Source organism: Kogia breviceps, chromosome 8, assembly GCF_026419965.1.
Source record: "Kogia breviceps isolate mKogBre1 chromosome 8, mKogBre1 haplotype 1, whole genome shotgun sequence".
Taxonomy (NCBI): domain Eukaryota; kingdom Metazoa; phylum Chordata; class Mammalia; order Artiodactyla; family Physeteridae; genus Kogia; species Kogia breviceps.
In genome coordinates, this window is record NC_081317.1 from 40,019,704 (window position 1) to 40,091,792 (window position 72,089).

At 41.8% G+C, this 72,089-nt stretch overlaps 1 protein-coding gene across 1 annotated transcript; it reads left to right on the forward strand.

Annotated features, from left to right (window-relative positions):
* The first annotated feature begins 1,604 nt into the window (after positions 1–1,604).
* Positions 1,605–58,105, forward strand: SLC28A3 (solute carrier family 28 member 3). Its single transcript, XM_059072296.2, has 18 exons — positions 1,605–1,857; positions 27,400–27,498; positions 30,719–30,801; positions 33,971–34,062; positions 35,479–35,668; positions 36,708–36,852; positions 38,112–38,225; positions 38,871–38,948; positions 42,043–42,123; positions 43,502–43,582; positions 45,754–45,879; positions 47,686–47,816; positions 49,386–49,554; positions 49,964–50,161; positions 55,690–55,771; positions 56,397–56,495; positions 56,700–56,820; positions 57,671–58,105. Exons 1-18 carry the CDS (start codon positions 1,780–1,782, stop codon positions 57,789–57,791), a joined length of 2,088 nt encoding a protein of 695 aa, XP_058928279.1. The 5' UTR covers positions 1,605–1,779; the 3' UTR covers positions 57,792–58,105.
* Positions 58,106–72,089: the final 13,984 nt, after the last annotated feature.

Genomic DNA, 72,089 nt, shown 5'->3' on the forward strand with positions numbered 1-72,089 from the left:
CTGGAAATGACCATCATTTTTTTGCATTTTAGCATCCAAGTTGTATGTGCAATTTGCTCTAATTAGGTCTCAATTTTTCCTGTTAGCTGTTATTGCTGGAGAATGAAATGGGCAGGTCATTGTGTCTTTTAAATCAACGCTGTAGTGTGATCTTGCTTGCACCATGACCTGCTCTCAAACATGCTTGTATCTTTTCAAACATACTGTCTGTAGCCTAGGGGCAGAGAAAACATAGGATTGTTGCATTTTAAAAGGTTCATATAACAATATCTGCAAGAATGTCAGACATTTGAGATACGTTTCTGCAATTACAACCATAAATACAAGAAGGAAGGTTCTTCTTTTTCTCTGGAGAATAAGGATGCTCCCTAACCTTAAACTAGATTGAGTCTGGAGCAGCCATAGACAATACATAAATGAATGGGCATGTTTGTGTTCCCACAAAATTTCATTTATGGACACTGAAATTTGAATTTCATAGGGTTTACTTGTGTCATGAAATATTCATCCTTTTAATTTTTTTTCAACCATTTTAAAAGCTAGAAACCATGCTTAGCTCTGGGGCTGCATAAAAACAGGCAGCAGGCTGGGTTTAGCTCTTGAGCTGAGTTGTAGTTTGCTGTAGTAAGTGGCAGAGTCAGGATTTGAACCCAGGCAGTATGGATCCAGTGAGCTCTTAACATATATATTATATATTATATTATATGTAATACATATATGTTAACATATATATATATTCAATATGATGATAATGATAGTAAATCATGCTCTGTATAGAAAATCTAGCAAAGGATGAAAGAGAAAATAGCAACCACTCATAAAACCACAACCCAGAAATAGCCAATAGTAATATTTGATGTTTTCTTTCTATTCTTTTGTCTACTATATGCAGTATTCAGTTTATAAATTTTAGTTTTTCACTTATAAACATTTTTCACATTTCCACACAGGCCACACAATTATAATAATTAATGGATACATGAGACTTCATTTTTAATGTATGTACTAGGGGAAATTGCTATTTTGAAAAAATCCTACAGCTAATAATTTCATAAAGCAAAGAATCTTTTGAATAAGTTGGTCACTTTTCATTTACCTGCCACATCTTTGCATTTCTAGGAGTTGGATTTTTTAAAAGCAACCTTGATTGCAGACAGTAGTAAAAAGCCTTTGGAATCCACCAGACCTGAATTTGACTTCTCACTGACCCTTTATTGGCCAAATGGCCCTGGGCAAACCGTCAGTTTTTGTTAATCTGAGGTGTTAACTGAGGTGATGATCGGGGACACCTCAGTTTTCCCTTGTTCCGAAGAGAAACCAAGACTACTATATATAATATCCCAAGCAGGAGCCTAGCACAGAATCCTGGTCACTTGGTAGCAGCGAGTCCTTATGTTCCCTGCCAACAACCACTCTCAGTGCCCAACACCAGCACAGGAAATAGATTATTTCCCTCAAGACTGGAGAGAAAATGTCCTTTTCTGTCTTGAGCAGCACAGGAGTCTTCTTCCTGGAGTGAAAATGGGCCCGCAGGAATGAGAATAATGAGAGGTATTAAGGAGGTAGGTGGACCTGATCTGGAAGTACCCACCCCGCCCCTTGCCACTCCTGCCTCACCCCAGCCAGGAGACTTTGATCCAAGTTCCAAACTGAAGCAGTGCCCAGGTTCTTACAATAGCAGGTGGCATCCTGACTTCAGCAGAGGCGGCGTTCTATTTCACAGGTACAAGGGATCTCCAGCCCAAACATCTGAAAAGAATTCGGAGCCCAGCCAAATCCATGAGCAGCAAAAACTCTCTGGAACTGCAGAGGACGGCAGCCCTCACAGCCGAGGGCTGCAGCAACACTGGCTTTCAGGTGAGCAGACCTTTCATCTTGTTTAAGACCAAGTAAATGGAAGTAATGCCCTCTCCTTGCCTTTCTGGCAAGTTTCTTAACTACAGCAGAGGGATTATTGGAACACAATACGATTTTTAATGGCACCCTTTAAGCCTATTATTTTTCCTTCTTGGGTTCTTCCAGGTTGACAAACCTGAAAAGTCTCTTAACCGAAATTGTTTTGTCTCTGCCACTTCAAGATTGTCCTCTCCTACTTGTGTTTAGGGCTCATAGGGCACAGATATAGTTTGGGTTTTTTTTTTATGTATTTATTTATTTATTTTTTGTGGTGTTGGGTCTTCATTGCGGTGCGTGGGCTTCTCCTTACGTTGGCTTCTCTTGTTGCAGAGCACGGGCTCTAGAGAGCAGGTTCAGTAGTTGTGGCGCACGGGCTTAGCTGCTCCATGGCATGTGGGATCTTCCCGGACCAGGGCTCGAACCCGTGTCCCCTGCATTGGCAGGCGGATTCTTAACCACTCACTGTGCCACCAGGGAAGTCCACGGATATAGTATTTACCTACAGACATTTTCCCAAAGAACTGGTGAGAGGGGAAGAATGGGGAAGAATCCAGATCCCGGATGTAGTCAGCACCTCTGGGTCCCTTTCTCTTAAACCAGGTCTCAGAGCCCCTGTCAGATGGTGGTCTGGGTACCTGCCCTGCTGCGGGTGGCAGGTACCCAAATCATCTCATGTCATCATCCAAAACTCACTGAGTGATTAACACCACTTGGCCCAGGGCTAGGTGCCACAGAAGTCCTGTCACATAAATCACCAGGCTTTTTTCTGACTGGGTCTGGGATGGGGATTTTTCAGGGCTGTACCCAAGTATACTTCCTTTCCTAACCTGACACTCAACATGGGAAGCTCACATGAGCAGGTGTCAGCAATCCCTTGGGCTTCAGCTTCAATAAACAGGCAAAACAAATGTTTAGGCAATAGCAAAGAAAGGAACAAGGAAGATAAAGGGACTTTGACTCAAGTTGACTCAAGTCCTGAGTCTTCAACTCACAAGTTATTGTAACTTCCTTGAGCTTCAGTTTAGTTGTGTGTGCATGTGTCACAGTCATGCTCATCTCACAGATTATAAGTGTAGGGGAGGAAAAATCTTACCCTCTACCCACTAACGTTCAGTTCCTGAGGTCTGTGAATTAAACTGACAAATGGCAGATAAACAGGAGCAAAGGCATATTAATAAAAATATTTATTAATATTTTTAATTTTTTGTACACATAAAAGTCACAGTAAAGAAGGCTTCACAGAAAAGAAGGGAACATCCCAAAGAAGCAGTAAGACTCAGAGGCTTATATACTATTTTAAAAAGGAGATAAATTGTGGAGAAGTGACTAGAAAAGGAAAGAGTGGTTGGGCTCTTAGGGCAAATAAATTGTGGGAAAGTGATGAGGAAATATATGGACGTAACTACTGGAAGGTAAGGTTTGACCATGAGGTATCTCCTTGCCATCTCTGTCTCCAGTGACAATGGTTGTTCTCTGTCTGTTATGGGAGAGGGCAACACTCGCACGAGGGAAAGTTATGCCCTGTTTTTAAGCAGATAGAGGAAGAGCAGAGCTATCTTCTATGAATTATTTTGAACTGAAGGCAAATGAGAAAAGGCAGACACAGAAAGAGCTCTCGGCTCTTCCTCTATCCGCTTAAATATGGCATACTTAAGCCAGAGTGGCATATTTGGGGTGGCATATCCTGATCGCCATCATAAGTGAGACAAAAGCATAAAGCAGGGAGCCTTTTCTGATTCGAAAGAATGGAAGGGATGGAATGGGATAAAGGGTCAAAGTGAATATGGCAGCAAGAGAAAGGCATCTGCAATGGAGAAGGGTACCTGTTGCCAGCAGCTGGCTGCCCGTGGTCAGTGAGCAAGACACAGAGCCCCTGAAAGCCGCCCTGTTTTCTATCCCTCACACTCTTCTCCCACAGCAGAGCACCTCCAGGCCTCAGGGTGCAAAGCAGTGCCTCTCAAACCCAGCAGAGTACCACACACCAGCACCAACAAGCATTGACCAGGTTATTCACCCAGTGCTTCTCCTTCAACAAGAATTTCCAGAGACAAGTATTTACTCAGCAAGATTGTTAACTGCCCCCTGGATGTGGCCACTGCTAGAGAGGGAGACGAGTTCCAGAAGGAATAATATGCTAATCTTGCATCACAGATGTTCGGAGAACATCAGTTAGGGCTTAAGGGTGGGCAGGGATTTCCCAGTTGAACAGGGAGGGGCATCAGCAGAGCATCACAAATAAAGAGGACTGTCTGTACCCAGGCCCAGGGGCCTGAAAGAGCCTGTGTGCTTGGGGTAGAGATGATGCGGAGCTGGGGCTGGGGAGTAGGGAAAGGGGGCAGGCTGGTGTCAGATCACATGGCCTAGGCATTTGAGAAGGAAGCAATCAAAATCTACACGCTTGGGAATTCCCTGGAGGTCCAGTGGTTAGGACTCCACACTTTCAATGCTGAGGGCCCAGGTTCAATCCCCGGTGGGGGGACTAAGATCCCCCAAGCCACGCAGTGCAGCCAAAAACAAACAAAAAAAGACACTATTAAATCATTAAAGTACTCTACTAGCCCTGCTAAAGATGGACAAAAAATGGAAAGAGATTTGTGTGTGGTTGGGACCCCAGTTAGGAGGTTAGTGTGATGATCAGAAGTAGGTTAGAGGCGGTGGAAACTGACGCTGGGGGAAAGTACCTGTGCTCTTAAGCGGCCGCTACAGTGGACTTGGGCAGAAGTCAGGGTGAGGGGTCAGCGCTGCTCTGCCTGCGAGTATTTCCACATCCTCCTCTGTAATATATGCAAAAAATATGTTTTTTAAAATGCTGTCTTAGGGGCTTCCCTGGTGGCGCAGTGGTTGAGAGTCCGCCTGCCGATGCAGGGGACACGGGTTTGTGCCCCGGTCCGGGAAGATCCCACATGCCGCGGAGCGGCTGGGCCGGTGAGCCATGGCCGCTGAGCCTGCGCGTCTGGAGCCTGTGCTCCGCAACGGGAGAGGCCACAACAGGGAGAGGCCCGTGTGCCGCAAAAACAAACAAACAAAAAAAAGGCTGTCTTAGTTCACTCAGCCTGCTGTAACAAAGTATCTCGGACTGGGTGGCTTATAAACAGAAACATATTTCTCACAGTTCTGGAGGCTGGGAGGTCCAAGATCACGGCATCAGCAGATTCTATGTCTGGTGAGGGCCCCGTCCTCACATGGCCAAAAATGCAAGGGATCTCTCTGGGCTTTTGTTTGTTTGGCCGCACTGCACAGCTCTGGATCTTAGTTCCCCGACCAGGATTTAAACCCGTGCCCTCAGCAGTGAAAGCATGGAGTCCTAACCACTGGACCACCAGGGAAGTCCCTGGGGTCTTTTTGTGTGTGTGTGGTACGCGGGCCTCTCACTGCTGTGGCCTCTCCCGTTGTGGAGCACAGGTTCCAGACGCGCAGGCTCAGTGGCCATGGCTCATGGGCCCAGCCACTCCGCGGCATGTGGGATCCGTGGGATCCTCCCGGACCGGGGCACGAACCCGTGTCCCCTGCATCGGCAGGCAGACTCTCAACCACTGAGCCACCAGGGAAGCCCCCTGGGGTCTTTTTTATAATGGCACTAAACCCATTCATGAAGGCCCTTCCCTCATGACCTAATCACCTCCCAAAGGCCCCACCTCCTAATACACCATGCAGGGCATGACACTTTCAGAACAGGAATTTGGCGGGGGGAGGGGGGGCGTGGGCGTGGTGTGTGGACACAAACATTCAGACTGTTGCAAGTGCCTAGCACAATGTGAACATAGTAACAGTAGCTCTTGGTGCCAGGACAGGTTAAAGTCCACATTTCTAGCTTGAGATATCCACTTGGAAGTGATTCCCTTTACGTAGATAGGAAATTTAGGAATCGGGTTGGAGCAAGGAAAAGAATGACTTCATTTTGAGGCTGCTGGTTGAAATTAAGATGATGCCGAACATCCAGATACAGATGGAGTTGGAGCAGGATGCTTTAGGCACACCTGCACCTGGAGCCTGGAAGGGGATATTATACATTTGAGGGCTGTTAGCACAGAGGTGGCCAGGGTGTGGACGAGACCACGGGGAGGGAAACCTGGGAAGCACCAGTGTTTCAGGAGCAGCAAAGTCAGAGATGTCAGAGGATGAAACAGAGAAGCCAGAGGGAGAGAGAGGACAGAACCAGAGGAGGGAAGGTCTGGGGAAGCAGAGGGGAAAGAGAACCACAAGGTGAACAGCAAAGACCCCTCCACGGAATGGAGGAGATACGTTCATCTGATTTGCTAATTAGGATATTACTGGTGACCAGGGCTGAGGGCCGGGACAGTCTGTGTTATGAGTGGGAGTTAAGAGACTGGAGAAAACGAGGACAGAAAGGACATTCCTCTGGCAGAGAGGAGAGGAGAAAAGAGGGATAGGCTCGGGAGAGACAAGACGGAAATTGTAGGCAGGGTTTTTCTAATCATTGTAAATTATCTCAGGCAGAAAAACACATAAAACCAAATAGACAACATATTATAAAGTGCCACCCAGGTCAAGAAATAGGGCATTGCCATCCCTCAGCTCGGACACCCCTGCCCTGCACATTCTGTTCAACTGCCCCCCTCCCTCAGGGATAACGAGGTTCCCAACTTTGTGGTAATTACTTCCCCGTTTGGCCGTATGCCTTAACTTCTAATTATGAATCCTTAAACACTGCCTTTGCCTGTTTTTGAACTTTATATAAATAGAAAATTTCAAGAAAAATTATTTGCTTCTTTTAAAACATTTATATGGAATTAGGTAAGATGAATCTTTTTGTATCTGGCTTCTTTTGCTCAGTTTTATATTTCTAAGATTCAGCCACAGTACTGTGTGTAACCAGAGTTCATCCAATTTCCTTGATACACAGTATTCTCCATCAACACTATACAATTTATCTATTTTACTGTCAGTGGACTTTGCCTCGTTAAGTTTGGAGCTTTGGGGAACTTCAAAATAACAAAGGCAGCTATGAATATTCTTGTACGTGTCTCCTGGTGAATAACACTTTTATTTTGGTGTTATACTTAGGAGTGGAATTACTAGGTCATTGGGAATACGTATACACTTTCAACTTTGATATTAATGCCAGACTGGTTTCCTAAGTGGTTTTACCAGTATATACTCCCATCCACAGAGTGTGAGTTCCTATTACTCCATAGCCTCACCAACATTTATCGGGTTTGTTAATTTCAGTGATTCTGGTAGGTGTATAGTCATATATTCGGGAGGTTTGATTTTAATTTTCCTGTTATTGGCCATTAGATGCCTACTTTATGAAATACTTGCTCAAGTCTCTTGTCTATTTTCTCTACTGGATTTTGTCTTTTCCCTATTGATTTGAAAGAGTTCTCTTTCAAAATGAAAGTCTTCTATCACTCCGAAGCTGTCTTTCACTCTTTAACATTTTGAAAAACAAAAGATAATTATATTGTGGCCCCATTTATCAGGTGTTTGTTTTATATATCCTGTTTAAGAAATCACTTTCTACCCTGCAAGATCATGAAGATACCCTCTCATATTTTCTATAAGCTTGTTCTTGCTTTCTACATTGAGGCCTCTAGTCCCTCTGAAACTGATTTTTATGTATAGTGTAAGATGAGAGTCAAGTTTTCTGTGTTTCTACATGGACATTCAATTATTTCACCATCACTTTAAAAGAGAAAAAATCTTTTCTTCACTTGACAAATACCACAAATTCCAAGAGTCTATCTCTGGGGTAAGTTTTTTTAGAATAGGGCAACTGAAATATTTTTTTTCAAACTCAAAGAAGGGGAAAGGATCCAGAGAAAAGGAAGAGATGAATATTGACAGCAGGAGAGGTGGGATAAAACTCAGAACTTCTAAGGGTGAAAATCCAGGCAAGTTTTTGAACGAACCCCTTTCCTGAAGGGTGTCCCTTAGAATCCCAGCACAAGTGTCCTCCTGCCCATGAGTAAACATTGATCTTGCCATGAGTGGCCGTTAGAGGCACAGGGCCCATCCTCACTCTGACATCAGTTGGGTAGGACCCACTTATGAACGTCCTGAGACAGCCCTAGACTGGAATTATGCCTCTACACTACACATACACTGAGGAAGGCCAGCTCACTCCATGATTCACCTGGTGAGCCTGTCAGGTTTGGAGAGATTGTTAAATGGATCTCAAAAGTTGGGAGGTCATATAAGTGCTGGAATGTTGGCATAGACTTTGAACCCATATTCTTTGAATACATAAGTTCTGAGGTTGGAAGAGTACCGTTTCTTCAACACATTAATAACGGAGGTCAGCATGAATCACACTCAGATAACTGAGTATGTTTTCACATTGCTCAGGACAAGCTTGGCTAGAGCAATCTAGATGCTTTTTTTTCCCCACAAGTAAATTAGGACACAGAAAATACATGGCAGTAGAGTTGCCATATGATACTGCAATCCCACTCCTGGGCGTATATCTGGACATAAGTATAATTCAAAAAGATACATGTACCTCTATGTTCATAGCAGCACTATTTACGATAGCAAGACAGGGAAGCAGTCTAAACATCCATCAACAGATGAATGGTAAAAAAGATGTGGTACATATATACAATGGAATATTACTCGGCCATAAAAAAGAAGGAAATAATGCCATTTGTAGCAACATAGATGGACCTAGAGATTATCATCCTAAGTGAAGTAAATCAGACAGAGAAAGACAAATATATGATATCACTTATATGTGGAATCTAAAACAAATGATACAAATGAACTTATTTACAAAACAGAAATAGCCTCAGACATAAAAAACAAACTAATGAAGAAATGAAATTGAGTTATTTGTAGTGAGGTGGATGGACCTAGAGTCTGTCATACAGAGTGAAGTAAGTCAGAAAGAGAAAAACAAATACCATATGCTAACACATATATATGGAATCTGAAAAAAAAAAGATTGTGAAGAACCTAGGGGCAGGACAGGAATGAAAAGGCAGACGTAGAGAATGGACTTGAGGACATGGGGAGGGGGAAGGGTAAGCTGGGACAAAGTGAGAGAGTGGCATGGACGTATACACTACCAAATGTAAAACAGATAGCTATTGGGAAGCAGCTGCAGAGCCCAGGGAGATCAGCTTGGTGCTTTGTGACCACCTAGAGGGGAATAGGGTGGGTGAGAGGAGACGTGATAGGGAGTAGATATGGGGATATATGTATATGTATAGCTGATTCACTTTGTTATAAAGCAGAAACTAACAAACACACCATTGTAAAGCAATTATACGCCAATAAAGATGTTTAAAAAAACAAAAGAAAACAAAACTAAAAACTTACGGTTACCAAAGGGGAAAAGGGTGGGGAGGGAGGGATAAATTAGGAGTTTGGGATTAACAGATACAGGCTACTATATATAAAATAGATAAACGATAAGGACCTACTGTATAGCATGGGGAATTATATTCAATATCTTTTAATTACGTATAACAAAATAATCTGAAAAAGAATATATAGAGAGAACTGAATCACTTTGCTGTACACCTGAAACTAACAAAATGTTGTAAATCAACTATACTTTAATAAAAAAAAAAAAATAATGTGGCAATTCTGGAAAACAGATACATCCCCGTTTCTCCAGGGTTTATTGTTGTTGCTGTATGTTGCTGTTGTCATTATTGTTACTATTTGTTTCTTTAGTGAATTAACTGAAATAATTTTATGTAGTCTGCATTTATTGTCATGTGTGGCCACTAAAGCCTCTGCTCAGTTAGTTTAATGATTAGTTAAGGATCTGATATAAATTCCCAAGTGGCTGGAACCAGTAAATCTCCCAGGCTTTGCTGAGGGCTCTGTGTGCCTGCTGGGGAGATTGCCTTCAGTGCTCAGGCAAGCTGGCTACAATTCTGTGTTTACTTTACTCCCTGCTTCTCTTGAGTTTCAACATCAGCCAGAGATGAGAACTTTGATTTTTCTCAGGTCTTTCTCAAGCATGAACATGACTCAGGGCATGTCCCTGGGCTTCTAATTTCCCAGGAATATCAAAGTGTTTCAAAGTCCCTTATGGATATCTCATTCCCCAGCTTTTCCTTTAAATTTTTGTTTATCTTGTTTTCTCCAACTGTTATCACCACCTCAGGCAGCTGCCTATCTTAAATGATTGCCCCCAGGGAGATAGCACTGGGTGAACGCTAACTCAGATTAAATAAAGGTACGCCTTGTGAGTGGGATTTTCTGAGGAACTGCAAGACTGGTCAATTAATGGCAGTTATCTTGGAATTGGACTTTGGCAGAGTGACAACCCCATTTTGCCTCATTATTTACCCATTAATATGAGATGAGGCTCTCTGCACCATGAAAAAGTGTCACAGTCCAAAAGGGGCCGAGACAGGCATAACAGCTCCCCTTCCAGACCACCCAGTTGCCTTATTTTGCTGACCTGCTCAGCTTTGGAAATGTACCAATCATTTTACCCTGTCAGTCATGTCACTTTATAACTTTGCTCGATTTTAAAGAATTTTTTAAAGTATTTATTTATTTGGTTGCATCAGGTCTTAGTTGCGGCAGGCGGGCTCCTTAGTTGCGGCTCAAGGGCTCGTTAGTTGCAGCTCACCAGCTCCTTAGTTGCTGCTCGCCAGCTCCTTAGTTGTGGCATGCGAAATCTTAGTTGCAGCATGCATGCGGGATCTAGTTCCTGGACCAGGGATCAAACCCGGCCCCCCTGCATTGGGAGCGCAGAGTCTTAACCACTGCACCACCAGGGAAGCCCCAAGAATGTTTATTTTTCTAATTCTCATTACTGCATTCTGAGTTTCTCATCCACTCAAGTCCATTGGTTCGGGAACACTTAAAAGGAAGAAGTTGGTTAGAGAGCACTGGTCTGACTTGTGCAGCCAGGGAGGTTTGAAACAAAGTAATTGCTTAATTACTTAATTGCTTAATTGAGGACTGGTCAGACCCAGGCAGATGAAGCAGCTGGGGAGCAAAGGTCTAGGCACAGGGAATGTTGGAGCCAGCAAGGCACGGCATAAAATCAAGAAAAGATATTTCTAGGAGCCAGCAAATGTGAGGCTTTCTGTTGACCCACACAGCAGCTTCCTTGTTCCCCTGCAGAGCATGAGGTCTTGAGGTCAGGGAAGAGGGAAGAAAGAAGTGGGAAAGGAAGAATTTAGAAAAGCACAGGTGGGAGTAAGAAGTAGTCTGCTGTGCTCCAAGCACTGACCATAGCGTATGTGGTTCTGACCTTGGCTGCAGATGGCAAGGGGCCTCTTGTTAAGGAGGAAGTGGGAGAGAGAGGAAAGGGGTGAGCTCCTGAAAAAAGCCAGACGGTTGGTGGGCGGGTGGGAAAGTGAGGGTGACAGCAGGGCACAGACACTGAGACTGAAAGCTACATACTAAATCATTACAAAGAGGGCAAAACCCCTTGGGTTGACGCTTCAGAGCCAGGCTACCAGGTCCGCCATTTAAGCAAGTGACCTAACTTCTATACCTATTTCTTCATCCCAAATAGGTACTAATACCCTGCATCATAAGACTTTTGGGAGATTAATGTAAAGCAATAGTACCTAGCAAGTGCTCAAGTATCAGCAACTATTATTAAAACCATTTACGTGGGGAGGCTATTTTGGTGCAGGCCAAACCAAATTTTCGACTCCAGGTGGGAAGTCTGTCTCTTCTCATAGCAAATACTGGAATCCACTGATAGAAAAACTGTGAGAGATGCCAACATGCAGATCTGAATTGTTACCATGTCAACTGAACGTAAAACCTCATGTCCCTGAGGTCTCCAGCACACTGGAGAGCTCGGCCCTCAACATCTGTCTCTCTTCAAAGCACTGTAGAAAGTTATTTACAGATATTCTGGTTCATTTTGATTCATGTTCTATTTAATCAAATGAATTTCTTTTAAAATTTTTACACATTGTTAAATTTATTCTATGTGTTTCTAACACTTAATTACTTAATCAGCACTCCCTGGAAAGAAGTGCTTGATGGCCAAGGTGACTTTAGAAATCACCAAAAAGCAAATTTTTTCCAACTGTGAGCAAATTCAAATGCCTATGACATAATGATGTGCAACTGACTAGTATATAATACTCCAGTTCTAAGTAAGGATAATACTTGGAAAGAAATGACCGTAACTCCCCACAATAACATAAGAATCAGGTAGGCACTACTGACCCAGGCTTTATCCTGCAGGTGATTCAGGCTTTGGCGTAAAACACACCTTTCTTCCCCACTCCCGCACCTCGTGGCTTGAGGGATCTTAGTTCCCGGACCAGGGGTCGAACCTGGGCTGCCTGTAGTGGAAGCTCAGAGTCCTGGACCACCAGGGGATTCCCTAAAACACTCCTTTACATAAAGAGGGCTGGAGAGTGGCTGAAGCAGGAACCAAAAGTAGCCTTGGAGTCGATTTCACTGAACTTGCAGGAAGGTCCCAAGTTGTAACACCCACTGTATAAACCAATGGTTGCAAACGCAAAGCAGGATTTTGAATAGCTTAGGGGCTATTCAAGATAATACAAGATGAAGTTACAAGATGAAGGTGTCATTAATGATATCTGATGTCTCTTGACACCACCTGTAACTCTCCTTCCCTATTTCCCTTTTCTTCCTCCTTATTGTCTTACTCCAATAATAGACTTTAATAAAAGCTAAAGCCATGTTTTCTGCTCTTAATTTTAGAAATAAAATTAAGAAATAAATTTAAATATTAGAAATAAGACTTTCAGTGACTAATCTGACTAAATTGCTTCACAGACAAGTGTTATTACATCCTTCATAGCTTTTGTATATTATAAATTTTAGACAGCGTAAATTTCTTAATCTTTCCATCTTTGGCTGACAGTCAGGAGCCCTACAGAAAGAAGACCACCACCAGCCTTGTGGCCCATGGTGAAAGCATTTTTATAAACAAAACACAATCTACAGTCACCTCACCATCTGAATTTTGATCCCTTCAGACAGACAGTAGATTTGCCTACTAAAACAAATCAGAGAACGAAATGAGAGTAAGAAGAATCTTAATTTCGACTGAGAAATTCAAAGGGATTTTATCCTTGTTTATTAATTTTTTTCTCAACAGTAGGAAGATGTTTTGCTTATAAGAGCACCTCCAGTTCCCCTGTGACTAAATGGGTTGCATCTTTGGAATGTCAGACACAGCCAAGTTTATTCCAGTTAACCCGTAGAAGTAGTACCTTGAACTTTTTAATAGTCCTTATACTGACTATAATTAATGATAAATTAAATAATTTATGGTTGACAGCTTTTCCTCTAAACTCCCTGAGAACAGGGACTGTAATGCAATGCCTTGTACTAATACAGTGTCTACGCCATAGTAGATGCACAGTAAGTATTTATTAAAGGAATGAATGCGAATGCTTGTGATGGAGCCCCAAGGAACTATATGTAACATTAAGGGTTGAGTGAAAAGGCTTATACAGTACAGGAAAAGGAGAAGGAGAAGTACAGATGGTAGGAAATAACTAGCAAAATGTGATCACAGAAGTCAGGGACAAGAATATTTTAAGGAGTAAATGGTCCACTATGTATAATGAAAACTGGATTTAGGGAAATGGAAACCATTGATTACTTTAGCAAGGGTGATTTCCATAGTGTGGTAAGAATGAAAGCCATTTTGGCATGGGTTCAAGAGTGAACATGAGGCAAAAAATGGAACCAGTGTCTTGTCTGATCAGGCTGCTATAACAAAATACTACAGACTCAGTAGCTTAAAGACAACAGAAATTTATTTCTGGACACTGGAAGTCTAAGATCAAGGTGTTAGCACAGTCAGTGTTCTAGTGTGAGCCCACTTCCTGGTTTAGAGCCAGCACCTTTGAAATCACCGTGTCCTCACATGGTAAAAGGGGCTAGGGATCTCTGTGGGCTCACTTTTATAAGGGCACTAATTATTCCCATTCATGAGTGCTCCACCCTCAAGACTTAAGCAACTCTCAAAGGCCCTACTTCCTAATACCATCATCTTTGGGGGTTAGAATTTCAACATAATGAATTTTGAGGGGACACAAACATTCAGACCGTAGCAACCAGTAAGTGCAGATAGAAAACTGGTATTTTGGACTTCCTTGGTGGCCTGTGACTCAGTGGTTGAGAATCTGCCTGCTAATGCAGGGGACATGGGTTCGAGCCCTGGTCTGGGAGGATCCCACATGTCGCGGAGCAACTAGGCCCGTGAGCCACAACTACTGAGCCTGCGCGTCTGGAACCTGTGCTCCACGACAAGAGAGGCCGCGATAGTGAGAGGCCCGCACACCGCGATAAAGAGTGGCCCCCGCTTGCCACAACTAGAGAAAGCCCTCACACAGAAACGAAGACCCAACACAGCCAAAAATAAATAAATAAACAAATGTGGGGTTTAAAAAAAAAATTATAGGAAAGCTCATGGCATTCCTAGGTACCATGTTTAAAAACAAAAAAGAAAGAAAGAAAACTGGTTTTTTTTAAATTTTATTTTATTTATTTATTGTTTCTGGCTGTGTTGGGTCTTCGTTGCTGCGTGCAGGCTTTTCTCTGGTTGCGGTGAGCAGGAGCTACTCTTCATTGCGGTTCACCGGCCTCTCATTGCGGTGGCTTCTCTTGTTGCAGAGCACGGACTCTAGGTGCGTGGGCTTCAGGAGTTGTGGCATGTGGGCTCAGTGGTTGTGGCTCAGGGGCTCTAGAACGCAGGCTCAGTAGTTGTGGTGCACGGGCTTAGCTACTCCGCGGCATGTGGGATCTTCCTGGACCAGGGATTGAACCTGTATCCCCTGCACTGGCAGGTGGATTCTCAACCACTGTGCCACCAGGGAAGCCCAAAAAACTGGTTTTTAATGGGAGAAGAATTCTTGGCTTCACATCTTAAAAATTGATAAAGATGCAACTATTAGAAAATCAAGGGAAAAGAGGGTTGAGTAAGGTAGTGCATGGGAAAGCACAGAGCACCGTGCCTGGCCCAGAGTAAGAAGTCCAGATGTTGTCATATTATTGCTCTTAGGATTAGCTTCTCCATGCGTGTCTTGAGACCTCTCCCTCTCAAATGTATAGTAGAAGTTACTGTGGGAGGGTCTTCAACTATTCAAACAACAGCCTAAGTCAAAGAAAAGCAAAAGAAACAATAATAGGAAATTGGAACCAGGCTGAAATAATCACACATTATCAAATACAAATATGAAAAACTAAGATAAGAGTGAAAGACAATGCAGCGGAAGGGCAATGATGTCTTGAAGTGTACAATTCTACATTTATACAACTTTTAGCTAGTTCCAGGATCTGGAAACCACATGTGGAAAAAGGAAAACATATACATATGTGTTTTCGGAGAAATTTAACTCCACTATTGGTGATGACTTGGTTAGTGTGGTGACAGGTCGACCATCCCATTATAAAGTTACATTTCTCTCTTTCTAATTAGTAAGTGATCTGAGCAGTGATTCTTCAGGCTGTGTGAATATCCAGTTCCCCAGCACATTTCACCGCATGGTTTTTGCATCCATTGATGACCCTTTCCTGGATCAATTATTACTTTGGGAGTTGCAAAATGGTAACTTTCATTTCTTCAGCATTCCTTACCCCACATTGTTTTGAAAAGAATGAACTTCCCTTTTTTTGTCTTTCTCTCTTTTTGAGTATCACTGTAGACTAACGTTCCCTTTTATTCAATGTTTTATAATCAATTACCAACGTTATTTGTTTCTTCCAACACTTTTTATGAAATTTTTCAAACATACAGAAAAGTTGAAAGAATTTCATAGTGAACACATCACCCACATTCTACAATTTACATTTTACTATCCTTTATCACATATTTCTTCATCTATTCTGCCCTCTATCCATCCATCATTCCGTCGTATTTTTTGACATAAGCTGCAGTTATTATTCACATTTTTTACTTTTTGGTACTCAATTTGTCCCAAATTTGGCCAGTGTTCATAGTATATAAAAATGAGGTCATGTTAATGGTTTTTACCAGGTTCCTGCTTCCAGACTACCAGAATCAGAAGTGGGGCTGAGGGTTGGCCTTCATGGCACCTCTATGTTGCTGCATTAGTGGAATGGCCCAACCAAGTGGACATTGCATGCAGCAATCAATCTCCAGCCTACCTGAGCTTGTCTGGTCTGGCACCAGAATTACATTGGAAGCTAATCTGCATTTCATCTTTTAAATATAACCCAGGACTCTGATCACTTCTGATAGAAAAAAACAACCTCTTTTAGAAAAATCGTATGACATCAGCCTCGGACAATTAAGCAGGAAGCTTAACCATCACTCATTTTCTCTTTATTTCAAGAATCTATATGAACCAGATGCTAAGGCCTTTATTCTTGGGCATTATTTGACTTATCTGACTAGTAGAATTACTGGATGATAATATGGACAGAACCAGAAGTAAAACCAGGACCTCCAATGACAAATAAGAAAAAAAAAAGGTCCATATTCTCCCAGATGTATCCATTTATGGTGGCTTCATAAATAAGAGATACATCAGGTGGGGAGTGGGCAGGGAAACCTTTCCTATGGGCCTGAGGAGAAAGGGGCACATTCCACTCCACAGACCAAGAGGAGATTGAACTCCATGTTTGAAATTTATGTGACAGATGCAAAAGGACCCTCACTACATTGAGCTACTAAGTACAAGTAGAAAAAAGAATTCATATCTATTGCGTAATTTACATCCATGGCATTGAAATTAAAGTGGTTATTGGAACTTGCCACTGGACCTTGCTGGGGGGTTTTTCCCTTGTTTTTTAAAGTGTTAATAAAGATGCATATATGTTATTCTATCACAAATTAATTTTAATATTTTAATAACTGTATTTCAATATAATTGGCTTCCTTTTAATCATATATATTTAATTTTATGTATTTTAAAACACTCTGAAACGGGTGCATCAGCTTCACCAACTGCCCTGCTTTAGGACAGTTCCCAGAAGTTGCACATAGCTTCCATCACAGTGGCAGAACTTCATCATAACCACTGGGAGTTTAGGAAATATGCCTTTTTCTGGGAAACCATAGGCCCTGCTAAAATTCAGAGCTGTATTTCTAAAGGAAATGGGGAAGAATAGATGTTGGGGACAACTAGCAGTCTTGGCCATAATATTATATTTTTTACTGGAGTCCAAGAGCTGTTAATTAGATTCCTATTTTTTGTTGTCATTTTGGTTTTCCTTTATCCTTACTTTCCCACTTGATTTGTCATAGACTGAAAGAGTTCTCTCAACCTCTTTCTAAATGTGTCTAGATTTTTCCTCCCAGTTTCCCTTGTTAATCTATGCCACTTGTGCATAGATAGCCATCCTTCAGAGAGTGAGATTGGACCCCGACCACTGGCTTCTTTTTGGACGTGGTAATGGAATTTTTTGTCCTCTCTTCAGCCTTGATTGATTAAGATGGTGACCACCGTGTGTTTTACCTTTCTGAGTCATTTTCAGTATATGGTTGTGTTCTGTTATTCCATCTGACTCAATCAAATAGATCTGCTTGCCCTTAGCTTCTCTCATCATATTTGATGTGATTTTTTTAAAAAACTTTTCATTGGTTTGGTTTATTTTTGTTTGGTTTCTTCTGAAGACATATTTTGTTTATTTGTTTGTTTGTTTTAATGGCTCCTTTTAGAACCAACTTAAGATTGTGAGTAATCGCAAAATTTCTATATTTTCTACTTTCCATTATTTTATTTCCTTCTCTTCCATCACTTAATTTTAACTGACTATATATCTTTTAGTGTTTACCTTTCTATCTTAAACACTGCTACTTATAATCTCTTCCAGCTCCCAGAAATTAAAAGTTGAGGAAACTGGCTTATTTATCCTACCATCAAAATTTTTGTTTCCTTCTCCTTCAGGTGGTGCTCTGATAATCTTTTCTACATTATCAGGGGTTGTAATGTTTATAGTTTTTTCTGGAAACTTACTCCCTGGAGTTGTTTTGGATTTCGATTCATTAAAAAATTCAAAACATGCTATCACTTCTTTTGCCAAAATTTCTCCATTTATCATTTGTTTGGCTGGTTCTTCCTCAAGGTGTTTCTTCAAGAAAGCTCACAGAAGTCATATTCCATGAGTACTTGCATGTTTAAATGTATTTTTTTCTAAATCCAACAAATAGAAACCTTCCTCTACTTTTTCTCCTTCAGGTACAGAACTCTGACTCTTTTCACTTCTCCTTATGTCTCTGTCCTTAGAGGTTCCTTTTGCCTCTGGCTCACAAAGATCACGAGGGGAGAATGTCATCATTGTTCTGCAGCCCTGACTCCTTGCAGCCAACTCAAAGTTCTGTTCAGAGCATTCAGAGGTGACAGAGAATTGTTCCAGGGCAGTGTGACAACGAGTCCCAGGCTGGTCAGGTGGTTTCCTTGGCACCCGGTCTGTGAACCCACACAGGCTGGCAAGAAAAACAGGCACATCTCACGGAGAAGCAGTCTAGCCAGTGCCCATCACCTCACATTAAGGATTACGAGGGGCTTCCCTGGTGGCGCAGTGGTTGAGAGTCCGCCTGCCGATGCGGGGGACACGGGTTCGTGCCCAGGTCCGGGAAGATCCCACATGCCGCGGAGCGGAGTTATGAAAACCCAGAACTTGAGCCAGAGGTTACCTGAACCAAGAGGGTCAGAAGCAATAGAAGGCTTCTGGAATGCTGCCTTTGCAAATGCAACCGTTCCAAGGTAATGCTCATGCAACTTGAAAGAAAATTTTAGAAAGAACTGGCCTTAAAATATTTGACATTTGTAGAGTTTTAAAATAGATAGATAGATAGATATTAGTTAAGAGAGGGGAGGGATGATTGCAATTTGAAGAGACTAGATTCACAAAACAGATGTTGACTTTTACATGCCAACTTTCAACAAGAGGACAAAGTGGCGAAGAGGCGCCACCACCTTTGAGCGGCTGGGCCCCTGCCGCGGTAGGTGGGCCGCATCACGCTACCTCCGGCCCGTAGCTTTGCCTCCCTCTCCTGTTCTGCCGCGGGCCCACGACGCCGCAGTACACAGGAGGAATTCAGTCACGCAGCGGAGAAACTCTACCTCGAAGACCCTATGAAGGCACGTGTGGTTCTCAAATATAGGCATTGGGATGGGAGTCTGGGTATTAAAGTAACAGATGATTTAGTTTGTTTTGTGTATAGAACAGACCAAGCTCAAGATGTAAAGAAGATTGAGAAATTCCACAGTCAACTAATGCGACTTATGGTGGCCAAGGAAGCCCATCAGCATTGCCATGGAAACGGACTGAATGGTTTGAAATGAAGACTGTCATGTTCTTAGGAAGTAAATATCTTTTGAATTTGAGAAAGTGTTGGGACAGAAAATACTTTATGTAACTAAGTGGGCTATTCAGAAGTCAAGAGATCATTTTCTGTACTTTGTTTTTTAATGTTTACTTTAGAGGGCTAGGAATGTAAGTGCTTTCAGTTAGAAAGCCTTTATTTGGTTTTGGAAATGGAACAAGGAATGCCTTTTTGCAGATTGTTTGATGTTAGGCAAAATAAAAACTTACTCTCTGGTAAGTTTGTATCAGTAATTTGAAAATGAGATATCAAGAAAAGCCAATTCTTCCTTAAATTTAGTTAATCTGTCTTTAAAAGAAAATTAAATGTAACCGTTTTGCTGGATTGATATATTTCTTTTGGAGCATAAATTTTGTGTTGTTGATGACCAGCAAATACAAAATACGGTAACTGGAATTAACTGTGCACAGCAGTATAGCTGATTATATGTGGTAGTGTAGTCTCAATTATATCTAAAAATAACTATGAAAACAAGTATGCTTTACCTTAAACTTTACAAATTTAAACTATATATTTTTTTTTAGTTTTGTTTTTATAAATTTATTTATTCATTTTTGGCTGCGTTGGGTCTTCGTTGCTGCATGCAGGCTTTCTCTAGTTGCAGGGAGCAGGGGCTATTCTTCGTTGCCATGCAAGGGCTTCTCATTGCGGGGGCTTCTCATTGCAGTTGCTTCTCTTGTAGTGGAGCATGGGCTCTAGGTGTGCGGGCTTCATTAGCTGTGGCATGCAGGCTCAGTAGATGTGGCTCGCAGGCTCTAGAGCGCAGGATCAGTAGTTGTGGCGCACGGGCTTAGTTGGTCCACGGCATGTGGGATCTTCCAGGACCAGGGCTCAAACCTGTGTCCCCTGCATTGGCAGGCAGATTCATAACCACTGCGCCACCAGGGAAGTCCCTGGTTTTTTTTTTTTTAACATCTTTATTGGAGTATAATTGCTTTACAATGGTGTGTTAGTTTCTGCTGTATAAAAAAGTCAATTAGCTATACTTAAACATATATCCTCATATCTCCTCCCTCTTGCATCTCCCTCCCACCCTCCCTATCCCACCCCTCTAGTTGGACACGAAGCACCAAGCTGATTTGCCCGTGCTATGTGGCTGCTTCCCACTAGCTATCTATTTTACATTTGGTAGTGTATACATATCCATGCCACTACATCTGCATCTTTATTCCTGTCCTGCCCCTAGGTTCTTCAGAACCATTCCTTTTTTTCTTTTTTTTTTTAGATTCCATAAACTCTATTTTTAAATATAAGGGATTCATCGTATCATTAACTTATTGAGCAAAAACTTACTTTGAATCTAATTTTCAGTGCTCAGAAACATCTGCCATTACTTTAAATGCATGAACAGAATGCTCACTAATGGATTGAGACAACCATATTACAGAAATATATGCCACATATTTGCCATCTATATTTTCTCAGAAGGGCTAAGGATTATTTGAACTGTTAAATTTTTGCATACCTCTACGACACCCCAACCCATTTCTCTCATTACTTAATCAAGGTGTTAAGCATGACTGTCACAACTGTTCTCCATTAAACCAGAAATATGATATTATTTGATATTTATCTTATATTTATAACTTGAATTTTACCACCTAAATATAATGTTCACATGCTGATTCCTACATTAAAATATTTTTTGTTAGGAATTTGTGTGTTAACCAACGTTTTAACATGGAAAGTTCCATTAGCCATATGAATTTTGGCATGTTTCAGAGAGATCAGTAAATAAAATATTACATGAATTTAAAAAAAAGAGGACAAATTGACTAAATGTCCCAGAGCAAGCAAGCAAGTAGCAAACTAAACCATAAAATTAACTTAAAAGTCAATGAGTACTTACTGTGTGTGGCACCAGACTGATCACACAGCCCCACTAGGTAGGTAAAGAAAGCTATGTCCCCATGTAATAGGGTATGAGGCCTCAAGAAAGTAAGGCTGGATTTGAACCCAGATATGACCATGGAAACCAAGATTTTTATCATAATGCAGCACCAATTCATATAGATAATTTACCAATATTCCAAGAAGCAGTCATCTAAGATTTATGTTAAGTCACTGCCTGCGATCTCTTTATATCGCATTTTGGAATTTTAAGTTATTATTTGAGGCGGTTGTTCTAGTCTAGTCCCATTCCATGTTCAGAGAAATGGATACAGAAAGGTTAGATCACTAGAAGAAGTTCAGAAAAGCAACACAAACTGGAGATGTATTACCAGCACCTTCACTTAGACATTTAAGGCTTAGAATATTAAAACATAAGGTAACCTTCTTAAAGAAATAGAGAAAGTAGTTCCATGCTAGTCCTGTACCACTTGTAGACACACAGTTTTATCTGTTATTTTAAGCTTGAGAGCCCTTTTTCCATTCATTCAAAAACAGTCATTGAGCACTTCTATGCCTGGCACTGTGCTGAGCACATAGTATTCAGCAGAGAATAGAGGACAAAGTATCTGCCTTCTCAGCTTACAGTCCAGGGGGTAAAATACAGATTTACACAGTCCCAAGTCCAAATGACATCACATTCCCATTTCTGTTGCTGGCCTTGGGACTTTGGCATCCATGGCAACATTTAAGGCATGCCTTGGTCTCAGAATGCACCACATTGATTGCTTCTGTTACTGAATTAAACACAAAGCCTCCATCTTGGGGTAGCCAAACCAAAGCCCCCTTGGCTCAGTCAGGGAGTTCTTTCCCATCTGGGCTCATGCTGCCAATAATGAAACTGAGTTTGGTGCAAGCCAGACGGGCTTTTATTCTATAGCCAGAGAATGGAGAAGGGGAACTCATGCTCTAAAGGCACCTTCTCCCCAGAGGGAGAGAGTAAGGGAATTCCAAGGGTTAGGAGGCAGACAGGTCATCAGGCTCTAGGAAAGGGTAGAGATGTCGAAGGGCAGCTGGGGCATATGCAGTCTTCCACACTGCTTTGCACATGGCATGAATTGTGCCTAGCAGGTTTCATCTATGCAGGCGCCTTCCTGTGGTCAAGTCAGAGCCAGCTCTGGGGGGTTGACCACTGCATATCTCTCAAAGCATGTATCTCTCACAGGACAGCTGCAAAGCATCTCTGCCAAACACCAGGTACTTTTGAAACAAACACAGAGATAGATCAGGCAAGTGTCCTTCAGCTCTCAGGAGACGGTATAGAAACACAGAGATAAATCAAGGCAAGAAAAGTGGTGACCCTTAGTCTACTTTGTCCACTATCTGGTTTTACTGTGGGCTTTTGTGGCCACCTGTTGATAAAACGCAACTAGCCTGCACGGCTAAAAACCAGTTTCTATGCCTGGGACCTGGGCTGCATAGCATGGATGACACTTCCAGGACGTTTGCATTAAAGGTGTACAAAGATGTGAAAATAGATACACACACACATACCTATGTAGAAAATTAAATAAACAACTTTTATCACCAATATAATCTGTGCTGGCAGTATAAAGCCTCCACCCAAGGTATATTATCCCCCTAGAACTCGCCATGAAATGCCAAGCCCTAGAACGAATTAAAGAGCTTCACAGTGACTTCTCGGGATCCTTGTCAACATCACTTTGCCAGCTGGGAAATGCCCATCTTTCATAAACCTATATGCTCCACGTCCAACCAAAGGTTAGGATCAAAGTCTACTTGGGTGAAGGCTTCCATTCTTGCCCCAGGTCTCAAAGCCCAGCTGTGCCCCCTCAGCAAAGTCAGTCACCCAGTCAGAACACACGGGGCCAGAGCAGCTTCTATAAGGAAGGTGGAAAGAAAGGCCCCCCTGGCTCAGTGATGCTGAGTCTCAGCAGAGAAACCGCGGCCGAGAAATGGAAGCCACATTGTTCAATCAGGGCCACAATGGGAGGGAGAGACCAAGTGAGTGGAGCAGGCACAGTTAGAAGAAGAAAGAATGTCAAACTCATCATGGAGACGTGACCTGCCCACAAATGCAGGAGTGCCCATTCGTGTTATTTAAAGGGCACAGTTGACTTAGAAACAGTCTATGGGGTCAGAAGTCCACCGTGCTGGCATGAGAAATGACCACCAGAACCTAAGTAGAGTTTAAAAGTGGCCACAAGCCTTTCTGGAATCTTCAATACCTCTGTCATTTCTACTCTTGTCTAGAGTCCAAATCAGGCTTTCTTAATTGGAAGGGAATTCAATCTGTAGGCAAACTACTATGTCTTTAGACATTCCCAAGGCCAAAGGGTCTTGGCCCAAGGGCCAAACTCTATGAGTACAATATGGCCTGCAGTTGGACAGTCTGAGTTCAGATTCCTTCTCATCTACTTCTGGTTGTGCAACCTGAGTCAAGTAATCTTCTCTTTGCCTTAGTTTCCTCATCTACAAAAAGAGGGATCCTGGTACCCACCTCACAGGACTCTTAGGATCAGATTTCTTTTTTCTTTTTTTTTGGCTGTGAGGGGTCTTCGTTGCTACATGTGGGCTTTCTCTAGTTGCAGCGAGCAGGGGCTACTCTTCGTTGTGGTGTGCGGGCTTCTCATTGCGGTGGCTTCTCTTGTTGCAGAGCACGGGCTCTAGGGTCGTGGGCTTTAGTAGTTGCAGCACTCAGGCCCTAGAGCACGTGGGCTTCAGCAGTTGTGGCATGTGGACTCAGTAGCTGCAGCGCACGGACTCTAGGGTGGGCGGGCTCAGTAGTTGTGGCGCACAGGCTTAGGTGCTCCACGGCATGTGGGATCTTCCCAGACCAGGGATCGAACCTGTGTCCCCTACATTGCCAGGCAGATTCTTAACCACTGTGCCACCAGGGAAGTCTGGGATCAAATACTGATACAAAACGTTGTAAAGGGTTTCATGATGTGTCTTGTACCTACTAAATATTATGTAAGTTTAGGTGCACATAAAAGCAAAAACCAAAAGTAGTAAGGGAGAAGTTTGTTTCCTGCAGGTAAGTCAGGAGGTGGTAGCACAGCTCAAGGTTTTCAGGGGCCCAAACCCCCTGCCCCCCAGTTCACCATTTTGACATCACCAGGATGGGGCTCGTGTGTTCATGTTCCAGCTGGAACCAGCCACACACCAGGCAGCAGGACAGAGGAGAAGATAGAAGGGACAAAGAGGACCTGCCAGCTGTCTCTTAAGGAGCGACCCCAAGCTGCCCCACTCAGGGCTCCACTTCTATTTACATTTCATTGGCCAGAACCTAGTTAAAAGGAAAGCCTAGAAACATAGCCTTCATTCTGGGTGGCTATGTGTTCAGCTAAAATTCTATAGAAGGGGACCCCCTCCACAAATAGATGGCGGGGCAGGGTGATTTCACTTTTCAGAACTTCTATGTTCTAGAAGTTATACGGTTTAGAAACTGAATGAAAGGAAGAAATTAATTTAAAAGGCCTCTGTCCACCTGTACCCCCTGGAACAGCCACTGTAGATCTATAGTTGCTCAAACAGCATGGAAATGCAAGATCAGAAACACAGGTAGGGGGCTTCCCTGGTGGCACAGTGGTTAAGAATCCGCCTGCCAGTGCAGGGAACACGGGTTCAAGCCCTGGTCCGGGAAGATCCCCCCACCCCCACGTGAACCCTCCCCCCACTTCCTCTTTCATTAACCTTAAAAAGGACAGCTCCACCCTCTTGTTCCACAAGGAAGTCTCTGGTTCTGCCACCAGGTGGCAGGAATAATCAGCACCAAGAAGCTGAAGCTCTTGGAACCAGAAAATGTCAGGATTCTGGAAGGGACCATGAGAACACCAAGTCAAAACTATGTTGTCTAGATGGGTGGACGGAGGGGTAGGAAGATATGACCTGCCCCGGGTCACATGTGTAATTAGGGACCTAAAGGACCAAGCCCCCTCCGTTACCTGTGTCCTGTTTTTCCACCAACTCTTGCTGGGTTTTATTTTTAACTTTTTATTAAGCAAATTTTCAGCACCCATGAAAGTAGGCATAGTAAAAGGAGTCCCTAAGTGCCCAACAGCCAGCTTCAGCAATTAGCAACACTTTGTCATCTTTCCACACTATATGTATTGTCCCTCACATACCGATATATTTTGTTTTGGGGGATTTTAAAAATTTATTTATTTACTTATTTATTTTTGGCTGCATTGGGTCTTCATTGCTGCGTACGGGCTTTCTCTAGTTGCTTAGAGCGGGGGCTACTCTTCGTTTCCATGCACGGGCTTTTCATTGCGGTGGCTTCTCTTGTTGCGGATCACGGGCTCTAGGCGCATGGACTTAAGTAGTTGTGGCTTGCAGGCTATAGAGCGCAGGCTCAGTAGTTGTGGCGCAAGGGCTTAGCTGCTCTGTGGTACGTGGGATCTTCCCTGGACCAGGGCTCGAACTCTTACCCCCTGCATTGGCAGGCCGATTCTTAACCACTGCACCACCAGGGAAACCCCATACCACTATATTTTGATACCAAGTATCCAGAGGTACTACACTGCACTAGATAATGCAACGTTAAAGTCACCTTGGTTCACTAATTCAACAAATAATCGCTAGTATCTGTTATGTGCAAGGAATTGGGCTAAAGTAAGGTATGAGCACTTGTAACACAATAAAGCAGTTTGGCCACAAAACTTTTGTGCATAAATCATGCGTGTGCAGGAAGTTAGACTTTATTCATGTTTATACACTCTTGTGTTTCAGTAAATGGAACATGTAATACAAGTTGGAATTGCATTTTTTTCCCTAGATCTGTGGAGCCAGCCAGAGATTTAAATTTAAAATCAAACTCATACACTTGTTCCTTTTTCAAACACATGGTCACAGCCAACAGGGCGAGCAGGGAACATGTCCTGAAAAGATACAGGCACCTACCTGACACTGTTTATCTATCTGTTGCCTTACTTGGAATGAAGTACCATATAATATGTCTAGTTGGGCTGAGATGGGAGAAAGATTGGACCCACCCAAAATAGGTAAAAGATAAATGAACCAGGTATTTGTCACATTTGGAAAAAGCAGTAGGGGGTCAGGATACCCATCCAAGAGAAAACCCTTCACAGTTTGTTAAAGTAAAATTTTAAAAAGTAAAAATAAAATTGGTCTCACAAAAGAAGCCACTTTTTCTTATGCTCATTACTACCAGAGAATGCTTTCAACTGAACAAAACACATTTTAACATCTCATAGATCCAACATCTAAGAGTAAAATTATCCAGCCCATGGTTTACTATATTTTGTTTTGTTTTATCATTTGAAAGTCTGTGTGATGTGTTGGAAAGGAGGTTGGAAACCAACATGCTTATCTCAGCTCTGCTTATTAGAAAGTTACATGGCCTAGACCCAGCAACTTTGTTCTGTTCTGTCTTCCTCAGGTTGGATCACACCGATCTTATCTATCATAACAACACAAACCAAAATCATCCATGTTTCAAATATAAACAATGACCTTCAGTACAACACATGCATTTTTCAGGTCATCACGGTACTGGCTGAACCATGCTTTATCTTTAAATCTTGTCAAATAAGGAACTGCTAATATTTTATAATTTTGCAGGATAGCAGAGAGAATATGGCAAGCTCAGGGCAGGAGAACTTATCTGGGTTTGGAGGAAGTCACGTAGCTCTCTTTGACTGGGTGTTCCTCCATGGTGCCTGCAAGGGAAGCAGAGTGAGATAAATGAGCAGGATGGTGCAGCCCTGAACCATGCCAAGGAGTGTACAACTGACTCCGCAGGCCAGGACACTCATTTTATTATGGAGGAAGAATAACAAAGAAGGAATATAGACAGACCTGGAGGAAAGAAAGATCAGAAGCAGAAAACTGATCAAGAACATGTTTACTCAAGTGAAATAATGCAAAACATTTAGGCATTTGTTAGTCTTGTACTTAAAGCATTCATATCTTTAAGGAAAAAATATAAGTGAAATATGTGATCCAAATTTTCAACTAAAACTTATTTTTGGTATCAGCCACCATATGTACTGTAAGATCATATTAGAAGACGGAAAGATTTAGGGATTTCCCTGGTGGTCTAGTGGTTAGGACTCCGTGTTTCTGTTGCAAGGGGCACAGGTTAAATCCCTGGTCAGGGAACTAAGATCTCACAAACCACGCGGCCAAAAAAAAAGAAAACAAAAGGATTTACATTTCTAGATTGAGATAATTTTCTTCTTCCTTATGTGGCTTCTACAGACAGTAAATTTTTAAAAATCATCTGTGTTTCTTTATGTGCCACGCTTCCCTGGTTCTTTCTTTAATCAGCTGACTCATCCAAACACCTCATCTTTGCCATCCCGTCCCTCAAAAGTCTTTGGGTATCATTCATTGAAAGAACATTTGTTTTGTTGCTCTGAAATGTTATTTTTGCAATCTGTATTTTGTCCTAGTATGATGACGACTGCTTTGAAAACCAGAACACATCAGGAAATGACGACTCACTAAGGAGTAGAGTTGTGCAAAACAGAGAGCAAGAAAATGGCAAACAGGTACGGCTGGAAAACAGTGAGTGAATCTATCACCATGTTAACTACTGTGCAACAGCTATGGGGACAGAAAGCATGGCACTCAGCTGGCACTCAGAGGAATGAGTTAAATGGTAATTTGAGTGTGTAAGGCAGAGTCATGAGGAAAACACACATGCCCAAACAAAGATTTTGTGTTTATACAACTGTGCTCAGAGTTCTCTGATGGGGAGAGTGCCCAGGCTTGCTCTGACACTTCACTATTACTATTACTATTAGATTCCAAACTCCATCCCAAGGCAGAAAGCACTGGCTTCAGCAGATAACATCTCAATTTTAAAGTAAATGAGGCAGAAAAGAGTAAGGTTCTAAGACATGGTTCTAAAACTGTGTGCATCACACCCTACGGTTCCTCAGCGACATCTAATTGTACACAGCAAGCGGAGGTACTCTGTGACAATGCCACATCTTATTTCTTTTATATATTGAATTCTGGGTAGGATCTCATTTTTTTGTTTGTTTGCCTGAAAATATCTTTATTATGTGTTCCCTTTTGATGGATATTTTCATTGAGTATAGATTTATTTTTAATTAAAAAAATTTTTAATGAAGTAGAGTTGGTGTACAATATTACATAAGTTACAGGTGTAAGGTTCTCATCTGAAGACGGCCTTCTGCTAAAAAGGGAGCAAACTGCCCATCTATATCACCTTTAAAAAAGTAATTTTGGGTGAATATTCTGGGGGGAGTTTGCTCATGATAAAAGAATAACTTATTTGAAATATTATTGCAGCAAAATTTGGAAGACAAAAAATGACCTAATGACCTGTAGTTCCAGCAACAACAACAAAAAAAAATCAGTGCCTAACATATTAGAATATAGCTCACTTTAATACGAGTACATATTCATCAATAGGTACATATCACATATATTAGGATCATGCTTTCATACTATTGGGTCATTGTCTATTTCATTTAATATATTGTAATAAGTGTTCATATCACTAAGTAGTCTTCAACCAAAAAAAGAGAAAACAATACTTCTTTTCACACAAAAACCTGCACATGGGTGCTTATAGCAGCTTGATTCATAATTGCCAAAACCTGGAAGCAACCAAGATGTCCTTCAGTAGGTGAATGGATAAATAAAGTGGTCCATCCAGACAATTAAATATTATTTAGCACTAAAAACAAATGAGCTATCAAGACATGAAAAGACATGAGGGAGCATTACATGTGTATTACTAAGTCACAGAAGCAATTCTTAAAAAGCTGCATACTATATGGTCCCAGCTATATGACGTTCTGGAAAAGGCAAACTGTGGAGACAGTAAAAAGATCACTGGCTGCCAAGATGGGAGGGAGGGTGAATAGGCACAGAAGAGTTTTAGGGCAGTGAAAACACTCTGTATGATACTATGACAGTTGATACACGTTATTAAATACTTGTCCAAACCCACAGAATATAGGACACCAAGAGTGAGCCCTAATGTAAACTACAGACTTTGTAGGTTCATCATTTGTAACAAACGTACCACTCTGGTGGGGAAGTCAATAATGGGGAAGGCTGCATGGGGTTGGGGGCGGGCGGAAAAGTATGGGAAATCTCTGTACCTTCCTCTCAATTTTGCTATGAACCTAAATAAAACTGCTCTTAAAAGTCTTTTTTTTTAATTGTTTCACCAAAAAAAGTCAAAAACAAAAAAATAGGTATTATTGTAAAGAGAAATATGAAGACTGAGGAGTAGCTACTAGATTTGGCAACAATGGTCCTTAGGTGACCTTGGCAGGTGACCTTAGCAGAAGCCATCTCAGTAGACATCTGGTCACAGTGGCTTGAAAAGTGAGCAGGATGTGAAGGAATGTCACCCAAAGTAAGGGCAATTCTTTCAAGTGGTTTGGCTATGAAGGGAAGGAGGGAGGGTAGATGTCCCATGGTTGTAGGGTCAAGGTTTTGTTGTTGTTTTGTTTTGTTTTAAAGATGAGAAAGGGTTAAAAACCAAAAAAGAAAACAATAGGAATGCTAGACATTCCATATAGTAGGTAACTTGGGACAATTTCACTCTAAGAAAATAATAATTATGATCATTTAAATCAAAAATTTACCAAACTTTGACTATTGGCCAAGCTTGGTGTTAGGTGGGAAAAAATGAGAAAGGCTTCTCTGTACTCCTGACCTTTGCAGCTACAGCTTGGACTCAGCTGGTCTCTATTACAATCATCCCATCACCTTCCTTGTACCTGAGGCCCAGCCCACAACAGGAAGGCAGCCTAGGTCAGGAGTACAGTGGGAGTTTGGACTATCAAAGGACTATATGATCTCTGAGGATCCTTTCAGCTCAGAGACATGCTAACAACTAATTTCTTTTTGGGGGGTGGTTGGGGGTGGGTTAAAGTAAAGAGAATTGAAGGTCTTATGGGATCTGACAAAAAGCTAGAGCTGAAATTTGGCATTATACCTCTTAGAGCATGTTCAAAACTGCTCCACATCTGCCAGCTTCCTCCCAACCTTCCCTTGCCTTTGCTTACAATAGCTGGACCAGTTTGAGACATTACTGCAAAATGATGAGACACAGGAAATCCTCTCCACCATCACAAGAATAGGATGGGTCATGGATATTTCGAAGCTAAACAGTACCTAAAAAGATTGTCCATAGAAGATAGGCCAGGTATATACTTCACTCAGTCAGTTACAGCAAGTGCTAGCTGAGTAAGGGAAATATTTCCCTTTAACCCAACTGATAGAAGAACCCTAGTTCCCAAGGGTAGTTTAACAGCTCTTGAAGATGCTGAGCTACTGTTCATATCTGCAGACCAAGCCTTGGGCTGCCAGCAAAATAAAACCAGCCTTAGTCTCAGTCCTTTGGAAAGTGGGGCTGGCAGAGTATTAAGGAAGATTTGTGCAGCCTCTGGTATTAACTTCATTTAGCACTTGCCTGAAAACAGAGCAGGAGTTGAATGTAGAGACAGGAACTAAAAGCAGAGATATTAGCCCTCTCCCTGAATAAATGGAGAAAATACCAATGGCTCCTTCTGAAGTAAAGGGAGAAATGTATGAACCTGGATTTTTTGTGACAAGGGGGAAAATGTCTGTGCATAGATAATTGGAGCCATCATCTTGCATAATAATTTAAAAGGAACTTTTGGAAAAATTACCTTGCCAAAATTCTGAGCAAAAGAGATCAGAGTCCATTGGGCTCAGGATTCTCATCATTCCATCTCTGTTCCAATGTTTGATTTTGAGGGTGAAGAGCAAGTCACCATTGAGCAGGATTCTCCAAGAAATGATGAAGATGAGGAGAATGGCCAAGAGACGCATCAAAAAGGGTACAGGTTTAAACCATAGAAATAACCACACTTACCTCCTAAACACAGTGGTTTTGCCACTTTTTTAATGCTTATCTAATTTTTAACATTAATTATGATTTATCATAGATGGTCACCACCAATCTGCCCTCCCTACTACCCACCCAACACCATTTTCAGAAAACTTAATGGAGCTCTAGAATAATTAATGTGGTAAATTCTAACTGCTAATGTCCTGGGAACCCAATATCCAGGACAATCTTCTAATTAAAGCTGTGAATTGCCAACTAATTTCTCCAGTCTATACAAAAGTAGCTAATTCATCTTCACAATGTTCAATCAATAAGCAAGTGATTTCTCAAAATCCAATTCACTTTAAATCCCAACAAACTTGCTCTTACCTTGTCATATCATAATGTTCCAAGTCCTTATCACCCATTAGCAGGAGAGACAAATTATTGTTTTTATTTTTTGGATCAGAAAAATGAAGCTCAGAGTAGTGACTTAGCCAAGGTTAGTGGAACAAAGCTAATTTAAATTTCAGCTTCTGATTCCCAGTCCAAGATTGTCTGTACTCTATCATAACACAAAAGTGTTTGTAAATTTTCTAAATTCCTATTTAAATTTGGTGTAAATTCCTAAGTCTCTGAGGGACTTTATTTTTATGTATAAGAAGATAGACTCGGTCAGAATTAGGATCAAGAACTCTTGTCACACGTACATCATCAAGAATATTTGCCACCTTGGAAATCTGAACTTAGTTTCATCCCTTGTTTTACTTTATGAATCTCTGATCCTGGGGGCTGAGAGCTTCTCTTGGGTGGTCAGAGGTACTCAGGTTTCATTCGTGTTAATGGATGGAAAACCACCAGGAGATTGGGAGTTGTTCAGCCTAGATAACCAAATGGCCAAAGCGACTATTTCTAGCTACAGTACTTCCTTTTATGAAGTGTCAAATTGCACTATACACATTCCTTGCAATTGAAAAAATCTGATAAATTCAACTTAAAGTAGATGGATGTGCCCTATTACATGCTGCCCTCCAATGCTGCTACTTTATAACACTATATCCACAGCTGAGGATAACGCATCAGCAGCCTTTCCTAAATTAGACCATGAAAAATTTAGTCTTTACTATACTTATATTCCCTCAATATGTTCTAGAACAGTGTTTCTAATTCTCAGTACACATATTCACACACATACATAAGACAAAATTTTCATGAAATAATGCCTGTCGTCACTATGTATGATACACTCTGAGATGGCCTATGCTTTTTTCTTTTTTTATTTTTTGCGGTACGCGGGCCTCTCACTGTTGTGGCCTCTCCCGTTGCGGAGCACAGGCTCCAGACACGCAGGCTCAGCGGCCATGGCTCACGGGCCTAGTCGCTCCGCAGCATGTGGGATCTTCCCGGGCTAGGGCACGAACCCGTGTCCCCTGCATCGGCAGGCGTACTCTCAACCACTGCGCAACCAGGGAAGCCCTGTCCTATGCTTTTGTTTAAGGATGATCATCATGCACTGTGTGACTGACTTCGCAACCCACTAATGGGTCCCAACCCACAGCTAAAAACTATTGTTCCAGAAAAGCAATATGCACTACCACTTCATTTAGCTAAGAATTTGACAAAGGCGTGTCACTCTTAATGTCCAAGGTGCTGGTGTTGGGCTCACAGACATCTATTCTCCACGAAGTTACAGTCAGTTAAGGCTTCATAACAAAATACAATCAAAGGAGACAGTAGGAATAAGTCGCAGAGGAATGCCTCTGTTTGACGAAATGCAAGAAGGCTTTGTAGAAGCAAAGGGCTTGAGCTGTGCCCTGAAACGTGACGGGGGCTGAGATTTGGACACAGGGGCATGACTGCTGTAAGGAAGGGAACTGGAGGTGTTCACCAAGGGGATGGGAGCTCCCAGAGGGGGGCTGAGCCCTTTGAGATCCTGGGGATTGAGAATCTTCTATATAGGAGAAGGGGTTGTTTTAGAAATCCTGTCCAGTGGCCTGGAAGTGGTCATGATTAAATGTGTGAGTAAATTCCTTCCATTTGGCCTCAAGTGGGAGAATGAAGGCACATTGAGCAAAGAGACATGTGCAGGGAAGCCAGGTTTCAGAGCAAGTGGAGCGCCTGGTGGGGGAGCAACCAGGAGCACCCAGGAGAACGAAGGACAGTTGCTATGGGTACAGGCCTGAGGCCTCTCCAGACTCCCTCACTGGCGGACAACATCCTCCCCAGAAGAAGTGATCAGATGCGCACATGGCTCACACACCACACACTGCACTGTAACAAAGCTCTGGGCAGAAACAGACACCAACAATTCCAGAACGTTCTGAAAAAGCTATATGACAACCCATTGGTTAACGGCCCTCAAACCCACGAAATTCTACTTTACATGTAAGCATCCTGTGAAGTCTGTCAGCCTCCCGCTAAACAGGGTGGTGACTGAGGACAGGGAATCTCCAGCTTGCTCACACTTTGGGAACCAGAAGGGAGAACCAGAAGAGATGAGAGTTCATTGGATTTTTTGGGGGGGGCTGTGTTGGGTCTTCGATGCTGCGCATGGGCTTTCTCTAGTTGCGGCGAGCGGGGGCTACTCTTCGTTGCGGTGGCTTCTCTTGTTGCGGAGCGTGGGCTCTAGGAGCGAGGGCTTCAGTAGTTGTGGCACGTGGGCTCAGTAGTTGTGGCTCACGGACTTAGTTGCTCCGAAGCATGTGGGATCTTCCCGGACTAGGGCTCGAACCTGTGTCCCCTGCATTGGCAGGCGGATTCTTAACCACTGAGCCACCAAGGAAGTCCCCATTGGATTTTTTTTTATTAAGTCAACATTTACATGAGAGCTTACAAGCTAGTGGAGGCCCTCCTAGCACAGTGAGAAACACTCTCGTCCTATGGTTTATTCTCAGCTTTTGGTTAGTTATCCTGTCCCCTGCTTTATTTCCAGGAGCATGTTTTCTGCATCTCTGTAATTCCTCAGGGCTTTGGCACATCCATTCAGCAAAGGTTAGCAAGCCATGGCTGATTTTAGTCTAAAATGAAATGAGCTTCTTATTTCTATTTTGTCGGACACATACTTCATGAACGTGTTTGCCTGCTTGATTTACAAAGCCTTATCTAGCTTTAGCGTGCCAGGTTATGTCGTGTATGTGGTGTTTACCTCTGTCTGCCTTCTTGCTTTTGTGTTGTTACAGGTGCCTGGAAAGGAAGTATGGTACAGTTTATGACTTTTGTAGGGAACACCAAACAATCCTTAAGTCCATGACCTGGGGCATTTTAATAGCAGGTAAATAACAAAAGGGGATGGAATACCAATGTGTCTTTTTCAGGATCCCTCAAATATTAGTTTTCTGTAGAAAACAAATAAATCTTTCCCTTCCCCTTGACTTCCCTGAATCATCCAGAGAGGAGAGAATTTAACCAGGATGCCCCTGAGTGGTGGGTCTCAACTTGAGAAGCCCATGTAGATAGCTTCCCTGTCCTGTTTATGCAGCCAGCAGCTAATTTTTTAGGTCACCTACTCTCATTTTGTTATTGTGGTATGGATTTGAGGGTTGGATATTGCAAATTCAGGTAACTGGAAAACACGGTGAAATCACAAGGCAGAAACCTAATTGAAGGGGTGATATAAGTAATCAATCAATGCTTTATATGAACACAACACAAGATGGAGCCTAGGGTCATGTAGCCCACTCCTCTTACCTGAAAGCAGGACCAGACTGTCTTCACAGATGAGCAGGTGCCCTGTTTTGACTCCCTCCAAACAAAGGGTTCCAGGGCCCATTTCAAAGAACACTCCTGTCTATAAAATGTGAACCCTCCCACCCAAGCCCACAGACATTTATGCAAGACTGCTGCCCCCGCTGGAGGTCCATGGTTTCCTGGTGCTCACACAGCTAGAACAGGGAGTAAGCAGGATTGAAAGCTTTCTTTGTACTGGCTCAGAGAGTATTTTGCAGACCATACTCAAAACCACACAGCTATGCCATTGTAGTACAAAGTAGACAGATGGTGTGGCTGCGTGCCAGGGCGACTTTATTTGTAGAATAAAAATACAAATATACAAATACAACTGTCCTTGCCACCTACAAAAACAAGTGGTAGGCCAAACTTAACTTGGAAACAAAGACTTGTTTGCTGACCTTTAATGGAAAACCATGTTGTTCTTACCCTAGAATATCATCTTCAAAAGCCATCACCTTGGTCATCGCCCCACCTCTTTCCTTTAGAGATTCTGTGGTACTTAGGGATTGTTGTTGTGACACTCAGAGATTTTTCTACTCAAGCTTAGGCAAATCTGGGCTACAAACTAGAAGACTCAATACCTTTTTGCCAGTAGTTGCTTTAGTGGCTGGCCTTTCTCTGACTGAAGCTCACCTGCTAAGTGTGAATATCAGAAAAAGTAGTACTAAGCAAGAGTCCCAATGATCAAGCAACAAGATTCAAGAATTAAGAAGGTTCTTTGAGCAAAAAGACCTAACACCCTGTCCTCCTAGCATTCTTGGTGAGACTGTTTAAATTTTTTTTAAAAACCCAAAATATAGTCCTTATAATCAGAGGTGCCTATAGCTATATCAAGAGCACCCCTGTGAACGCAGGGTGTTTTCCTGATTGAACCTGCCTTTGGCTGAGCCAGATAAATGCTGGAGGCTAGCCTCCAGCTGATTTGGTGATGTTCACTGTCTGCACTTGCTTCCAACAGGTTACCTGGCTCTGGTGATTGCGGCCTGTGTGCTGAACTTTCACAGAGCCCTTCCTCTTTTCGTGATCACGGTGGTTGCCATCTTCTTTGTGATCTGGGATCAGTTCATGGCCAAATATGACTCTCAAATCGCTCAGTTCCTCTCTCCTGGCCAAAGGCTTCTGGACAGCCACTGGTTCTGGCTGAAGTGGTAAATGCACTTAGTTCTCTTACTGAGGTTGAGAGTGATGTTAGTCTTTTCCAACACTGTTCCATAGATTTGTTCTGAAATTGCTTCCTCATTTATGGGATATTGAAGCTAGAAACAACCTTGGGAATAATCTGTTTACAAATGCCTTCATATTACAAGCAGGACATCAAGGCCTAGATAAGGCAAGATGTGCTCAAATGTCCCTACAAACTGTCTTAATTTCAAGTGCCACTAAATGATAAAATGTTGTCCAAAAGTTGGGACAGTTCTGACTTAGACAGGTGGCTTTCTGCTCTGGGCACAAATCTGGACTCTGTGGGAGGAAAGGTCTGTGAATTAGTAAAGCCAACTCTCTCTTATAGGACCCTCTGTCCTGCAAGTGACTATTCAGGGCTTTTCTTTCAGCCTCTCTCTGTGGGACCTCCTCTCTCTCCAGGTGGCCCTACAGGGTAGGGCCCAGAACCCATTCTCCCCAGTGTGGCCCACATGGAATCTACCAGGAAAGTTCACACATTCTTTGCCTAATAAACCAGGGTTGTACAATCCCAACAGAGCAACCCTCCCTGGCTCTGCCATCCACTGATTCAGTGCTATAGTATGCCCACTAGATTCCCCAAAGAATCAGAACCCAGGCTAAAGCCTGACTTAACTCTCTGAGGCTTGGGTGACGTCTCCAATGCAGAGGACACATTTCAAGCTGTCCCTTGAATGGAAGAAGGTAACGCTTCCCCCATCTCCCAAAATGAAGACGCCCAGCAGCTCTCGCAAAGAAATCACCAGACTTCCTCTCTAAGCATCGTTTCATTCTTGAACTGGCAAAGGGCCCAAGTGTTGCGGAGTAAAGGGACACATTGCTTCATTTTTTGACTTTGTGCCTTTATAGCTACACCCAAAAAGAGTCTCTTGCAATTTCTAGAAGCATAATTTCCTGGTGCCAGGGTGTGTTACTCAATATTTTTTGTTTGTTAGTTGAAGCCTGTTTAAGATTTTAAAGTTAGTACAGCAAATGATGCCAAAGCCTCCTTCTTTGTCCTCTTAGGGTGATTTGGGGATGCCTGATCCTGGGAGTTATTTTCTGGCTGGTCTTTGACACCGCCAAATTGGGCCAACAGCAGCTGGTGTCCTTCGGTGGACTCATAATGTACATTATCCTGACATTTCTATTTTCCAAGCACCCAACCAAAGTAAGCATGAAATCGATCATTTCTTGGTCTTTTTCCCTCTTTTTTTTCCTCATGTGTAAATTGCTCAAAATAATGAGTATGAGAGAGTTGAACTGTTATTCAATATTTTTCTTACCTTGCTATGATATTTAAGTGGCTAAGGTGCCCTTTTCCTGAACATTAATAGTACTGTTACTCTCTCGTTTTTCATTCTCAGTAATTTTCCAGTTGCTCAACCAGTGAGATACTCTCTCCTGTCAAGTCTGCTTTCTATTCATGTACCCCCTTCCCCACCATCAAACACAGAAACAAAGAAAACTCATCGATTTTGATTCAGATTTCCCCAGACCAACAAATAATCTAATATTCTACCATTGGATTCTGCAGTTTATCAAATTTGTATTTGCCATTGAGGCTATTTTACTCCAAAAATTTGTCCTTAAGCAGTTTTGTTCACATAGAATTCAATTCTCACCTTTGTTCTGTCAGCCTGTAACCCAATAAATGGGCAAGAATTCTGAGATATCAAAACTTTCACATATGCTTCATAATGGCAAACTCTGGAAGACCTTACTGGCTGAAAGGTTGATCCAAGAAAAGAGCATTAATCAAAACCAAAGCCACCTGATACAATCCAAATTCTTTGCCCTGTGCAGGTGGCCATCTCTGCTATTTTCTGTGCCTCCAATCCCATAGTTCTTTGCAGGCCACTCATCTCTACTCCAAAAATGAAAGCACTTGATTGTCCATTACCACTGCACTCCCTGGGTCTGCATTAGAGTTAATTGGTTCCTTTTACTGTGAAATGAGAGCCCCTCAACAAGGTGGAATTTCACTTAATTCACTTACAAATTGTCAAATCAACAAGCCTTGGACACACAGAGAAGTCATGTTCGGCCTTTCCATTTTCCAGATGGGGAAATAATTATATGTATCTAACATTCACAGCATGACTGGGAAGGCCAGATTCTTCCTCCTTTAATGGCCCTTCTAAGACTACTGTTGGTGTCTAAGTGATTTTATCGTGACAAAATGGTTACATCCGCTCCTGGGACTGAAGGCTTAATCTCAGGTTTATGAAGAGGGAGCACAACCCTGAGATTTTTAGGTATATGATTCTATGGAGGGATTCTCTGCTCACAACTGCTTTGGCCTCCGAAAGAAGGTGGATCACGGGCCACATCTGAGAAGCTTCCAAAGAAATAGTGATCCTCTGGGCATTTATGCTGAGTTCAGCATTCATTTTCTAATAACCTATATCTCTTCCTATTTCTATACAGGTTTACTGGAGGCCTGTCTTTTGGGGTATTGGGTTACAGTTTCTTCTTGGGCTTTTGATACTAAGGACAGAACCTGGATTTATGGCTTTTGATTGGCTGGGGAAACAAGTTCAGGTAAGTTTGGTTCAAAAGAATGCCTTGCTTTTATAGTGCTTTTAACATTTGAATATAACCCTCAAGACATGTCAGGAATAGCTTTATTTGTCTGCATTAGTTGACCCAAATTTTAATTCCATAGCATGAATTAGACAAATAACTTTGTCTAATTGTTTATGTTTACTTTGTCTAATTGTTTGTTTATGTTAATCCGTGTAGTTTATTAATATTCTGGTTGTCTCTTACCCATACCATCCACTACATCACTCCTCAATCCCATTTGACCCCTTCATCCTGCCTGAGGGGTGTCACTTTTCTAAGATGTTTCCTCCAACAGAGAAACAGGCTTCTTTGCATCTAGTGGTAACCAGTACCTCCCATGTACCATCTGTGGCTTCTGGAGCAAGTTACCAACCCAGCTTATTCTTTAGCACCCCAGAGTCAGAGTGAATGTCAGAAATGCCAGGAAACCTGTATGCAGTTATAGTTCTAAGATATTCTTCCAGGGCATCCACTAGAGGGGGAAAGTTGACAAAATTAACTCTTCAAGTCTACCCCACAAGTTTTCTGAGTCCCCACCCTCTGCAGAGCCGTAGATCCTGTGGATGGTAACTACCTCTTTAGTGCTTGTAATGATCTGCTCTTTTCCCTTCTTTAACTCAGACGTTCCTGGAATACACTAATGCTGGCGCCTCATTTGTCTTTGGTGAGAAATATGAAGACCACTTTTTTGCATTTAAGGTAAAGCCAAACACTTTTTTCCAAGTAGACACTTGCTTTTCAGTAACTTCTCAGTCTTTGTAGATGTTCAGATAGAACCTAACTGATCAGAACCCAGGCATATACCTGCCAGGCATGTCATAGGGACACAGCCCATCACTGGGCTTTCTCCTTTACCTGAAGTCAGTGGACCGGAAACATTTTATTTTTTTATAGTAACATTAAGGGAAACATCTAGAGGAAGTCAGGAATACTGAAACACAGGCATACCTCAGAGATATTGCCGGTTTGGTTCCAGACCACCGCAATAAAATTAATACTGCAGTAAAGCTAGTCAAAAATTTTTTGGTTTCCCAGCTCATATAAGTTATGTTTATACTCTACTGTAGTCTAGTAAGTGTACAATAGCAGTATGTCTAAAAAAAGTACATACCTTAATTAAAAAATACTTTACTGCTAAAACAATGCCAAAACAATTACAATAGTAACATCAAAGATCACTGATCACCATAACAAATATAATAATAATGAAGAAGTTTGAAATATTATGAGAATTACCGAAATGTGACCCAGAGACACAAAGTGAGCAAACGCTGTTGGAAAAATGGTGCCTACAGACTTGCTCAACGAAGGTTTACCAAAATCCTTCAGTTTGTAAAACACACAACCTCGGGCTTCCCTGGTGGCGCAGTGGTTGGAGAGTCCGCCTGCCGATGCAGGGACACGGGTTCGTGCCCCGGTCCGGGAAGATCCCACATGCCGCGGAGCGGATAGGCCCGTGAGCCATGGCCGCTGAGCCTGTGCATCCGGAGCCTGTGCTCCGCAATGGGAGAGGCCACAACAGTGAGAGGGCCGCGTACCGCAAAAAAAAAAAAAAAAAAAACCACAACCTCCAAGAAGCGCAATAAAGCAAAGCACAATAAAACAAGGTATACCTGTACTTTTGGATGTCTTGTAGCATTTGCTGAGATAATTATGAAAGATCATATGGAAGGGACTTCCCTGGTGGCACAGTGGTTAAGAATCCGCCTGCCAATGCAGGGGACACGGGTTCGAGCCCTGGTCTGGGAAGATCCCACATGCTGCAGAGCAACTAAGCCCATGCACCACAACTACTGAGCCTGCGCTCTAGAGCCCATGAGCCACAACTACTGAAGCCCGCACACCTGGAGCCCGTGCTCTGCAACAAGAGAAGCCACCGCAATGAGAAGCCCACACACCTCAACGAAGAGTAGCCCCCTCTCCCTACAACTAGAGAAAGCCCGCGCACAGCAACAAGGACCCAACGCAGCCAAAAATTAATTAATTAATTTTTTTATAAAAGATCATACGGGGTAATAGTATCTGAGATTTCAGGGAAAAGAACATTAGGTCCCTGACAATGAATAGACATATGTTTGCTAATGCCTCCCCAGTCCAAGCTCAGTGACAGCTCTGCAGTCAGGAAACTCCTTAATCCCAGACAAACAGGGATAGCTGGTCACTCACATCAAGCTCTGTTCTTCCAGAGCCATCCCGTTGCTTAAACTTTCCCCTCTCTTCAGCACAGCCTTCACCTCGGCAGGCCTGCAAGCTGAGCCTCCTCCCAACCAAAGGAGGGATGCTATTTTACAGGCCAAAGGCAACTTGGCAAATTGGCCCCATGCTCAGGCCTAATCGATTCTCTCCCAGGCCTCCCCCAGCCCCAGGAAGCTCACCTTCCTCTGGGAAGTCCCTTCAAATCTTTGTCGATGAATCATAAAGATGCATTTGGCTTTTCCTTCAGATTTCTTTATTGTGGTGTGCTATTGTTCCTACACTTCTCCATTGTTTTCTCACTCAGGGACTCCAAATTTACCTCCAAATTACCTCGGGCATCGGTTAGGCCAGCTGCTATGCTGAATCTTTTTTTAAACTGCTGATTTGATACTTTGATACTGAGATAACTAAGCCATCTCTGAAAGGTCAAATGTTTACAAATTGAGATAGAAATATGCTCCTATCATGAATTGAATCCAGAATTACAAAAAATAATGTCACGGAGAAGGAGGAACTTGCTGCCCAGACTGCACCAGTGTCTTCAGACCTCCCCCAACCCTCTGCCCCCAGGGCAGTAGCCTCCATCCTTTCTGCCAAAGCAGATTCCTGTGGGAACATTGGGGAGATGAGCCCCTTTAACTCCCTGAAGCTTTCAGGAAGGCTCTGCCTGCCCATTAAAGCCAATAAAATCACATAAGTGAGCGAGCTCTGAATAATGGCACAAAAAGTCTTTTAATATATATTATTAATAGATTTTTCTAAATTAGATCCTGTACAAATTGTCCTTGGCCATTCTGTGTCTCTGGTGGCAGCTTGTCCCTGGCCATTTAGCTGGGAACAGAGGGTAAGGGGAACAATGGAGTAGGGGTGGGAAGGGACCCAGACCAAGCCCTGTGTGGTCCATGCAGGGAAGAAACTGTTCCCTGTAGACACACAGGCTGCATTGAAGGCATCCAAGGAGCATCAGGAAAATCGGATCTAGAAAAAGGCAACCTTTGTTAACACAGAAGTAAACTAGTTTCCAGAGTTTAATCTTTGTATAGTGATTCAAAAATCTATAGGTAAAATAGTTATTATTCTAAAAGCTAAATCCACGAATGACTGCTTTATACAAGGCATTGTTTAAGCACCTACTGTGTCACTACTGTGACTAAGGATCTGAGGTAGCTCACACTTAATCGTGACCCAGGTTACTTTGCTAATAAGTAGTGAAGCCCATGTCTGTTTAATATCAGAAAAACAAGAATAGCTGCCAGTGGCTTTCAGTTTCTTGATCTAATTATTACAAATTCCCCCCCAAATGTCATTCCTTCTCTTAGAAACTAAAGTAAGAAAAGCTCATCATAGCAGGATTTTTTTTTAAGTCAAGTTTCCTATGAAATAGACTCAAGCTTATCCAGAACAAATTAGAGTAAGAGACTGTAGATGGGGAAGTTGCCTGTTAAAAACGTTGTTTAGTTCAAGAGGAGTTTCCAGCATTTTGATGACATTTCAGAGGGGGAAAAGGAGGCCGAAAGGAGACTGATCTGAAAGCTACTAACACTGCTGGGGCCAATGTTAACCCGTGACCGCTCTTACATACCACCCCCCCCACCAGGTCCTGCCTATCGTGGTTTTCTTCAGCACTGTGATGTCCATGTTGTACTACCTTGGATTGATGCAGTGGATCGTTAAAAAGGTACCAGGACTAGAAGGCAGTGGGTGAACGGTGTAGAGCTGATTATCGCGGGACAAAGTCTTGAATGCCTTTTATCTGGGTCTTTCCAAAGTACCTTTCCCTTCGTACCAAGATCCACGCCCACCCCAAGTTATTAGATTTAAAACCCCAAAATCCTACGTGGGTCCACAGAGGGAATTTTATCTCCAGGACTTCTAATAGGGCTGTGACTTGCAACACACTGAGCATCTTCATGAAGCAGTTATTCCGTTAACCAAAGAATTGACTCCAAGAGATGGGGACCTGATTGTCCCTTCGTCTTGGCTATCTGCCCAAGGCTTACACAGAGTCACTGCTTATCCTCAGGTGATAACGAAAGTGGACCCTCCTGGTCTAGGAGTTGCTAGAGAATCAAAGCCAGAAGGGGAAGCTGATCTTTTCTCCTGAGGGATTTTTGTAAGCACACAAAATTTTTTTTTTTGAAAAGTTAACCTCAGTTCTGCTGCCCCAGCAGCTGTCAGTCCTACATCATGTTAGATCACAAAACTCAGAAATGTGTAAGCTAGTTTGAATGCACATGAGAGCAAGGCAGTGTATACAGGGCTTGGGCACGGACACAGCCCTCTTTTGATCCCTGTAAATAAATAAAATGGAAAAAGAGAGAGAGAGCCAGAATACCAGCAGAATTAAAAGTTTCAGCAAGAGCACCAGGGCGCATAGTTTTCCAATTGTCAGTTTAAACATTCAGCATTCCTGTGTCCACATCGAAGCAGGAAGGAAGGAGAGAGAGGATGCAACAGGAAGTCCCCATTCTGAGGTGGGCACCACAGTCTCTGGTTGGAAGGACCATTACAAATTGGGACCATCAACCATGTTCGTTTGAGACTTAAGTAGAAAAGGCCAAACCTCAACTACATCCCATTACTTATTAGCTGGGCAAACTTTGACAGAACAATTAAACTGTTCTGTACCTTGGTTTCCTCTTCTGTAAAATGGGCCTAATTATAGGACCTCCCTCAAAGGCTTATTGTGAGGATTAAATGCATTACTCAGAACAATGGCTTAAAACAGTGCCTGGAATGCTGTGAAGACTGCCATGACGTTAGCAATTATTACAACTTATTACTTGTATACAATAGACATTCAAAAAACTTTACTTGTATGAAATAGAGATTTCAATAGACATTGTATAGTGTTCAAAGTATAAACAATGACTCAGAATTGCCACTCAAATAGGATTTGATCAGCCTGCACTATGGACTATATAAGGTATACTCAAGTTTAGTACAATTGTTGAAGGCCTCAGTATTTTCCTCCAGTTTAAAGATTTTTATCCCTACTTTGAAGTTCTGTGTATACAAATAGTTCTTTACTGACTTTATCCTTTTTTGCCTTTTAGGTTGGATGGGTAATGCTAGTGACTATGGGAACATCTCCTGTTGAATCTGTAGTTGCTTCTGGCAATATATTTGTTGGACAGGTAAGTTGTAATATCAAAAAACAAAACACTTGCTAAAATGGATACTCTTTCCAGAAAGAGAAATTAAAAAATATGACGGTGTTATCTCTTTTAGTGTAGGGGGAAGGGTGTCAAGATAATGAACCCTCAATATTGACAATATCCAGATTCCAAGGAGAGAGAGAGCAAGAGAGTGCCCTTCTAAGAGTGTCAATGCACTAGTGTGGAATTTGGGTCCTTGAAAATTTATGGAGAGGAAGAAAGATTGACTCATTTTATCAAAGCATAGGGCTTCTCATGTATAGATTCTCAATAAGTCCTTTCTGAATTAACTGAATTGTTGAGGTTTCTGGCCCACCCATCAGAGGCTAGCAGCTCATCCACTCAAATGGAGTTCACCATTTCTCTTGAAGCTGCAAACATGTAACAGGCAGCCTTACACTCTGTAGTATAATGCTTGTGGCAACGAAAGAGACCAAAAAGGCTTTCCACCAACACCATGCAGCCATATAAATACTTAAGCTCATTTTCAACTTATCTGAACAATCTCTTTGCTGAGCCTGAAGAAAAATGCTGATGATCAAAAGTATTTTCACCTTCCTTATCCATCACGTGGATAAATGCTCTTTTTAAAAAAAATATTTATTTATTTACTTATTTATTTGGTTGCACTGGGTCTTAGTTGCTGCAGGAGGGCTCCTTAGTTGCAGCTCACCAGCTCCTTAGTTGTGACACGTGGGATCCTTAGTTGTGGCATGCAAACTCTTAGTTGTAGCATGCATGTGGGATCTAGTTCCCTGACCAGGGATCAAACCTGGGCCCTCTGCATTGAGAGTGTGGAGTCTTATCCACTGTGCCACCAGGGAAGTCCCAATAGATGCTCTTTTGCCCGAAGTCCATTTAAGCAAAGAAATATGTTGCCAAGTTCTGTCCCTCAAAATGGCAGCATTCCTAAGGGGTAGATAAGTAAGAAATGGTAATAATCATCCTCATCATTCAGGATGTATGGCTTCAGGCAGAATGGAATCACACACCAAGGAAACCAAGTGTGAATACTTGCTAGCATGGCTGTACAAAGAAATTGAACTCGAAGCAAAAATCAAGTCACCCAGAAAAACACATGGCTCCAGATCAGTAGGCTTATACAACTGCTCCAGGCAGGCTGAGCCTTCTGATTGGTAAACCCAGCTTACTAGCCTGGAGCAAAGTATTTAGAGTAGGGCCCATACTTCTTTCCCCAGGAGTTGAAATTGTTATAATTATAGCCATAAAATCTCTCAAGACTAATTAGGGCACCATCTTGAGTTGATTACTCCTACCTGCAGAGTAAGAGGGCTCAGATACTGAGTTCCTATTTGGTCCATAAATTGAAGCTCAACAAACTCAATCTCATAGCACAATTAGAAATAATGAGGGAAAATTGTAAAATTGCACACATGCTTCTGTGGTGCTCAACTTGATACTTAATATGCTAAAAGTACAGCTATTATTTATGGAAAGCCCATGCTGCAGGCCACCTGCCCTAGTTAATGGGACTCAAGCCTTTACAACTACACTCTAATTGATTCCTACCCATGCAAGGGGAAGAGAGGGGTCTCTGATTCTCAATTAGAAATGGGCCTGTGGGCACCAGTATATGTTATTGCTGGTTTTTTTTACATACTTGTGTCTTGTTTCCCTATAGTATCAGCAAAGGGGTTTAGGGTCTGTTGAGATGAAGCTGGAAGATAGGAAGTCACAGAGGTTTGGGAATCACAGTTCCCAAGGCCAGGCCACTGGGCAGTTATTTGGCCCATGGTGCTCCAACCTTAGAAAAGAGTACTAAGCCATGACAGTCCAATCCTAGGCTAGGTGAGAGCCTTATGTGAATTGGCCTTGCAAACTTCACACGTGACTCTGTACGCGCACTGCCCTGGAGTCCAAAAGACCCAGACAATGATGGTGTGGGTTCTCAAACATGAGCACGCATCGGAACCACCAGGAAGCCTTGTTAAAACACCACTGCTGGACCCAGCCCCAGAGTCTCTGATTCAGTAAATTTGAGAATTTGCATGTCAAACGAGTTCTTGAGTCAAGCTGATAGAGTTGGTCTGAAGTCCACTCTTAGAAATACTGCTGTAGAGAATGGAATTTTGAGTAAATTAGCATGTCCTCGTAAGGGAACGTTTAATCTGATCACTTTTTGTTTCCAGACAGAGTCTCCACTGCTGGTCCGACCATATTTACCATATGTCACCAAGTCTGAACTCCACGCTATTATGACCGCTGGGTTCTCTACCATTGCTGGAAGTGTCTTAGGCGCATACATTTCTTTTGGGGTAAGAATGTTTGGGGATTAATTTATGAAACCTCTTCTTCCTTTGCTATTGTTATTTCTGCTTTTTCCTTTACTATTGCTGCCAGATAAGGAGGGCAAAAGAGTGTTCTTTTTGCTGTCTAGTTAGTCACAGTTTCTTTGGCATTTGAATGGAGTGACCCCAAGGAGGTTTGGTGTTTCACTCTCATATCTCTGCCACCTAAATGTGAACTATATCCAACCATAGCAGAATGAAATCATATTATGAGGTTACTTTGGCTGAAAATTTGAATAAGTAAAAAAAAAACTATTAGTTAAAGGCCATCTAGTTCAGTGGTCAGCAAACTATGGCCCATGGGCCAAATTTAGATCACTTTTTTTTTGTAACTAAAGTTTGATTGGAAACCAGCTATCCTGTTCATTATCTAAGCAGCTTTTATGATACAGACTTGAGTAGTTGTGGCCCCAAAAGCCAAAACTATTCACCCTCTACAGAAAACATTTTCTGACTCCTGGCTTACAGCACTGATTCTCAAAACTTACTTCATGTTAGAATCACCTGGGAGCTTTTCCAGTTCTTTTTGTTGTTGTTGTTCTAGGCAGGCCTCTCACTGTTGTGGCCTCTCCTGTTGCGGAGCACAGGCTCTGGACGCGCAGGCTCAGCGGCCACGGCTCACGGGCCCAGCCGCTCCGCGGCATGTGGGATCTTCCCAGACCAGGGCTTGAACCCGTGTCCCCTGCATTGGCAGGCGGATTCTCAAACACTGCGCCACCAGGGAAGCCCCACCTGGGAGCTTTTAAAAGCCCTAATGCCCAGGTCCCTACCCCAGAGTAATTCAACAGAATCTCTTGGGACGAGACCCAGGCATCAGTGTTTCTTTTCAATCCTCAGGTTTCAATGTATAGCCCAGTTTGAGAGCAGAGGGTCTATGGGATGGCACTGAAGAACGTTATGGTAACTGGTGCACATGTCCTGAGCCCAGGGCTTATTTACAGCCCCCGGTGGAGAAATGCAATAACACAGCAGCTGTGTGGTCCAGGTGATGAGGAGTTCTTACAAGATAGGCAAGTTTCATTCCAGGACTTCATCTGAGGCTCACAGAGAGAATCAGTAGGAAAAGGGAAGAAAAAAAGGGTGAAGGAGATCTCAGGAATACCAGTTTGACTGACTCCCCAGATAGATTGCTGTAGGAATTCTACCTACAAAACTGTGCTGTGTGGAACGGGAGTGGGGAGGGAGGCTCATATTCTATAATTCTGAAAATACAGGGAAGAGAATCCAGAAACAAGATAAGAATGTGGGAAGGAAAGGGGGAAGAGTTTAAGTAGACCTGCAAAGAGGAAAACAAAAATCGCTTACAGATCAAAGGTACTCTGGATAAACACATATTATGTAGGGGCACAAAGGACATCAGGAAAGCAAAAAGAAAATGGAGAGGGTTGTACCCATGCCTGCACCGCAGATACCCACCATCTAAACTGATGATGTAATGAAATAGCTTTGGGGACTATATGAACATTCAGAGGAACAACAGAGAGGTAGAGTTATCTTCCTTGAAAGTTTCTACAACACAGGATTAATTCTCTTCTGAAATACTCAGATTGTGGTTTTGTGCTTCTCCCCGAGGATGTGGTCAACTGGTATAACTTCCTCCCTCCTCTCAAGGTGATACCCAGCGTGTGGCTCTTTGAGCTCTTCTAAGCCTCCAAAGAAACATTGATTTCTGGCACGTAATCAATGCCTGCCTTGTAAGGCATTTGAGCCATTCATTCAGAATACAACAGAAAAGCTAAATCTAAGTTGGTCTTCTTTCTCCTGAAATCACAGGTTTCGTCCTCTCACTTGTTAACTGCTTCAGTTATGTCTGCACCTGCGGCATTGGCTATTGCTAAACTTTTTTGGCCTGAGACAGAAACACCTAAAATAACGCTCAAGAAAGCCATGAAAATGGAAAGTGGGTAAGTGGGACATGTCCACCTAGTTATTAGTTATTGACTATACAAGCAGGAGGTTGGCGAGAGGGGAGGTTTGCTCCAGTCCAGATTCAAAGTACAGCAAGAATTTGATTATCAGAGAACACAGTGAATTAAAGTGAATTTAATTTCCCATGACTATGTAGACTTCACCCAAAATATCTTGTTTCAGTACTCAAGGAGATTTTTTCTAAATACCAATACCTAAATGTCAATACATTTCCTTGACTGTTCAGTGTAGATATTTCATTTAATTATGTTTTTTAGATTGAAGTATAGTTGATTTTCAGTATTATATTAGTTTTAGGTGAAGAGATATTTAATTTTAAATATAGCATAGGGTTCATTGGGCCATGATTTAAGACTGTTAGAAAGCCATAGGATCACCGTTTCTGGAAGTTTCTTACATAATAGGGAAGAAAAGTGTGATATCGGTATTCCTTTTTATTAAAAATTATTTATTTATTTATTTAAATATTTATTTCTTTATTTATTTGGCTGCATTAAGTCTTAGTTGCAGTGCGAGAGCTCTTCATTACAGCAGGTGGGCTTCTCTCTAGTTGTGGTGTGTGGGCTCAGTAGTTGAGGCACACGGGCTCTCTAGTTGTGGCACACAGTCTCTCTAGTCGTGATGCGTGGGCTCTAGAGCCCACAGGCTTAGTTGTCCCACAGCATGTGGGATCTTAGTTCCCCGACCAGAGATTGAACCCACATCCCCTGCATTGGAAGGCGGATTCTTAACCATTGGACCAGGGAAGTCCCGATACAGGTATTTCTAACCCCTCTTAGGTTCATTTACTTTTTTCCCTATTCAAAAGAAAGAGAAGAGGGTGGAAAAAACTAAGGGATTTAGGGTATTCAAAAGTATGTCATTAAGTAACAGAATTCATCAACCAATATGTTTCTGAGATTCATCCCTTGTTTGTATGTAGAGAGAGTCATAACCATGAGTGAAAAAGCAAGTTGCCCAAGAATATATACGGAATATGTGGATTTCACTTATATAGTTAGCAAGTATGTAAACTGACACAATGTATTATGTAGGGATAAAGAAAACTGAAAAGAAAGGGAATCATAAGCAAATTCTAGTGGGCCCAGTACCTCTGAGATTAGAGAGAAGAAGATGAGATGAAGTAGGGGGTGCTCAAAGCTGATGTGACCCTCCATTTCGTAAATGAGGTGGTAGATACACAGGCCTTCCTTGAATTGCTAGTTCTTTTACTGTGAATATTTTATAAATATTCTCTGGAAGCTACTTTTAATTAAATATCATTGTTAAAACCTGTAACATTTTTATCCCAATTTTTTATTATAAACGCCTCCAAATTAAAAGAGTAGTATGACATTTAGACACTCATATGCCCATCACCTACACTCAACAATTATAAATCCCATAATGATTTCACGGAATTCAGGTGAGTATTTCAGCCAGGACATGGGTCTGAGAGTTTGTCTCTCCATTTGAATGAGCTCTGATTATGCCATTTCTACACCTGTGATATCCATCCACTGATAATCCCTTGGTAATTCTGGAATTGCTACTTTTTGATAAAGTGATTCAAAGAATCTCCTAGAAGCCGCAGCACAGGGAGCATCCTCATCCATTCCCCTGGTGGCAAACATCGCTGTGAATCTGATTGCCTTCCTGGCCCTGTTGTCGTTTGTGAATTCAGCCCTGTCCTGGTTTGGAAACATGTTTGACTACCCACAACTGAGTTTCGAGGTATGATTCTGTCATGCTTTTCCTCCTTTTTGTTTCTGCCAATCTTTGTTTAAAAATAAAATAGGTTTGTGAACAGCCTTTCCTAACACGTATAGTGCACTCTTATACAACGTACAAACTTATCACGAATCCCGCTCTTCCCACACCCCTTTTGCTGTCTCCTATCACCCTCCTTACCCCAACACAGAACCATTCTGTCCTGACCCCGTTCCCCAAAATCCAGGTTACTTCAGATGACCCAGTTTCAACCTTGACTCCTAATGGATATAGACAGGCTAGAGAATGCACTGGGATCTCTGTGCCTAAAGGACACACAGAAGGGGAGGGAACAATCTGGTCATGAGGGTGAGGCTGAAGAACTGGAAGCAAATCACTACTCTAATAAAGTATCCATTTTTGGTTTTTGTAGGTAATATGCTCCTACATCTTCATGCCCTTTTCCTTCATGATGGGAGTGGACTGGCAAGACAGCTTTATGGTTGCCAAACTCATAGGTTATAAGACATTCTTCAATGAATTTGTGGCTTATGAGAAACTCTCAAAATTGATCCATTTAAGGAAAGAGGGTGGACCCAAATTTGTGGATGGTGTGCAGCAATATATGTCGGTAAGTAAATTTTTTCCTCCGATATATTTCTTCATCACACACATACATTCATCAAATAGCTGCTGGTGCCTCTGTGTGTCAGACACCATGCCAGGCATTTGGGGTACATCAGAAGGAAACAGGCCAAAAACCTCTGACATCATAATGTACATAGTGACTCATAATTGTCAGTTGCGTTGAGTTAATCACAGTGTCTGTGCGCACGCACGTGTGTGTGTACAGAAAGAAACGCAACTAATCCTTACCACTGTGATAAGTGATTACCTTTGAGCACTATCAATAACAACCCAGAGTCATATGAGCTGGGATTGGAATCAATCAACAGATATTTATGGAATGTCTTCTGTGAGCACGGTGCTATGTACGGAGGCCATGGTGTTGAATGAGTGATAAGGCCTCTGCTCTCATGGGGCTCATAGTCTAATGACCAGGAAGGACTCTTCCTTCCTATTTAAGAAATTGTTTGAACTCTGAGAAACTGCCTAAGTGCCGCATAGCGCCTGGACATCAAAAGAAACAGTGAGACACAATAACTACTCTCCAAGTGAATGGGGGAAGAGAAAAAGCTCAGGGCCTTTCAGACAAGCACCCTGTAATTATGTCAGGATTTCGGGTCCATAGCCTGCAAGGAGATGCTCATGTCTGCTTGGCCTTGAATGGGATGAGGGAACTTGGAGGAGGCCATTATTTAAGCCATATTTGCAGCTGAGTCTCTAACTTCTACTTTCCAGAAGAACAGAATTGTCACACGTGGCAACTCTTAGGGAAATGGTGAACATTTCCAGCCACCGCCATGACTCATTAAAACAGTCCATTTGGAATGAATGTCCTGGGCAGGTATTTGGCTTTAAAAGGAACGGGGAGGGAAAACATGCTGCCCAAGGTTCTAACTGAGACTGCCCGCCTCTGACCACGACCATCATCTCACCCAGCTCCCAAACACCAAACATGCAAATTTTCCTCCCACCTGTCACACAAATATCACAACAAACTCCAGGAGAGTACTGATTTGTATTTTATGGTCAGCGGCATTTTGACACACACATCTGATATGAACAAGAGCTCTAGGACAGTAGGTCTCCTGTGTCTCAAATGTTCATTCTTCAACTGACTACGCAATGGAGCTTGGCCAAATGTCCTCATTGCTTGGATGCCACCACAAACTAGCTTGCTTCCCTGCCAAAAGTAAAGAATAGGCTAAATTAAGTGAAATGTTTTCCATCCCCAACTGGCAGTTGCCTGGAGAACGTAGTTTTGTTAAAAGGAAGCTCTTAGTTCTGGTTGTGCTAAGCAGGTTTATGAACAGGTTATTAAGAGGACAGAAATAGAAAAGTAGAGCTGATTTAGGTTGGGAGTGAGCCCAACCGCAGGCAGACCCACAGAAGATATTTGGAGATATGAGCTCAATGGCTTCAGCTATTGTCGAGTCACAAAGGGGAAAACATTTTGTTTTTCCCAATTTGTTATTTCCCATCAACCAAATGGGAATGAGTTCCTACAGTTTCTGTTTACCAACCAACAAGTGGTGGGACTGTCCCACCATCTACTGGAAAAAGTACCACGCGACTGAAACATATGATCTGGGTCCATGAGGCAAAAACCCAGTGTAATCCATTGCATTATGCCCACTGACAGCCTCCATCTAAGTGGTCAGAATGTGTAGGTGCAGATGGCCAACAGGCACATGGAAAGATGCTCAACAGCATTAATTACTAGAGAAATGCAAATCAAAACTACGAGGTATCACCTCACACCAGTCAGAATGGCCATCATTAAAAAGCCTACAAATAATAAATACTGGAGAGGGTGTGTAGAAAAGGTAACCTTCCTACACTGTTGGTGGGAATGTACATTAGTGCAGCCACTATGGAAAACAGTATGGAGGTTCCTCAAAAAACTAAAAATAGAGTTTCCACATGATCCAGCAATCCCACTCCTGGGCATATATCTGCACAAAACTATAATATGAAAAGATACCTGCACCCCAGTGTTCATAGCAGCACTATTTACAATAGCCAAGACATGGATGCAACCTAAATATCCATCGACAGATGAATGGATAAAGAAGATATGGTCTGTATACATAATGGAATACTACTCAGCCATAAAAAAGAATGAAATGATGCCATTTGCAGTAACATGGGTGGACCTAGAGATTATCACACTAAGTGAAGTAAGTCAGAAAGAGAAAGACAAATACCATATGATATCACTTATATCTAAGTGGAATCTAAAATATGACACAGATGAACTTATTTATGAAACAGAAACAGACTCACAGACATAGAAAACAAACTTATGTTTACCAATGGGGAAAGGAGGAGGGGGAAGGGATAAATTAGGAGTTTGGAATTAGCAGATACAAACTACTATATATGAAATTGATTAACAACAAGGTCCTACTGTATAGCACAGGGAACTATATTTAATACCCTGTAATAAACCATAATGGAAAAGAATATATATATATGTGTGTGTGTGTGTGTATATATATATATATATATATATATATATATATATAAAACTGAATCACTTTGCTGTACAGCAGAAACTAACACAACGTTGTAAATCAACTATACTTCAATTAAAAGAATAAGAGAAATGTGTGTGTAGCACGTTGTCCCTAGAATGAGCTCTTTATCACTCCATCATTTTCATCATTTTCCCCTTCTTAAAGATAATACTTTGCATGTTTGTTTCTTTGCACATAAAACATACCATAGTACAGAATTCAAAAGGTACAAGAGGTGTGGAGGGAAAAGGAAGGCAGCCTCCCTCTTTCTCTGCCATTCACCTCCTCTCCCTGTTCCACGTTATGCTCACTATTGTTAGTGTTGCTCTTTGCTCTTGGTAACATATCTTGGATGCCACACCATATCAATGCCTGTGACAGAGTATGAGCACATCATAACTTATTTTAACCAGTCCCTTGGTGATGAACACTGTTACCAGTTTTTTTGCTATTAGAAGTAGTGCTACAATGACTGTCCTTGTGGCACCTTTGCTCCTGTGCAAGGAGAGCTGGAAGATGTATTATGGATGGACTGAATTCCACTTAGATATAAGTGATATCGTATGGTATTTGTCTTTCCATCACATAATCCTGCACATTTATGGGCAAAGGCAAAGTGTAATCATTCCAGCCTCCTTTTCCTCTTATCATAAAACCCTACATGGCCACATCTGTGTATCCCTTTCCCACAGATCCCCAGAAGGAGAAAGAGGAATCTCAAGCACTTTATGCCATCTCCCTCCTCACGGTCTCTTAATAAGCTTGCCTACTTTTGAAGCCAACTGAACTAAATGAAAAGCACTAGACAGAGCAGGGGACAAAGATGATGAGCTTTTCCAGAAAGAGCGGACTGCTCAAATACTTGAAATATTTTTTCCTGCCCACTATATGCACACTGATTGAGAATATCAACAAAGGAGTTCTCAGAAATTATGAAAGAAAAGAGGAGCCTTATAATCAACAAAAAACTTAGCATGAAAAAAAAAAAAACAAAACTTAGCATGACCACTTGAGTCTTGAATGTGAGCTTTTAAAAATCCAGTTAGTGAAAGAGAAAAGAAAAGGTTTATTCTTTGAACCAAATCATAGATTTTTCTCAGGATTTTGGAAAAGAAAATTATTGCCTCGGTTGTGTGGGTGCCTTTGCCAGATCGGCTGTGCCGCTGGTGAACAACCGAGCCTATTGAATCTTCCAAGCCTCCCATAATCAGCCCCTCAACCTGAGGAAGATTGTCTGGCCTGAGCAGTACCTCTTGCCTATTGGAATAGAGAAGGAGGGTCATGCTCAAACTTCCAAGAATTCACCTGCCATCTTCTTACTGCCCTGTGAAAGGAATATCCACTCTCCCACTACCTAACATTCCTATGGTCTGGTCAGAGCTGAAGAACAAAGAAAGGCAAGCACATACCACAGTCAGCTGAAAGGAGCCCATATCTGTGAGCTTCGTTTTTACTAAGATAATTCCTTTTCACTGAAGTATAATTTGCATACAAAAAAGGCCTATTTCTGGTGTACGTATGTTCTGATAAATCTGTCACCTGTGTAACCACGACCACAAACTATCAAGATATCACACATTTCCACCACACCTGGAAAACTTCCCTCATGGCCAGTTGTCAACAACACCCCATCCCACCCCAACCCAGTCCCAGGAAACCAGTGATCTTTCTCTTACTATAGATCACTTTTGCTTGTTCTAGAATTTCGTATGAACTGACTCACTTGGGATTCATGTTGTTGCATGTATTAGTTTTTTCTTTTCTACTGCAGAGTAGTATTCTTTTTTAATGCAGATCCACACTTTATTTATCCATTCGCCAATTGAACGGCATTTGAGTTGTTTCCAGCTTGGTGCTATTGTGAATAAAGCTGTTATATTCACGTACAGTCTTCTTGAAGACACATATTTTTATTTCTCCTGGGAACATTCCTAGGAGTGGCATTACTGGGTCATACAGGCTGTTATGTTAATTTGATAAGAAACTGCCAAGTATGCTTGTATTTTACAAACAGGCTGTGTCAGTTTACATTCCCACCAACAATGTACAAGAGTTCCAATTGCTCAACATCCTTGCCAACACTGGGTGTTGTCCATCTTTTTTAGCCATTTTAGTGGATGTGTATTGAGCTCATTGTTTTAATTTAATTTGCATTTTCCTGGTGATTAATGATGTCGAACATCTTCTCATGTGCTTATTTTGGCCATTTGCATATCTTTTGTGAAATCCCTTTATGTTTTTTATTGGTTGCTTGTCTTCTTAATGAGTTATAACAGTTCTTTATACATTCTGAATAAGTCCTTTGTCAAATAAATGTAATGTGAGTATTTTCTGGGGCCAACTTTGTATTGTCAGCAGCTAGTACTGTGCCTGACAAAATATAGCAAGTGGTCAGGTCATACTGAATATTAGAAGTTATCATCGAGCAGAAAATAGCATTTGTAGAGGCCAACAGTACCAACTCCAAGAACTTCATGGAGAGTCTCTGAATCCACACAGCCTCTTTCTCTCACTGAAAATTCAAGGGGAGAACTTCCCTGGTGGCACAGTGGTTAAGAATCTGCCTGCCAATGCAGGGAACACGGGTTCAATCCCTGATCCAGGAAGATCCCACATGCCACAGAGCAACTAAGCCCGTGCACCACAACTACTGAGCCTGCGTGCCGCAACTACTGAAGCCCGTGTGCCTAGAGCCCATGCTCCACGACAAGAGAAGCCACCACAATGAGAAGCCCACACACCACAACGATGAGTAGCCCCCACTTGCTACAACTAGAGAAAGCCCACAGGCAGCAACGAAGACCCCTTACAGCCAAAAAAAAAGAAAAAAAGAAAAAAATATTCAAGGGGAGATGGAATAAAGAGACCAGGAACCAACAGGTGTTTGACACCATACACTATACATTTATTTGTGAATATTGATTCCATAGTCGGAATAGGAAGCCCAGTTAGGATATCAGATATACTCAGCTGGGTCACATCATGTATACATTTGTGTGTTTATGCTTATTTCTAGATTCGTGCTGAGACAATTGCCACTTATGCTCTCTGTGGCTTTGCCAATTTCGGTTCCCTAGGAATAGTGATCGGCGGACTCAGTAAGTGAAAAGAATATTCTCCAACAACAGATATGATATAAACATGCTTCCAATCTCCATGTTGCTCTGTAACACTATTTGTGTCCGAAAAAAAAGAGCCCTGCAACAGCAGTAAATTCTTTCAGGTCTATTTTTTATCCCTGCTCTGCTAATGTCAGGAAAAATTTGCTCAAATGTACAGGTGTTACCCCACTCAAAGACGACAAATAGATTACACTTTGTATGCCAATTCCAATAGATTTATAATGACCAGCTAGAGAAGGATTCTGAGGGCCAGTGGAAATTCAATGGGAAAATGCCATGATTAATTAATTCTATGCCAACATGGGCAAAGAAGGAGATGGTGACAGATGAGTTGCAGATATTTGGAATCCTTCCTTGAAACCCATTTGTCTTGTCATGCCCTCATGAACATACTGTGAGTTCTCCTACACCAGAGAAACTTCTCTGGATGTGGAGCTCATCACTAAGCTCTTGAATCTTGACTTCTCCAGCTCAGTTTAAAAAAAGAAAAGTCAACGGACCTGAGACTCCAGCCCCAGAACAATTCTCAAAGGCTGGGAATTTGGAATTTTAATCAATAGGCTCAACATTAATCTGCCATGCTTGCTTCCACATTTCCCAGCATCCATAGCTCCTTCCAGAAAGCATGACATCACCGCAGGATCAGTGAGAGCTCTGATTGCAGGGACCATCGCCTGCTTCATGACAGCCTGCATCTCAGGTACTGCATTGCATCCTCTGTGTCCCGTCTCCCTGTGCTCAGAGGATGGCAGTTTTGGGGGGACGGTGCCTCTGCAGAGAGCTGAGAGGCACAGCTGCCGTTAAGCAGAAGTGAAATGTGTGGAGCATGGTGGAGAAGCCAAGAATAGAAGGAGAGTTCAGTGACTTCATTAATTAAATAAACAGAACTCTGCTCCACTTCCAGGCCTACTTACCAGCACTCCTGTGGACAACAACTGTCATCACATTTTGGAGAATGCCTTCAACTCCAGCTTGGTTAGAAACACAACCGATGTAGTGTCTTGTTGCCAGAGTCTATTGAGCAGGTATTGTATTCTTCATGATAACTTCTTTATATCCATCATTAATAATAAAAATAGACCGAAAGGCCCCAACCACTTATTTTTGTAACTTCATAACTCTTAATATAAGAACTTGTTTGGCAGTTCTAAACCACCTTTCATCTTGACTAACTAAGACTAGAAACCATAGCACTAACCAGTGCTTCTCAAACATTTTAATATGCCCCCAGCTGTGTATCAGGTGCTTTGTATGAATTAGCTCACTTAAACCTTGCAACCGCTGTATAAGTTAGGCACTACTGCTTTTTCAAGCATTAGATAAAATCTGGGCTTGGGGAGGCAACGTCACTTACCCAAGCAAAATGAGTGCAAGAAAGATCAAGATAGAAAGACCCAAGAAAATGTGGGTCTTTCTGCCCATAGAGCCCATGCCCTAGTAGTTACTAGGTACTGCCTCCCTTTCAAGGGTATCAAGCAATGCAGGCTTCCCTGACAACATGATGATGGTGATGTTACTGTGGATGAGGGGCCATTAGTGACCCATGCCAGCCACCCCCACTCCGTACAGTCTCTATCTTCAAAAGCAGTATCACCACTCCATCAGCCCTTCTTAATGTGCACGTGTTTTTATAAGGATTGCTTCTATCCTTTATTCTTTTACTCTAGAGGAAATAAGGTGAGTCATTCAGGCCAAACGGGATTTAAGAGTCAAAACTACTTCTCTGGTGCCTCTGTCCTTAACCCACCCTAACTGGAATGGGAGGCAGGATATCAGCTTCTCGCCCTATGCGATCTCTAATGTGTCATCTTCTGCTCATCTACTGTTTCTGTTTTCTAAGGTTCAACTAACTGTTTTCTTCTACTTTTTCACCAGCACTGTTGCCAACGGTCCCGGTGAGGTCATCCCAGGAGGAAACCATAGCCTGTATTCTTTGAAACACTGTTGCAATTTGTTGAATCCACCAACACTAAACTGCAGTTGGATTCCTTTTTGAGTTCAGCCACTTCTCCAACAGAAAAAAATGTGAAAAAAGAAAAAATGTGAAAAAGGTTTTGGAAAACTGGAGTAATTTATTTGTGTTTTCATTTTTGTTCATGCACAAGAGTAATTTTTTTTAATCCATGTGTAAATAGTTGACTTGTGTTTGTGTGTGTGTGTGTGTGTGTGTGTGTGTGTGTGTGGTGATGGTGGTGATGATGAAGTAGGAACCTAAATGCCCAAAGGACTCTTTATCTCTGAAGTACATCATTTGTATCATATTTTTCTTGGAACTTACTGTGCCCTTTCAGTATTTAGACTTTATTTTAGAAAAAATATATTTACGTGTCTTTTCCCTCTGTTCTCTATGTTCTGGTGTCAGCCTTCATAAAAGCCTATGGAATAGTGTGTCAGGGATGCCAATTATTCATATGCTGGTTCTCCTTTGTTTGCTATGGCTATTATTTTTCTTTCTCACTCTTTTTTCTCTTTGTAACTGTTTGCACTTTTCTATTCTATTTTATTCCTGAGAGTTAATTAAGTTTCTTCCTTTTCAAATTCAAAAATTAATATTAACTTCTAATAATAAAAGTGGCAATTTTATACACACACACACACACACACACACAACTTTCTCTCCACTCTGTTCACCCCAGCTCTCTTTCCAGTACCACACCCTGAGATTATTGTTAATGGTCTAGTACATGCATCTTTCTCTAAACATATAAAAATGTGGCAGATTTGTTGTTTCTACACAAGTAGAATGAATCTATTTACATATCACCTTCCTCTTCTTTTCACTTGGAGTGTGTGTGATTTTACATAAAAGAGATAATATACACTCTGGAGGAGGGAGGGAGTTAAGAGGTTTTATTTTTTTTCTACTTGCTTCCTTCTTCCTCTCCCCTGCCCCATCACATACAGGTAACCCAAGTTAAATAACCTGACGCATCATTTTCTGTACCTTTTTAATGTCCTGGTCATATTTTACAAACATATCCATCTATTGAGGATTGGAATGGTAGTTTTACAATACTGGTATTACTCACATTTTTATGTGGTTTACTTTTATTCTATAAAAATACTTTGTAGATATTCTAGTCCACCAGCAAACTTTAACTATTCTTTTCAAAGGCTTCATAATAGCCCATGACATATTTTTTATATATATATATATATATATATATATATATATGTATACTAGTCATTACTCTATGGACAAGCATTCACTTTGTTTTCAGTTTTTTGGGTTTTTTTGGTGTTTTTTGTTTTGTTTTTATTTGTTTGGCTACTTCTTTTTTTTTTTTTTTTTTTTCTTCGGTACGCGGGCCTCTCACTGTTGTGGCCTCTCCCATTGTGGAGCACAGGCTCCGGACGCGCAGGCTCAGCAGCCATGGCTCACAGGCCCAGCCGCTCCGCGTCACGTGGGATCTTCCCGGACCGGGGCACAAACCCGTGTCCCCTGCATCGGCAGGTGAACTCTCAACCACTGTGCCACCAGGGAAGCCCAGAACCATTTTTTGAAAGCCCTTTTTTAAATACAGTTATGAGTCCTGTTATGAATGTTTCCTAATTTCAATAAAGATGGAAGTTTGCTTTCCGGCTTTTTATTCTCCTTGTTATTTTCCATTGGTTTGCAAAAGGGGAGGGGGTCAGAAATGGCATTTCTCTCTCCAATCCAGAAGCTATAGCTATAAACAAATTCTCTGACCTTACAGAAGACTTAGGGTAAAATAGAACATCCAAGCAATTAGGTCTGAGTGAGAAGGTCTCTGTAACTACACAGATTACTAACATGCATCATTTTGAAAATGCTCCCACCTAATTGCTTTCATGTTTCTGTGGTTTAGTTAGGCTGGTAGGCCATTGTGAAGAGCTTAAGATGTGCACCTGCCCAGTGAGGCTGACTTCCAATTACAGAACAATTCCAAAATCAGGCATGCTTATAAAGAAGGTATTGAAGGACACAGGGTGCCAGGAAGGATTAAACTACTCTGAATGTACTGGAGCAGGGGAAGCAGAGGCGATCATTCACATTTTAAACAGGCAGGAGCACAGAATTAAAGAAATCCTTGGTACATGTGCACCATGTGGGGCTAATGAACCACATGGTCCCAAGAAAAGCTACCTTTTTACAACCTGTTACTTAATAAAAGCAACTTTGTTTTAAGCTGAAGCAGGAAGAAAAGTGTACAGTTGTCCATTCTTTTTCTGGATCACAAGCTTATGATGATGAGTGTGTTTTCCTTTTTATTACAAAGGCAATGTGACTGCCCCTGGATGTAGAGGGAGTTCTTTCTACTCTGGTCTTTAGTAGACTACTTGGCATTTCTATTTCAAGAGACTCTAGAAAGTAAATGATGAATTTGCACCAAGCCAGTTCCTCTACTCACTATACCTTTTGCAAAATAGTAAAACAGTGACCGATACAAGGGGTACAGCCTATAGCCATGGAATAGAGAAAAGCACTCAAATGACAATCTTGAAATTTAGTCCTCTGGCGACTGAAAACTAACCACTGGACCGCCAAGGAATTCCCCAATCACTTTAGTATGAGAAACCAAGATTAGGAAAAAACTGATGTTTTATAAGTCATGTTTACATGAAGAATCAGACCCATATCGTCCATGTACTGGGCATGCTTCCAGTAACACTCATAAAATAAGAGGACTGTAGAATCCTAAGTCACTCAGAAATGCCTCATCTCCTTCCACTCTCCCTCCAACCCACTTTAAGTCATGTAAAGTAACCAAATCTATAGATTACTGTAGCTAAAAGGAGAATTAGGGCAATATTCCCTGGTTTAATCTGAGTTCCTTCAACTGCAGAGTACCTACCTCATTTCATAATTGTTAACCCATATGTCTGTCTGACCCACTAGACAGACTACTAATTCCTATGTATCTCCAGTACTAGTGCCTGACATCTAGTAGACATTCAGTAAATGTTTATTCAATGAATGAATGAATGAATATTGCAAAATGACTAACCTTCACATAAGCAAGACTAGTTAACTGGACCACTGTTGAAAACTTTTTAAAAATATCATCCAAAAAATGCATACTCAGAATAAAAATTGCAAATGATATGCCAGTGTGTATAATGGAGAAATTGGAAATCTTCCTCCCACCTCAATCTCATTCCCCATAGTTAGCCACAGTGAACACTGGTATCACTGTTAATTTTTCTCAGTATATAATAAACTATACAGTAAGTTATAACTGTCAAACTGGAGTGAATGAATCTTCTTTCGAGCCCAATGCCAGAATTACTTTCACCTTCTATTTCTTGGCAACATCATGCACATGATTTTGCTTGTCTTACAGCATTAACTGTCCTGAACAATGATTAGCAAATGAAGTTCAAGCAACTGGTCTTCCTGATAATCTCTGCAAGGCCAGTTGGTAATTCAGTATTGTTACCTACCTTGAAGCTAAATGGAATCATTAAAAGCATCTCAATACCCAACATAAACAGGTGTACTTAAGTAACCAGATTCTTTCTGCTTATATGAGCAATTGTTCTGCTATCATATTTGGAAAAGCTCTTATAGGAAATGGGAAACCACAAGCTGGTTGCCATTGCTGGAAGGTATGAAATATGATTCAGCAGCTAAGCGTCCATCTCTGGACCTGAACTGTCAGTGTTCAATCCTGGCCCCAGCCACCAGCTCCATTACCTTAGATATTTATGTGTAACCGCTCCGTGCCTCAGTTTCCCCATCTGTAAAGTGCAAACACATCTCCTCCCTCATATTTTTGTGAGAATTAAGTAAGTTAAATCATATAAAGCACTTAGAAAATGCCTCACAGAGAAAGGCTATAAAAAGACACTTTCTTCATTGAGGTATCATTTATATACAATAAATGTACAGATTTTAAGTGTACATTTTGATGACTTTTGACAAATACATACATCCATGTGACCATCGCCCCAATCAAGATGGAGCACACTTCCATCATTTCAGAGAGCTCCCCAGTACCCCTCCCCAGTCAATCTCTCCCCCATGCTCCCATACTCCCAGGCAAGCCTGATTGATTTTCTTTCCCCTAGAGATTAGTTCAAATAAACGATTCAGCTAGAACGTCATATAAATGGATTCAGACAGCATATGCTTTTTTGTCTCTTGCTTTTCTCATTCAGCATAATGAATTTAAGTTTTATCCAGTAGGTCATTCTGTTTTTATTGCCGAGTATTATTCCATTGTATGACTACACCACCATTTATATATCACTTCTACTCTTGATTGACATTTAGGTTGTCTTTAGTTTTTGTAGAATATTTGCTTTTGAGAGAAATTTCTATTTGCCACACACTCTTTAGGAGTTTCGGAATATCTTAAGCTTCAGAAATATAAATTGGAATGTGAAGAAGGCATCGTTTACCACATGGGTGTTTGCTCCTTATCACCCTTCCTCTCCCTCATAATCTTGCTGAATCGTTTTACTATATGTTGTTCTTCACAGGGATTTTCAAGATGGTGGGCTTCAGGCCACAGACTGGAAGACCAGTGATGACTGAGCCTCAGTGGAGAATAACTGAGAGACTAGAGCACCATGAGGTCACTCTTGGTTGAACAGAATGTTGATTAGCCTGCTTCTACATACCGCATGATGGCACTTTCACTGTACTGCATCCTGAGAAAAATCACGGGGCTTTTCTAAGTCTCCAGTAAAAGTAAATTTCCTTAACATTAACTGTAGTACAAGAACATGAGTTAAAAATAGACAAGAAATGCAAAAAACATTTTGTAGTTTGCAAGTATTGTAGGAAAGCCCAACACATATCTGAGGTGAGCTTTGATCATACCATGACAGATTTTGGCTCCAATAGCTTGCAAGGTACAGAAGCATCCATCAACTAAAAATTTTGTTACTTAGGAGCCATGATAAACATAATCCCATTTGTGGGAAAGATTGGCCAGTTCTTAAAAGCATTTGCGCAAAACAAAGACTCAAATTCTCATTAGAATTCACCCATCAAAATTCAACGTGCCCTTTCTGAGATGGACATCTCAAACAGTTGAGAATTATTTGCTCTCTTTGACCATCCATTCATCAATGTCTGGCCATGTCAAGCAGGTTATCCAGAAAGTGAGGGTTTCTGTGTATACTTAAATGAAAAAGAACCAAACAGAAGGAAACAATATGTTCTTGAGGACTCACGAGAGGTCCTCCTGTTGCAGTCTGACTTGAGTACTGTTTCCACAGCAACAGACTCCAGCATTCTCAAACAAGGGTCAGGTGCTCACATGAGGCTGCAGCTGGACACTGAAGAAAGTTTTTTTTTTCTCAAAAGTTACAGAAGTATTAAAAAAAAAAATTCAATCAAAATTCCATCTAAAATTGGCAGGAGGGTGGTCTTCCAGATGACCTGAAAATAAAATTAATTTCTTAAATACTCTCTCCTCCCTCTTTCCATTATTACCAGGAAAATGTTTGGGGAGAATTTTATTCAGGTTACAGTTTTTTACAAGTGCCTCTGGTCAGATAGAACAGACACTGTCCAGACATCAATAGCGAGGAACAGGTCAGAGATCCAGAAAATTTCCCCAGCAGCTGGCCAGTGCCTGGGGGGTCCTGAGAGGATAAGGCAGAGATTTGGGGCTCCAGAGGTGGCTCCCTATGTTGGCCTGCTACAACTGTATAGGGAGAGGTGCTCAGAGGTGTTTTTATCTCTACCCCTTCTCATAAGACCTTTTATAAGATGCTTTATTGCAAAAGTAATCAGCCTTATTTTTGTCAAAAAATACTCAAAATCTGAAGAAGAAAATAAAAACATTATCCATATCCCATCACAAAATATAACAAGTGCTAATAATCTGTGGTATATAGTCATTCAATGTGTGTGTGTGCTTAAGACTTTCAAAATGAGATCACTACTGTGATTTACTTTGAGGCCAGCTTCTCCCTCTTAATATATCATGAACACTTTTGCATGTTGTTAAATATTCTCCTACATCATCATTTGTAAATGGCTGTTGTGCATCCCACTGTATCACTGTACCAGAATTTACCCAATCTCTTATGGTTGGCTATTACAGATGTTTCCCATTTTTCATGATTATCAACACATCGACAATACATATTCTTGTAGTCAAATCTTTGCACAAATTCATGATTAGTTGCTTGTAAGACATACAAAAATGCTAGAGACACATAGAGATTTTATCTCCCAACGTAACTTTTCCTATCTTATGCTAAGTCTCAGGACAAAGCCAAATGATCAAACTTTGAATGCACAACATATTTACAGTATAAAGCCTGTCCACCTGCTAGATTCTTCTGGCAATCAAGAAGGTAAATGAAACACAACAGCGAGCTTGGGCTTGTGTGGGATTTTATATACTAAACAGTAACATCAGCTTTGTAAAAACCCTGGGCAAATGACACACTAGGTTATCTTCATCTGATTAAAGATGAATTTTCTAGTTCCATGCTTGAAACTGAAAGTGATTTCTCTATGTCTTGAGTGGGCTTTTGTACTGCCAACACAGATTAACTGGGTACGAATAAAACAAAAGTAAGTTTGAAGGCCAACTCCCAACCCCACTTAGACCCAGTCCAGCAAGAAAAACGTCCTAGTCCATGGAAAATCAAAAAGTATGGTTCCTGCCAGTTCCACTGGATATAGGGCAAGCTGACGGCAGGGGATGGGAGAGCACTGCATAGGTCCTTGGGCCTGGGTCTGTTCACCCAGTTAGGGGAGGGCCAGCAATTTCCAGCAAAAGCAGGATCCGGAATTGTGTGTCCTATCTCCTCAGGTTGTCCAGGAGAGCGGCCATGGGTTCTCCTTTGCAGGAAGACGGAGTGGAGTCAACATCCTGTACCTACCAATGGTTCACAAGTAGCCACATACTATACACCTGTTCACTTAATGATATATCCTAGGACTCCTTCTAAATCACTATATAAAAACTTCATTCATTTGTACATATCATATGGATCTACTATGATTTATTTAGTAGTTTTCTATTTATGTTATATCCCACATTTTGCACCCCCAAAATGCTGCAGTAAATAGCCTCCACGTATGTCACTTCACTTATGTGTGAGTATACTTGTAGAAATTTCTAGAAATAGAATTGCTGAAACTTAGGTCATGTACATTTGTAATTTTCAAAGACATTGACAAATTACCTTCCATAAAGATTTGACTGATTGATATTCTCACCAGCCAAACACAGTGCAGTGCTTTAGTAAACTTATGAATTTTTGCAAAATGCAGAGAAAATGGTACCTCAATGTTTTTAAATGTATATTTCTCTTGCTTAATGAAGCTGAGAATCTTTCTGTATGTTTAGGAGTCATTTGCATTTCTTCTGTAAATACTTTATTCCTACCCTTTATTAGTTTCTCTCTTGGGTAAGTTGTCTCTTCCTCAGACATTTGTAGGTGCTATTTATCTATGAGGGAGAATAAGCTTTTATTTGCAATAAGAACTGTAGGGCTTCCCTGGTGGCGCAGTGGTTGAGAATCCGCCTGCCGATGCAGGAGACACGGGTTCGTGCCCTGGTCCGGGAAGATCCCACATGCCGCGGAGCAACTAAGCCCGTGAGCCATGGCCGCTAGGCCTGTGCGTCCGGAGCCTGTGCTCCGCAACGGGAGAGGCCACAGCAGTGAGAGGCCCGCATACCGCAAAAAAAAAAAAAAAAAAAAAAGAACTGTAAATATGTTCCCCATATTGTCATTTGTATTTTTACTTTTTTATGGTGCTTTTTTGCCATGCATACATTTTTCCCCTCCATGTTTAAATGTATTGATTTCTTTAATTACAGCTTCTAGGTTTTGTGTCATAAAAAAATCCATCTCCATTTCAAAGTCAAAAAGTAATTTTCTGGGAATTCCCTGGTAGTCTAGTGGTTAGGACTCGGCACTTTCACTACTGAGGGCCTGGGTTCAATCCCTGGTTGGAGAACTAAGATCCCACAAGCCACACTCTGTGGTCAAAAAAAAAAAAGTAATTTCCTTGTAAAATTTTTATGGTTTCACTTTGCATATTTAAATTTTTGATCCATTTGAATTTTGTCCTGGTAAGTGGTATGATATATGGCTCTAACTTCATTTTTGCTAGATGGTTGTCCCAACTTCATTTACTGAATACTGGTAGTTTCTATTTTCGCCATTTATTTAAGATATCACTTTTAACACATAATAACATTCCATGTATTGGGGTCTATATAGACTCCGTTCTGTTCCCTTGATCTATCTCCAGTAAGGGTCACTTGTTTGATTTTGAAGGGGATCAAGGTATGCCACCCTAAAAGATGCCACTTTTGTGTAAGGATTGTTTTGAGCTGAAAGCAATTAGCTCTCTGCCCTCCCCTTTTCTGTCTAAAAGCAAGGCATAAATTTCCACTTGTAAAAGTGTCTCCTCCTACACCAGGAAGATGATGGCAACTCTTAAGCACTGGAGACAACTGTTATCAATGGAGAAAACACCAACTTGAGTTTGCATAATAAATCTGTAATTCTTCTCTTCCACTAGTTTCCCCTATATATTTACCTTCCCACAATTTACTGCCCTGGGAAGCACAATTTATTGCTAATTTACTACCTACAATTTACTCCACTTCCTTTGTCTAGTAACGTCACAATTTATCACTTTTGTTAAGATGGTATACATGCCCCCGGGTCTAACCACTTCTTTGGGTTTCTTCTTCTTCCTTTTGAACCCCCCTATATATGCAAAGTAAATTTCTTGGGCTTCCCTGGTGGCGCAGTGGTTGAGAATCCGCCTGCCGATGCAGGGGACACGGGTTCGTGCCCCGGTCTGGGAAGATCCCACATGCCGCGGAGTGGCTGGGCCCGTGAGCCATGGCCGCTGAGCCTGCGCGTCCGGAGCCTGTGCTCCGCAACAGGAGAGGCCACAACAGTGAGGCCCGCATACCACAAAAAAAAAAAAAAAAAAGTAAATTTCTTCTTCTGTTAACCTGTCTTTTATGTATTTACTTCATGGCCCCCATCCACAGAACCCAAGAGGTTAGAAGAAAGGATCCTTTCCTTTCCCTACCATCTCTAAAATGGAGGTTATAATATTTACCCTGAAGAATTAGATTAGAGAATCAAATGAACGTGGGGTGTTTGGCCCATAGAGGAATTCAATAAACTTCAGCAATGATGATGAAGAGAAGGAAAATATTGCCTACCTCACTCCTGTGCAAAGAAATGCAGATACCCAGAGGGTTCACAGATAATCCTGGTTCCCAGATTAGCCTTTTCATTATACTCTGAACTAAAGGCTTCTCTACATGCAAAAAGTGACATTAGCAATGATCTTGATAGTAATTTTAGTGAATTTCTCACTAAGCCAGTTTGAAAGGGAATCTCCAGGACTGTTATTCTCCTGAAACTGGACTGCCAAGGCAAAAATGGCAGGTAAAACCAGGTTCGAATTCTAGTTTAGCCACTCATCTCTGAGAATCTGTTTCCTTATCATTAGAAGAGAGATAACTATACCTCCTTCTCATTCTGACAAATGAGATAGTAAGATAAGTGGCTAGCACTGTGTTTGTCATTTAGTGTATGTTTAATCCCATGGTGGCTATTTTTGTTTTATCATCATCATGTTCTTTGTCATAATCATTAAAGATTATGGCTTTGGGTGAATGAGGACAAAAAAAAGGAGGGTAATAAACACCAGAATTGGGCTTCCCTGGTGGCGCAGTGGTTGAGAGTCTGCCTGCCGATGCAGGGGACACGGGTTCGTGCCCCGGTCCGGGAAGATCCCAGGTGCCACAGAGCGGCTAGGCCCGTGAGCCATGGCCACTGAGCCTGCGCGTCCGGAGCCTGTGCTCCACAACAGAAGAGGCCACAACAGTAAGAGGTCCGTGTACCGCAAAAAAAAAAAAATTAAAAACACCAGAATTGGAAGGAAAGAAAGGACATAATAATCAGAATATTTTTTAAAATTTTAAGTAGGATGTATTGATGGAGAATAGAGGGATGTGTGTGAATAATATGTGATTAAACTAGGTAAAATAAAATGTTAATAGTAGAATCTAAGTAGTGCAAAATTATTTCAAGTTTGCTGTATGTTTGAAAAAAAAAATTATAGTAAAATGTTTGATAAAATTCAAGGCTACCATCCCTCTCTCCTTCCCATCCTAATTTTACTGTAAGACCCCACAGACACTCAAAGGCAAGGATGATTGATTTTCCTTGTGTCTTGATATTTTACATAGAGTGAAGAACTTGTACTTCACTTCCTAGCCTAAATTACAAGCTGTTGTTATGTATGTGATTCCCTCCCTTCCCCTAAAATTCATACTTTTTATTTCCTGCTGGTTCAGCTGACAGCTCCATTTTGACAGCTCCACATCAGCAACCAATGTCACTCACATTCAAGAACCCCCCCTCCCACCCTGTTGCTCTCAGGATCCCAAGTCCCAGAGTCAAACAGTTTCTCACCAGGAAACTACAAAGAGGAAGAAGTTGGGACCTGGGATTGAAATGCTGTATCCAGAGCATTTGAAACGCCAAAGTCAGCTGCAGCTGTCTCCTGTTGCTATGGCACAGGTGACCCTGTAGAGTCGCCAGCCTGGAAACTGAGACATAGATCAGTGTGCACTGGTTGCCATAGTGAGGAAGAACCTAAGGATGCTTTTTCCATGCGCATTGGTGCCCGGCATGTCAGGTGTCCAGAGCTGCAAGAGAGTGCTAAAAGCCCTCATCAAATCATTAACCTTTAGGGAGGAATTCAGTTGTGCTCAATTGGTCTGAGGGTCAAGCTTCACAAAAGAGATTGTCACAGGGAGGAGAAACACTGGACCCTTCAGAAATCTGGAAAATAAAGTATTCAAAGCAAATTCTGTGTTTTTTTTTAATGACTTGTTCATGTTCTTTTTCAAAGGAAAGTTTAATTAACTCCATTTAGAAATGTTTAACCTTGGGCAATTAACATCCTTTAGTCGAATATTTGTCAAAATGCTGTCCCCAAGGTAACAAATCAGAATCTCTGGGGGCGGGGCCCAGGTACCAGCACTTTTAACGATGTCCCTAAGGCCCTAGGCACACTGAAGTTTTAAAAATACTGCCTTTGGGGCTTCCCTGGTGGCGCAGTGATTGAGGGTCCGCCTGCCGATGCAGGAGACACGGATTCGTGCCCCGGTCTGCGAAGATCCCACATGCCGCGGAGCGGCTGGGCCCATGAGCCATGGCCGCTGAGCCTGCGCGTCCGGAGCCTGTGCTCCACAACGGGAGAGGCCACAACAGTGAGAGGCCCGCGTACCGCAAAAAAATAAATAAATAAATATTTTAAAAATAATAAAACTACTGCCCTAGTGTACCTATATAACTTTAAAGTCTCATGACAAAAACAATTCTGGTCAGTAGCACCAAATCATTTCACCATTCTGGTTCCTTTTTGTCATGTTCTTACATCACCGTGGCTCCCTAAGAGCCGCACTCTTTGAAAGATATTTGTCTACCAAACAAATTGCATGTACAGTCAGCCCTCCGTATCCTGGGATTCCGCATCCACGGATTCAACCAATGCCAGTCACAGGCTGTTGAATTCGCGGACTCAGAACCCACGGGTACGCTGCCGACAGTACCAGTCATTTTCTATAAAGGACTTGCGCATCCGCAGATTTGGGTATCCGCTGGGGGTCCTGGAACCAATCTCTGCGGATACCAAGGGATAACTATATTGAATAATGATTTTCCCCCTTTTCCCCCTCAGCTCAGGTGAAATGTATATAGCTCATTAGGCTTTCAGAGATTAAAAACAATAGCTCAAGTTCCCCAGTCCTACCTTTGCCAACCCTTAGTGATCTGAGCATCCCAAGTTGGGATTACAGAAACTATTGAAGAACTCCACGGCATCGAAGACCGGTTCTGAGATTGTGACTCATGTTAAGCAGAAGCAATAACAAGATCCATCCTCCTTCTAAGGAATGTAAACTTATTTATTCCTTCATTACTTATAACTACCCCTGTCCCAGTATGGATAGAATTTAAAGTAATTCACAAAGATTCATAAAATAATGTAAATTAGCACAGCCTTCTACTTGTTTCCTAATAGCCCATCTCCCTTTCCTTTGCAGTATTAATAGTCCTCATTTTTAGCTAAAACACATGGCTACCCACATTTCCCAGCTGTCCTTATAGCTAGGTGTACCCATATGACTAAGGTCTGGTCAATGGGATGTACATGGAAGTTGTTTATGCAACTTCTAGGAATATCCTCAAAAGGGAGGATTGGTTGTGTCCCTTCCTGCTGACTGGCCACAGACATAATGGGGAGAGTAGCCATCTTGGACCATAAGTTGGAAGCTGTGTGTGAGAATGACAGAGCAACACATTAGAAGTCTGGGCTCCTGATGACGGTGGAGCTGCCATTCCAAACTTGAACAACCTACCCAAACTTTTTCCTGAGAAAACTGAAGCTTCTTTCTTGTTTAAGTCACTGGTGTTTGGGCTTTTTCATTCCACACAGCCAAACCTAATCCTTACTACTAACATAAATGAGGGGAAAAAAGGTTAAAACATACAATAAAGGCAGAAATAAACTTAGCACAAAAATAAATACCATATAGTCTTATATATTTGCTGTGAATACATTGCAACTTTAGCTTCACGGTTTTTTTTTGTTTTTGGGGTTTTTTTTTTGCGGTACGCAGGCCTCTCACTGCTGTGGCCTCTCCCGCTGCGGAGCACAGGCTCCGGACGCGCAGTCCCAGCGGCCATGGCTCACGGGCCCAGCCGCTCCGTGTCATGTGGGATCTTCCCGGACCGGGGCACGAACCCGCGTCCCCTGCATCTGCAGGAGGACTCCCAACCACTGCGCCACCAGGGAAGCCCCTAGCTTCACGTTTTCTAATGGTCAGTGTGACAATACGTCTTTTAAGGACACATCTCAGTGTCATAACGTTTATTTTTTTAATTGCTCAGGAGAAACACAACTGTTCCTGATGCTAAGAACAAATTAATTCATCTTAAGAGTCTCCATAAAGAGGGCATCCATCATGTAATATAATAACAACAACTGCCACAACTTCGTTACGGTAGAAACAATTGTTTTGTAATGTTCTTCAGTATAGGCCAGGAGAATCCAAGTGTAGGTAATTTGAAATTGCCCTGTCTACTCATTTATGTAGTATGCTAGATTGAATGCTCTCTTTTCCATCCCTCACAAACACTCTCTAGGTAGGACTTAGAGAGATAACAGGTGGGAGGATAAGAAGGTGGTTTAAAAAACCAAACTCTACCCATATCCAGGTTGTCTACCACCAGCATCACCATCACCTATGAGAAATGGGCAGGATTGAGATGTCCTCCCTTCCATGTACTCCAACCTTTCTTGTTATGATAATTTTCTCCGTAAAACACCCTTGAAGTTATTTTAACTTAAATTTTATAGATTACTTCAAATCTGTTAAAATTTTTGTGTGTCTGTCTGTCTGTGTGTCTGTGTGCACTGGAGGAGGAACTCAGTATGTGATTTTTCCATCTCTAGTCCCTGCATATCTCTGAATTGCATAATACAAGTAGATAATGAATAAAATACAGCCAAGTAAAGCAGTCATTTACTAAAAAAAAAAAAAAAAAAAAAAAAAAACACAAGGACAAAAAATGTAAATATTTAACTTACGGGTCATGTGTCTCAACTGTGAATACAAAGTGGCGACTGTCAGCAGTCTGTATCCCGTAAGGGAAACTAAAATGGTTTCCACACAACATTCTTTTGCTAGGGGCAGCAGGGCAGACACCGCTAAAGTCGCAGAGAAACGTTTTCAAACTTTCTAGTGAGATACTTCCTAATGGAGCCTCATGCCTGCTCCATCATTGATTCTACAACCTTTCAGGCAGGATCTTGCTCTCCAACCTGGGTTTCTTTCTGGCTCTATCCTGTTGAAGGAATGATTTGTGAGACAGTGTGGGAAATGAGTAGTGAACATGTGCTACCTGAACCAGATGGTTACATACTTCACATCTAATGTGGTACCTTATACTTTCTGGCTAGGTTTTAAGGTATGCTTTCCTGTTACCCAACATTGGATTTGAGAATAGAAGGATACGTTGTTTTCTGTTTGGTGGTTTTTACCCTGAGCATTACTTGTTTTCATGATGCAAATACTGCACTTAAATTGGTAAAGTAGAGATATGGGAGTGTATCTGCGGTCATTGCAAGTAACCCAAGTCCCACAGAAACAGAACACAAAATGAATTCCTCTTGATCCCTCAGAGAGGATTATGGAACATCTATTTTCCCCCATTTAATTAACTGTCCAACTCCCCTAGGCAGCTACAGGCAAACATCTCAAAACTTTATCACACCAGTCTAGTTGTTATCCTCCAGCGGCCCAAAGCC

Bases quoted from the DNA above. Each gene is read 5' to 3' on its own strand.
- SLC28A3 (XM_059072296.2), top strand. From the start codon at position 1,780: ATGAGCAGCAAAAACTCTCTGGAACTGCAGAGGACGGCAGCCCTCACA. The intron at 35,669-36,707 runs GTAAATGCACTT...TTGTCCTCTTAG, and splicing joins CACTGGTTCTGGCTGAAGTG to GGTGATTTGGGGATGCCTGA. The intron at 55,772-56,396 runs GTAAGTGAAAAG...CACATTTCCCAG, and splicing joins AATAGTGATCGGCGGACTCA to CATCCATAGCTCCTTCCAGA.